This window comes from Mercenaria mercenaria, chromosome 11, assembly GCF_021730395.1.
Source record: "Mercenaria mercenaria strain notata chromosome 11, MADL_Memer_1, whole genome shotgun sequence".
Taxonomy (NCBI): Eukaryota; Metazoa; Mollusca; class Bivalvia; order Venerida; family Veneridae; genus Mercenaria; species Mercenaria mercenaria.
Window position 1 is genome coordinate 75,288,112 of NC_069371.1, and position 57,669 is coordinate 75,345,780.

Below are 57,669 nucleotides of genomic sequence, written 5' to 3' on the forward strand. Positions count from 1 at the left end.
CTAAACAAGTAGTTGATTTTGCAGAAATGTGTAGAATTATACAACCCTTTCTCCAAGAATTGTGAAAGTTGGTGTATTTGTGGGTGGTTCAAATACTCCCGCTTTCATAGCCTTGGGTATTGTTTAATCACCCCTTGGATATGGTGTCTGCTTTTTAATTTTGTCTTTTGACTGTTCCTGTGAAACGCAGGTTCCATAACCTCAGATCCCCTTCCTAAATTCTAGTTTGTTTAGTTCTGCCCATTGTTTTCTCGTTTGGGGCAAACCCTTTATTTTATCTGGGGACCAAACGCCTCTCTTCATGGAATTACACGCCTCAACACGTGTATCACGTGAAGGTTCCATGTTCATCATCGTTTGAATACATCTGCGGATGTCTCTTAATTGCTTTTTGTACTTTTAGCATGTGTAAATGTTGAGCTCTGGTCAAGCCGGGGCTAGAGGGCGTGGACGGTAGCATGCATTTCCACTACCATCCACGAACAGGCTCAATCAAACCTAGCCTGCAACATTTTCGTTTTTGTTGTGTTGAGCGACCTGTGGAGTTTCCATTTCTATTTTAATATGTGATATCGTGTTAAATTTTGGGGAAAAAACAAGATTTTTCTATTCTACTCAATACTTTGAACACAGCTACATAGAAATACTTTTTAAAGCATGTCTTCTAGCTTATAGACTGAGTTAAGCATAAGATTCTTATTTGTCAAAACATTATTCTATATATCTGAAAATTGTGTTTTTGATTTGTGGAAGTCGACAGAATGGCTGTTCTTAATAAGTAGCCTTATTTTTAATACGTAACGATTTGTCAAGAAAACATTCACTCAAACATATGTACAACAGACTTGTGAACATATAAAGTAGTATTGATTAGGTCAAAAATGTGTATTATTTGTTGTTGCCTGCTGCATACTGTATATTTGTTCTTTAGTTTTCGAACCGCTTTAACATACTTTAATCTTAAAGACCGACACGCAGAGGTACATCCAAGATGGTATACATGTGTAGCTTTTGAATTCTTAACCTTTCTAGAACAGTTCTCACTTATATGCCAATCCTGCTAGAGCAAATCATAATTCTCGTTTAATTTATCTATTAAGCCTCACAATTTAGCAACTGTACAAAAAAAAAAAAAAAAAAAAAAAAAAAGGCATATAAGGTACATGTAGTTCAAAACATCATATGGCTTCACTTATATAACGGTTCTTTGATGTTTACCTATAGTTTTGACAAGAAGTAGAATGATCTACTATTGGTAAACATCCAGTGACCACTTATAGAGAAGTGCGACTCCATAGACGATATTACTATAAAAAATGACTTGCCGTCTTAGCGGACTTGCCGTCTTAGCATATTTTGGATTTTTAAAAAGTTTTTAAATAATTCGGCTACATTTTTGTCAATTAAGGCCTCCAACAGAGCCGGCATTAAATTCCTGTGAATCGGTAATACGTGCGACACCTCTGATGTGTACAATCATCCGTTTTTCTGTCAAAAAGGGCCCTTGCTTGCCGTCTTACCATGCTCATTTTCTCTAAACAAAGCAGTTTTCCCGTTTTCAGGCCAAAACTGTTCATCTGTTGATAAAACCGTTTACTTGTGAGTGAAGTACTCACTTTTTTCCTTAGCCTGCGCTTGATTTGGTCATATTTGATCAAGAAATAAAGAACTTACGCCACTTTGAAGAATCGAATCGACGGAATTTGGCTTGCCGTCTTAGCCATAAAATGACGTCAAAGTCACGTGGTATGGGCACACTGTACAAAGTGCAAATTAGATTGAAATGTTAAATTTCAAAGCCTCAAAAAATGCGCTTCATATTGTATCGTGAATCGCAAAATAAAAATTCATTTTGCAATTCGAACTGCAAAATGCAAAATGTTTTGCAGTTTGCAATTCATATTACAATGTACAAATTAGATTGAATTGTTAAAGTTTCAATCCTAAAAAGCTCAAAACAATAACAGCTTTCTCGGAATGCAACGCGGTTCATACAAATCTTGAATTGCAAAATAAAAATTCATTTTGCAATTTGAATCACAAACTGCAAAACAGTTGGTGGTTTTCAATTCGAATAGCAATCTGCTAAACAGTTTGCAGTTTGCAATTCGAACTGCAAAATGCAAAAAGTTTGCGGTTTGCAATTCGAAATGCGAACTGCAAACTGCAGACCAACTTAACGCCTATAATTTTTTCACATTCCAAATTGTCCATAAACAAACTTCTTGGAATACTTAGCCAGGGTGACATTTTAAAATTAGGATGAATTTAATAATGTTATCAAAAAATGGTGTATTTTCTTATAAAAAAGAAAAACACCTCCGCCGTCCGGAGATGAAACCACTGCACTTCAAAATCTGTGCCATAGACCAACGCCTTGGACCAATGAGCCATTCTGGGAACATACAGCAAAATTCAGTAATACTGCCAACTGGCTCCATATGAAGTCTAATCTTGTTTTTTTTTTTATTATTATTATTTTTTTCTATAAGCTATATATAAGCCAAGTATTATTTCAACATTTCAATTAATATATATTAATAGAATTATTGAGTGGAAATAATCAGACTGACGCCGCCGCCCCAGCCGCGATGCACTTCTCTGTTCCTATATTTGCACTGATTGCCCTTATTTTTTTTTACCTCACTTATAGCGGGAAAGTTTCAATCAATTCAGCTTTTAAAGCTCAGCTTAATGAGAGAAATGAACGTGGGTGTGTGCGTGCGCGTATGTTTGCTCGGGTTAGGCTCGTCAGTTTTTACGGTGATACTGGTAATAAATCTCAGACTCTGTTTACGAGAAGTTATGCAGTGTGTAAAAACCCTCTATTCTTAGTAGATGAACATGATTGTCTTTCATAATCGAAAAAGAACAGAAAAAATAAATGTACACAATCCAAGTGCTGGCGCCATATGACATTTAAAGTTACTTTTGTGATAGTTAATAAAATCTATCAGACAAACCAAACGCAACCAGACAAAATAAAACTAAAGTTTTAACCTCGTTTTGACTGCATAAAACATTTGTACAGTATACATTTCATAAGGAAGTAAAAACATACATTGTTCATGGAGATAATATTTGTTACAGATTTTTTTCCCAAAAAGATAAAATGCTTGGGTAGTTTGGTTTTAAATCTAATAGCAGGTATTCAGACAGCATGTTAAAAGATAAAATTATAAAGGTTTACGAATTTAATGAATGTTCATTCAGTAATGGTTGTAACACATTATATTGTACGATAAATACTTTTACAGAATGTAAAAAATGTCGGAATTATACTTTATAAAGCGTCTGTAAACTATCACAAAGTTAACAGAATGATTAACAAACTTTGATTGCCGCTTGATTTAGAATCAACTGAAACATTTGATCAAGCTTACAATATCTGTTTGTTGGTTTTGGTTTAACGCCGTTTTTCAACAGTATTTCAGTTATGTAACGACGGACAATTAACATAACAAGTGTCCCTTGATTCTGTAGCAATACAAACCTATTCTGTACAAATAACTGCCAACTTCCACACAAGAATCAGAAATGGAGGACGAATGATCTTTTATCAAATTGTCACGGAAACCATTGGATCGGCCTCACGGCCTCGCGATCCATAGATCTGCGCTCTCCCTATTGAGCAAAGCAGGCAGGCTTTTGCAATATCTGCAAAGGATGCAGTAGGATATTGTCGTTTTTGTAAACAGTTTATGTGTTTAAGATGTTGAAAACACCATCAAAAATATACTTGAGCCGGAACCATAAAATTGTTGGAAACGATAGAGTGGCATGCATTTGGTGCTTGTAACTGTTAGCTGCCTGCCTACATGTGTACATGTACTGGGAATAACCCATTCCCTAGAACTGTACAGACAGCAAGCAACATTTCTTGTTTAATGTGTCCAATTACATATACATATCAGCCGATTGATAATCTTCAACTAGGATTTATTACTGACAGCTTTTCAAAAGTCCAAACCATGTTTTGTATTAGACAGTGATGAAAACCCAGTTATTACACTCCAATTACAGATTTGCTTCTAACTCTATCCGATGTCCAAAGGGATTAGCATGTGACGAAGAAAAACAACGTATTTGTTGCTTGTACAAACACGGAAAACGTGCCGAGTTGTATTTAATTACAACTTAAAAGGCCTTTAGATAAGATAAAATCAATATCATATTAACATGTTAAAACGTTTATGAAATTTACTACATATAAAACGAAAAGATGGGAAATTAAAGAAAAATGTAGTTTGACTACCTTAGCTAAGTTAAACTACACCACTGGAGCAATCCTAGCTGCTTCTTTGGTCGAACCCACTGGCTTAGTCGGGACCAGCACTCTGTTACAAACAACACTTAGTGAGACCCCGTTTGAGCTATGGCGGCACCATATTTACTCCAACATGTTTCAAATTATTCGTTCTAATTGTGTAAATTTGCTGTTTTAAATTGACATATATTATATACAATATACATAGATATATTTAATCAATATATCTATATATGTTTTATATACATGATTGGTAATATTACCATGAATACGTGTAATGAACTTATAAAACTATAAAAATAATGTGTTTCGAGGATGAAAATGATAGATCTCGGAGTTTCCATTTACAGTTTATAAACATACAAGCTTGTGGACGAAATTTCATGCACATTTTAGTTAATATAATTTGTAATTACCAAGCTGCAACATAGAATTTACATAAACGGCAGTAAGAACTGGCATTTTCGTATTTGCAAACTAAAATTTCTGAGAAATGGATTTTATAATAACCAATTTAAAATAAGCAGTGTAGCAATTTGTATCATGGCTGATACTCCCCTCCATTAAAAGCGTCATGTATTTTGTCTTGTTATATATCTTGTTTTAATTAAACACAGCCGTGTTTGGTTTAATTAAGAAGAAGAAGAATATATTTCCTTTCTATCACTTTATATTTTTATCATTTATGATCACAGTTTGTAAACAAAAAGTTTTACCTTATCAGTGATGATATTCACTGTGTTACTTCCCCTTATCGGTAAACCACCTAAAAAGTGTACTGAAATTTAGCCCGAGTTTTAAGTGGTTTTTTTTTTTGAATTTTGTAGTACAAAGTTTATATCTCATTAGTTGCACATTATATGTTCTGCTTGTAGCAAAAGTAAAAACCTAAAATATAATAAATTTACTTCTTTTTCAAGCGTATAGTGGCGCGCACCGGTTAAAATTAAACAATGGAATTATTTGAAAGTATTTAAGTAAAGGCAAAGCATTTGACGTCTCGCCTTCAGCAAAACATAAAAAGACTGAATACTTTCGTAAACTTCTTAAAAGTTGATACATAAATGGCAGTTTTACCAGCCGTTGACGAGAGCTACGTGATTTGCTTGGTGACAGGGGTGATTTCTTGTTTGACAATACTCCTGTGCACAGGTTGTCAATTTCTTTTTCTGTATTGATCTTAATTTTCAAATAATTATGATACAAGTACTTCATCAGACTATTGATACAATTTAAAACATTACATTTCATAGTGTTTGCAAAAAGCCAAAACGTAAACACTGTATGCTTTGTTTATGATACTGTACTTCAATTTCTGTTTGCTTAGCTTGTTCTTTGGACTTGGAAATAGCAACAATACTAGGGTAAATGCTTTTAATTTTTAATGTTTATGTCGCCATTTTGAACTCTATTTGTCATCTCCACCGCTGTTTCAGCTGTATTTGCTGGTGACGCGTTTTTAGAGTAAAGATCATATCCAGAATGCAAGGCTAACGAGATGTGTACGACTTCAGTAGATCAAGTATCGACGCTTCTTTTTCTTCAATCACAGTGACTGTAACCAAGACCTTTAAAAGCATAATTCCATTTTCAGGCCATTTAATATTTGATCCTAAACATATCGACAAAGTCTTAGATTTATCCTGTTTGAAATCATCTTGACCATTATCTGCATCAGTGTCATCTCTGGATTATGTATAAAGTCTTCAACAGTTGAATGCATAATTTAATTACAACCAACCTCTAATACAAAGCATCTGTTTGATAGTACTAGGTATTTCCAGCGAAAGTGAGCGGAAGTGAACTTTTAACAGTCCAAAGTCGAAAATGGCTTAAAAGTATTTACCAAATGAAAGTGATTGATATAACAATCGAAATAGATTCAAACGCCACTTGCCTGAGTTCTGAGAAGTAACCTGAGAACGGGCACAACTGTAGCTTTTAAACACTTATTCCCTGTTGCCTAATGAAAAATAGCTCTCACCATAATATTATAACTTGCAAAGATTTTCAGCAAAAAACCTTGGGGGTAGAAGTTACCCTGAGCTTGGTAAAAATGTTGCACCTGAAACACTTTTGATGAAACAAGCGGGTAAATAAATATTCATTTCTTTGGAAAATGGTGGTGGTAAAAACTGAGTTTCTGGTTAAGCAGCCCAGTAGTACTATTGTGCCTTCCCGTTCCAAGGCGATGCCCCAATATGTTTCTTTTTGTGTTCGTTTTGTACTCGTTACCTATATAATATATATTTTTGTGCATGTTTATCATGTACACATCCTTACATACACTGCCATAGGATTGAGGGGTGAGTCGCATTATTACCACGTGCTTTTTCCCACTTGATATTTAAACCTTACCCTGCTATACTTAGTATCTCGACAATGAACTTGTCGATCTTTCAATCTGGACAGTACCACTGACTTTTAAAAGGGGTGCATACCAAACCGATATTCAGACTGAATGGCGAACAGTGTAGATCATGATCAGACTAAACAGACGTGCAGGCTGGTCATGATCTACACTGGTCGCAAAGACAGAATCAGTCGTGTCCAGCATGATAAGGGTTAATTGTTCTTACAGTCATTGTGCACGTGCACGAATTAAAACGTACCCAAATCATATCCCAATGTTTCCCAGTTGGACGTTTGTCATAATACATGGCAACGTATACAAGGAAGTAACTGTACTTAACATAAAAAAAGAAGATAAAATACTTGGGTAGAGGTAACTTAAAACGTGTTAAGGAGGCATATTACGCTTATGAAATCACCCAGTCTTAAAGTGTAATACTTCACCTGGAAGATAAAGATAAAGCTGACCTATCATGTGTCGGTGCGACGCTAAACCAAAAAATGAAAATAAAAAAAAATAAAAGATAAAGCTATTCTAAAATTTACGAAATTCAATGCATGATTATAAACTTCATTGTAGAAACACTACATTTTATACGATAAATAATCTGATGTGTTTAAAAAAATCATTAAATTGCTAACTGTTAATAAATATTCAACAGATTGGAAACTAAAGAAAAATGGGAAATACTTTTGCCATGATATGTATACGTTTTATAAAGCGTCTGTTTGTAGAAGAAAGAACACATGAAACTCAGACTAAAACAAAGTTTACAGAAAGGCTAACAAACTTCGATGAAGTTGATTTAGGATCAGATGAAATCTTTGATCAAGCATGCAATATCTGTGACTTGTACACGGGAAAGGAAGCGGTAGGATATTGTATTGTCTGTGAACAGTACATGTGTTATCAATGTTGTAAACACCATGAGAAAATATTCTTGAGCCAGAACCATAAAATTGTTGGAAAAGAGGAATTTAGTCAATTGAATAAGGAAAAGTCGTTGTTTGATCTGCGTTTGGTGCCTTTAACGACAGGGCGTCTTCCTAGTTGTATACATGGAGATTATACTAGTAGTTGTCCAGGTACTGGTAGTTGGTTCGTGACGTGCGATAAAGACAGACGTGTACTGGCAACTTTTTCACTGCAAAACTCAAGGCGGATATGTTTTCTGATGTCCTCAAAGTATGGCCACTCGGATAGCCTTCAGCTAGGGGCAATCACTCACAATTCAGCGTACCAAACATTCACACGTTCAGAGGATGTTATGTCATCAAAAAATGCAACAATCAAATACTTTGTAATCAAGTCAGATGTAATGAAGTCAAAAATTTGGATGCTGAAATGCAATAATGACAATTTTTTCTACAAGTTCGTATTTAAAACAAGTGGAGAATGTCACGGAGTTGTTCTATTTGACAATGGTTTAGCACTCTTGGTATACATACAAACAGGTTATTCCCTCCCAGATTGGCAAATTCAATATTTAGATTTCAGAGGAAATATAAAAAGGCAGATATATTACGATTTGAAAGGAAATCAGCTTTTCAAACGTCCATACCATCTAGCATCAAATAAAACAGGAGACATTTTGTTTGTTTCTGATAGAGTAGATAACTCAGTTATCGCCCTTGATCTTAAAGGGAATGTTATATACAAATTTAAACACGACTCTATCAAATATCCAACTGGAATAGCATGTGCCGAAGAAAATAATGTCTATGTGGCGTGTAAAAGTAAAATTATTCAAATCGACGAATATGGAAAAGTATGTCGAATTCTACTTGATTCAAAGCCAAAGGTCATTACTGATCTCCATTATGATAATTTAGAAAGGAGATTAGCAGTCATAGAAGAAACAGGATCCGTCAAAATATTTGCTTTCCTTCCATAACATGTTGCTACTTTGTCAGTTTGTTATGCTGAAAAGTTAGAACTTGCGTGACTAGTGCCGTTTGAAGGTTTTACACTTACAGTCTGCCTTCAACACGGTTTATATTCTACTAAATGATTTGACCACAGTAAATTTGTCTGTGTTAAAAATTTAGTTGTCAGCATTCACTATTATATACAGAAATTGTTGGTTATACATGTGCAGGATAAGCTTATATTGGTAAATAATGTAGGTCCGTGAAGTTGGCAGTGGGCTAGATATTAGACATTCGGAGATCCATTCGAAAAAATCAAGTCGAATGCATATCTGATAGGCATTAGTATGTTTACATTTTTCGAGCAATAAAAATCCTTTTCATTTTTACCTTTTATTAAAGTCCGAATCTAAGTCAATCATTTTAGCTCTGTGGTATCGATAAATGTAAGATCAAAAAGCAACTTCCGTAACTGCAGTTTTATATTTTAAAGTTTGTGTTTGTAAATGAAAGGTTAATGCTTTGTCATGCGCGGAACCAGAGGGGGAGGGGGGGGGGGGGGGGACCGGTGGTCCGGACCACCTCTGGAAAATACTTTAAAAAGGACAGAAGAGAAGAAGGAAAGAAAATGATTTTTGTTTTCGAAAAAGGCAATATTAGGACCAAATTCAAAGTATATGGGGCTGCTGCTTCATACGAACCCGACATAATTCATATTTATTATCTTAAAGAAACTAAGAATTCTACCTTGAAGAAAACTTGATTTTATCATCTTCCCAAAATTTAACAGGTTAGCACATAAAACTAAAAATAAGGGGTATATTGTATATAAAATTGCAGTGTAAAGGTGTTCTAAAATGCTCATAAAATGCCCAAGAATGCAGAAAATGAAGCGCTAAATTTCAAAATTTTCCGGGTAAATAAGCTGGATCCGCGCACGTTTGTAGAAATAAATGTATTATCTCCTTTTGTCACATGTTTTTTTTTTTTGGTTGGCGGGGGGGGGGGGGGGAATTTTGAGGCCTTTCAAAATAGAGTTTTAAAGTTTATAAAGCATGTATATGCATGTAAAATTCGTTAAGATGAAGTAAATTTAAAATACTTATATACAAATAAATTGAAAACTGATCGTTTTCAAACAAAGATTAATTTGATTTTTAACAAAATACTAGGGTATCCAGGTTTTAACATTTTAGATGATTCATTCCTGATAGGACGTCTGTCAGGAAAATTTGTTTTCAGATAAAACCAAAGTAAATATTGCAATCTAACAAGAGATTAGCAGTACCTGGGGCAGTAAAAAAATCTCTCTGTATTGATAATATTGTGCACAAGCTATTATAACATATGTTATTTAAGTTCAGTATCTTCAATTTCCCACATACCCCATACAACATATGATGGGATATATGGTATAATTCTCACTAAGATTTAAAAGAGCATTATAGTCATGTTGAAAACCCAATCAAAATATTACCAACAAACGCCCCTTTAGCAATTTAAAGCTTTCTTTTCCATCAACAGCGAATCTATTTTACTTAAATTTTCTGTTGTAATTAGATAAAGTTTTACAATTCAGTTGTATACTAGTACATACAGCTGAGAGAAAACATTACCTGCGCATGTAACTTTCTGCCTAATAGATTTCTGTCATTATTCTCAGCAGTGAGTAACCAAGATCCAACTGAAACCAACCACATTCAAAGGAAGCAAGCAGCCTCCCAAAACCAAAACCCTACAGAAGCACAGTTGGGCTTGTCTTTGTGCAGCGAGTTGGAGAAACAATACCAGGGAGTTAAAACTGGTTAATTTTGCACTCTTTTTCATTACTATGTTCCGAGGTTACAACACAGTGTCAGTAAAAGCACTGTCTTTGAAGCTTGATCAATAAAATATATACTAGTATGCTGAAGAGTATATTAGGTGAATGGAATATGATATTGCATACTAGCATATAAAAACAGTAACTAGAATTAAACTTTTTCATGATGTTCTCAAATGCGGATCATTGGCAATACATGTAGAACTTATATTTTGCTTAAAAGAAGCAAGCCAAATTTGGTATTGAATATAGAAAAATGAAAAAGACCATCACCCCATATATTTACAGGAAGTAAAGGTGAATTCAATACCTGCCTATCGCCCGAAAAATAATTCGACTTTTTAAAAAAAATTAAAACATATTTGGTTTTTTTGTTACTTAAGACCCTCCCATATGAACTTCGTGCAAATCATTCTGATAATACTAGTACGTTTTTGTTTACCTACATGTTCTTATTATAATATTCCATATATAGTCTGTAAAACTGTAAATGTATATTGTGATCATCATTTATGACGATGAGCTGTAAATGCTTAAGTCGAAATAAAGTTTCTGTTCTGTTCTATAATATAGCTATTGTACAAGATGACAGGTGGACAATTTAGGTCCTCCATGAATTAATGTGTTTTCACAACTTCATCTGCAAACTTATTCAGTTATTTTCTCTTCAGTATAGTTTTATAAACAATTATAATACACTGTAGAAACAAAGTGTGGTAATACATCAAGTACTGTGCATACTACTACATTAATTTAATAATATATTTAGGCATGAAACACATTGTCTTGGCCTTAGATATGTCACTGTCAATTTGTAACTAGTTACTTGTTATTTCTCATTTTCTTCATGCAAATCATGTATAACTGCCATCGTGGAAATACAAAATAATATTATGTGGTGCGTCTTTAAGATAAAAAGTATCGAAGACAGTAAAATGAATTCTTTCCTCTGCACAAAGCGTCTGCCGCACATTCTCAATACTTCATACCAACACTTCGCCAAAATCCCAGTGTTCACGCTACCTATACATTTGGTCAGTGAGAAAAACATTTGGACCAAGAGTATGAGTAAAGTACTGTGAATGTCTGACCGACGTTTTGTATCGAGAAAAGCACTCGTTTTCTTGTCTTCGACGTTTTTGATATTATGAAAAGTAGTCAATAATATGGAAATAATAAGCACAAATATTACCTGAATCGAGCGATTTCTCCGACTGTACGATACCAAAATGTCACGTATGTTAACACATCTTTTAAAGCCTTAGGCTCACTGTGACCTTGACCTCTGACCTACTGACCAAAGGCACCAGTCCTATAATGTTTGAAGTCCGTAGACTATGTATTTTCCTATATTTGTCAGTCTCGATATCATTTTTATCTTAAACGTGCATTTACTAGAAAATTAAACATAGATTTCATAAGACAAAAATTCTAACAAAGTTTATTGAAGTTCAGATAGAAAATGTGGCCTATATAGTGTTACAAAACGTTTTGGATAATTTGACCTAGTGACCTAGTTTTTAATCCCAGATGAGGCCGTTTTGAACTCTTCCGAGATATTACTAAGAATAATAGACCAAGTTTCATTTAGGTTAAGCAAAATTGTAACCTCTAGGATGTTAACAATAAAATTGTGAACAACACACGGCGGACGACGACGACGGACGACAGACCCAGGGGTATTACAATAGCTCACACTGAGCACTTTCTGCTCAGGTGAACTAACAACTACAACAGAGTCAATTTACTAACCATGAATTAAAATCATTTCGTGTTTGAAGGCCTACTGTTTTTAAACAAAATATCTCTTCTACTTCAAAATTCAAACGGAATGTTTTATAATTGTATGTGAAGTCATTCATGGTTGCAAGTGAAATTCTTCATAAATATAATTTAAATGCTCCATTACTGTAAATGAAATCTTACATAATTGTAAGTGAAGTGCTTCTTAATTTAAGTGCAATGCTTCATATTTATTGTAGTTCTACGCCAAATGCTTCATAATTGTATGCGAAGTCATTCGTGGTTGTAAGTGAAATGCTTCATAAATATTATTTAAATGTTCTATTACTGTAAATGAAATCTTCCATAATTGTAAGTGGAGTGCTTCTTAATTTAAGCGCATTTTTTATTTTTATTGTAGTTCTGCACCAAGTGCTTCATAATTGTAAGTGAAGTGCTTCATGGTTGTAAATAAAATGCTTCCAAGTTGTAAGTATAGTGCTTCATAGTGGTAAGTGAAATACTTCACAATTGTAAATAAAATGTTTCACAACTGCAAGTGAAATGTTTCAAAGTTGCAAGTAAATGCTTCAGTACTGTAAGGGAAATGCTGTAATTATAAATAGCTTTAAGCACCATCCTTAATTATCTTAACAATTACACTAGCATTTGCTAAACCGTAAGTGTTATTTTAATACATATTTAAACCTTGCATACTGCATTGCAAACTATACACGGAAGAAATATCTAAGTAATAAGGTGTAATGTGCAAATATAGAATGACTCACTACCGACAGATAAGATAAAACCAGTGCGGCATGATCATTCTCAAGTTCACATTCGGTCACGAACCATATGTTGATAATTCGAGGTGTGCTAAAAAAAGGAGATGGGAACTACTTTTTCTAGGATGTTGTCAGTTTTTACACAGCAAATTGAAACCGGAACGCAGATTTATATAGGCAAAAGTACACTTGGAACTCAGACTACTACAAAATTTACAGAAAAATTAACCAACTTTGGTACAATTGATATTGGATCAGCCGAAAGTTTTGATCAAGCATGCAATATCTGTGACTTGTACACGGAAAAGGAGGCGGTTGGGTATTGCTGTATTTGTGAACAGTACATGTGTTATCAATGTTGTAAACACCATGAGAAAATTACCATGACCAAGAATCATAAACTAGTTGATAAAGTAGAATTTGGAAGTATCACAACGGAAACTTCATATTTTAGTATGCATTTAGTGCCATTTATAAAAGGAGAACTACCAAAATATGGATATACCCCGAATTATTCATCCTATTCGACGTCTGTCATATTTATCGCACCGTTTTATATGTATAATACAAACGACATTTACTACTTGAATTATGATAGACATAGAAGCTTGGATTCGTTTGAACTTGGAACATTCACAACTGAGGGAAATTATGAAACGATTATAAGTACGATAGAAGAACTGGAATCAGAAAGTGAAATAGTCATTAAGTATTTCACTGAAATTGGATCTCGGGATATTTGGCAAATGAAATACTGTCATAAAAAGGTTTCCTACAAAAGAATATTTACAAAAAGCGGAACATGTTATGGTGTTGTTCCATTTGACAATGGTTTAGCAATATCCCTTTATATAGAAACGGGGTTTACTCTTCCAGATTGGCAAATTCAGTATGTAGACTTGAAAGGCAATGTGAAAAGGCAGATTTATTACGATTCTGATGGAAAGCAGCTTTTGAAAAAGACAAACTGCCTTGCATCGAATGACACTGAAGATATTGTGTTTGTTTCTAATGGTGGGGACAACTCAGTTATTGCCCTTGATCCAAAAGGAAACGTTATATACAAATTTACCCATGATGCTGTTCAATCTCCGAAAGGGTTAACATGTGATGAAGAAAACAATGTCTACGTAGCATGTATAAATAAAGTCATTCAAATAAACAAGCATGGAAAAGGGTATCGCGTTCTGCTTGATTCAAAGACAAAGGACATAACGCATCTTTGTTATGATAAGCAAAACAGCAGATTAGCAGTCATTGAGGAATCAAAAACTGTTACAGTTTTTGCTTTTCGTCCATGATGTGTATGTTTTCCAAAAGTAAAGAGCCTGTCTGCCTGGAACATAACTGAAACAATAGACATGGAAATTATAAGAAAGCAAAACCAGTTTAAACGCGAAACATTAAACATAGAACCTTGAGCTCTTTTTTTGAAACAAAAACTGAAGGTCGCTAACACTGGAGATTGTATATTCAAAAAGTTTCCATAAACAAACGCCTTAGAATACTTAGCGACGGTGGCATTTTGAAATTAGGATGGAATTTATTATGATAGTTGCTGTTGGAAAAGTTAAACCTGATATATATCCAAATCGTTCTTTAAGAACGGAAATAAATTTGTTTAAAGGTATATTAGATCCAAAATTTATATTTAAAAACATGAACAATTAATTTATATAGTTTATGTAAACTATATGAATATAAACAGTACTTCTCACTCGGTTTAAAATAGTACACACTGTATACAAGTTTACAAAAACACAGTATAACTGTGTACTTCCCCTAAAAACTTTGTGTTTTCTAACTATCAGCTGTTACTGCATAACATTTATTTATGAATGTAGCTCTATATGTAAGCTTAATTTATATATTTAGTAAAATTAAATACAGTTGATGAGGTTTTATACATTTGAATTAAATATCTAACAATAAAATATTTTAGTGAAAGATGGCTATCGGATATCTTTAAGTTGTTTATATATTGATTAAAGTACGTCGTACTACTGGATTTATCAATGCGTTAACTTGTAAATGTAACCGCATGATTGAAATACAGTCTGATTATATTGCAAAAATTTCCCCTTTTAACTTCTTGATATGGAAGTCATTGTTAATACTGCAACTTTATGCAGGTTTATATAAAATTGATAATTGTCTAGGGAATAGATATTTGCGAAGACTGCTTTTAGTCTTCAAAATAAATTAAGTTTGTCGGGGGGTGTGGGGGGATATATAGCAATTGCAGCGTCCGTCCGTTTGTTCATTCTTTCGTTCGTCCCGATTTCGTGTCCGGTCTTTACCTTTGTCATCCAGGAATGATTTTCAAAAAAGGACTTGGCACAAATGATCAGAATGACATGACGAAGTGTCGCGTGCAAGAACCGCAAATTTACCAATCTCACTTCTTTTTCTATTTAACTCCGTTATTACTAGTACTCAATTCGTGCACGATCTCTAACTTTGTGGTTCATGGATGGATTTCGGAAAAAACCTTTGCACTAATGCATGCAAGAACCTTACAAGCACCAATTATCAGCATGACATGATGTGTTGCATGCAAGAACCTTACAAGCACCAATTATCAGCATGACATGATGTGTAGCATGCAAGAACCTTACTGGCACCAATGATCAGCGTGACATGATGTGTAGCATGCAAGAACCTTACTGGCACCAATTATCGGAGTGACATGATGTGTAGCATGCAAGAACCTTACTGGCACCAATTATCGGCGCTACATGATGTGTAGCATGCATGAACCTTACTGGCATCAATTATCGGCGTGACATGATGTGTAGCATGCAAGAACCTTACTGGCACCAATGATCAGCGTGACATGATGTGTAACATGCAAGAACCTTACTGGCACCAATTATCCGCGTGACATGATCGGTAGCATACAAGAACCTTACTGGCACCAATTATCAGCGTGACATGATGTATAGCATGCAAGAACCTTACTGGCACCAATTATCAGCGTGACATGATGTGTCGCATGCAAGAACCTTACTGGCATCAATAGTCAGCAAGACATGCTGTGTCGCATGCAAGAACCTTACTGGCACCAATGATCAGCATGAAATGCTGTGTAGCATGCAAGAACATTACTGGCACCAATTACCAGCGTGACATGCTGTGTAGCATCCAAGAGCCTTACTGGCACCAATGATCAGCATGACATGCTGTGTCGCATGCAAGAACCTTACTGGCACCAGTCAGCATGACATGATGTGTAGCATGCAAGAACTTTACTGGTCCCAATGATCAGCATGACATGCTGTGTCGCATGCAAGAACATTACTGGCATCAATTATCAGCGTGACATGCTGTGTAGCATGCAAGAACTTTACTGGCACCAATGATCAGCATGACATGCTGTGTAGAATGCAAGAACCTTACTGGCATCAATGATCAGTGTGACATGATGTGTCACTTGCAAGAACCTTACTGGCATCAATGATCAGCGTGACATGATGTGTCGCATGCAAGAACCTTACTGGCATCAATGATCAGCATGGCATGCTGTGTCGCATGCAAGAACCTTACTGGCACCAATGATCACCATGACATGCTGTGTAGCATGCAAGAACTTTACTGGCACCAATTATCTGCGTGACATGCTGTGTAGCATGCAAGAACTTGACTGGCCCCAATGATCAGCATGACATGCTGTGTAGCATGCAAGAACCTTACTGGCACCAATTATCAGCGTGACATGCTGTGTAGCATGCAAGAACCTTACTGGCACCAATGATCAGCATGACATGATGTGTCGCATGCAAGAACCTTACTGGTACCAGACAGCATGACATGATGTGTAGCATGCAAGAACTTTACTGGCCCCAATGGTCAGCATGACATGCTGTGTAGCATGCAAGAACTTTACTGGCACCGATTATCAGCGTGACATGCTGTGTAGCATACAAGAACCTTACTGGCACCAATGATCAGCATGACATGATGTGTAGCATGCAAGAATCTTACTGGCACCAATTATCAGCATGACATGATGTGTCGCATGCAAGAACCTTACTGGCACCAGTCAGCATGACATAATGTGTAGCATGCAAGAACTTTACTGGCCCCAGTGATCAGCATGACATGCTGTGTAGCATTCAAGAACCTTACTGGCACCAATTATCAGCGTGACATGAAGTGTAGCATGCAAGAACCTTACTAGCACCAGTTATCAGCGTGACATGATGTGTCGCGTGGAAGAACCTTACTGGCACCATTTATCAGCGTGAACCTTAATAGCATCAATGCTCAGCATGACATGATGTGTCGCATGCAAGAACCTTATTGACAAACATGATCAGCATGACATGATGTGTCTCATGCAAGAACCGTATTGACAAAAATGATCAGCATGACATGATGTGTCTCATGCAAGAACCGTATTGACACCAATGATGAGCATGATATGATGTGTCTCATGCAAGAATCTTACTGGCACCAATGATGATCATGACATGATGTGTCTCATGCAAGAACCTTATTGACACTAATGATGAGCATGACATGATGTGTCTCATGCAAGAACCTTGTTGACACCAATGATCAGCATGACATGATGTGTCTCATGCAAGAATCTTACTGGCACCAATGATGATCATGACATGATGTGTCTCATGCAAGAACCTGATTGACACCAATGATTAGCATGACATGATGTGTCTCATGCAAGAACCTTATTGACACCAATGATCAGCATTACATGATGTGTCTCATGTAAGAACCTTATTGACTACATTGATCAGCATGACATGATGTGTCTCATGCAAGAACCTTACTGGCATCAATGATCAGCATGACATGATGTGTAGCATGCAAGAGCCTTATTGGCACCAATGATCAGCATGACATGCTGTCGCATGCAAGAACCTTATTGACACCAATGATCAGCATGACATGATGTGTCACATGCAAGAACCTTATTTGCACCAATGATCAGCATGACATGATGTGTCACATGCAAGAACCTTATTGACACCAATGATCAGCATGACATGATGTGTCTCATGCAAGAACCTTATTAGCATCAATGATCAGCATGACATGATGTGTCTCATGCAAGAACCTTATTGACACCAATGATGATCATGACATGATGTGTCCCATTCAAGAACCTTATTGACTCCAATGATCAGCATTACATGATGTGCCTCATGCAAGAACCTTATTGACACCAATGATGAGCATGACATGATGTGTCTCATGCAATAACCTTATTGACACCAATGATTAGGATGACCTGATGTGTCTCATGCAAGAACTTTATTGACACCAATGATCAGGATGACATGATGTGTCACATGCAAGAACCTTATTGACACCAATGATCAGCATGACATGATGTGTCTCATGCAAGAACCTTATTAGCATCAATGATCAGCATGACATGATGTGTCTCATGCAAGAACCTTATTGACACCAATGATGATCATGACATGATGTGTCCCATTCAAGAACCTTATTGACTCCAATGATCAGCATTACATGATGTGCCTCATGCAAGAACCTTATTGACACCAATGATGAGCATGACATGATGTGTCTCATGCAATAACCTTATTGACACCAATGATTAGGATGACCTGATGTGTCTCATGCAAGAACTTTATTGACACCAATGATCAGGATGACATGATGTGTCTCATGCAAGAACCTTATTGACACCAATGATCAGCATGACATGATGTGTCTCATGCAAGAACCTTATTGACACCAATGGTCAGCATGACCTAATGTGTCTCATGCAAGGACCTTACTGGCACGAATGATCAGCATGACATGATGTGTCGCATGCACGAACCTTATTGACACCAATGATCAGCATGACATGATGTGTCGCATGCATGAACCTTATTGACACCAATGGTCAGCATGACCCAGTGTGTCTCATGCAAGGACCTTACTGGCACGAATGATCAGCATGACATTATATGTCGCATGCACGAACCTTATTGACACCAATGATCAGCATGATATGATGTGTCGCATGCAAGAACCTTATTGACTCCAATCATCAGCATGACATGATGTGTCGCATGCAAGAACCTTATTGGCACCAATGATTAGCATGACATAATGTGTCTCATGCAAGAACCTTATTGACACAAATGATCATCATGACATGATGTGTCGCATGCAAGAACCTTACTGGCACCAATGATCAGCATGACATAATTTGTCGCATGCAAGTACTATACTGGCTCAAATGATCAGCATGACATAATGTGTGGCATGCAAGAAATTTACTGACGTCAATGATCAGCATGACATGATGTGTCGCATGCAATTTGGCACCAATGATCAGCATGACTTGATGTGCCGCATGCAAAATCCTTACTGGCATCAATGATCAGCATTACATGATGTGTCGCATGCAAGAACCTTTTTGACAATATGATAAGCATGACCTGATGTGTCTCATGCAAGAACCTTATTGACACAAATGATCAGGATGACATGATGTGTCTCATGCAAGAACCGTATTGACACCAATGATCAGCATGACATGATGTGTCTCATGCAAGAACCTTATTGACACCAATGATCAGCATGACATGATGTGTCTCATGCAAGAACCTTATTGACACCAATGATCAGCATTACATGATGTGTCCCATTCAAGAACCTTATTGACTCCAATGATCAGCATTACATGATGTGCCTCATGCAAGAACCTTATTGACACCATTGATGAGCATGACATGGTGTGTCTCATGCAATAACCTTATTGACACCAATGATTAGGATGACCTGATGTGTCTCATGCAAGAACCTTATTGACACCAATGATCTGGATGACATGATGTGTCTCATGCAAGAACCTTATTGACACCAATGATCAGCATGACATGATGTGTCTCATGCAAGAACCTTATTGACACCAATGGTCAGCATGACCTAATGTGTCTCATGCAAGGACCTTACTGACGTCAATGATCAGCATGACATGATGTGTCTCATGCAAGAACCTTATTGACACCAGTGGTCAGCATGACATAATGTGTGGCATGCAAGAAACTTACTGACGTCAATGATCAGCATGACATGATGTGTCGCATGCAATTTGGCACCAATGATCAGCATGACTTGATGTGCCCCATGCAAGAACCTTACTGGCATCAATGATCAGCATTACATGATGTGTCGCATGCAAGAACCTTTTTGACAATATGATCAGCATGACCTGATGTGTCTCATGCAAGAACCTTATTGACACCAATGATCAGCATGACCTGATGTGTCTGATGCAAGAACCGTATTGACACCAATGATCAGCATGACATGATGTGTCGCATGCATGTACCTTTTTGGCATCAATCATCGGCTTGACATTTTAATTTTTCAGTGCGAGAACCATAACTCTACCCTTCTTCCTTTTTGAGTTATCTCTCTTGTTCTTGTCTAATGCTAAATTCAAACTGAGATTGACAATAGGTTTAACTAAATAAGGCTTTGGCCTATTGTCTTCAGACTTGGGGGTTAGTAGGTGAAAGGTCTATGGCACAGGGATAACGAAACTGAAAATGGTTTCAGCTCAATAACTAAAGAATGTTTTGACCTGCAGTCCACAATTTTCATCTGATGATTTCCTTTGGTCAATAGATGACCCTTATTGTCTTGGGAATCAGAAATTCAATGATCTTAGGATTGAAAATGGGACAGGCCATCATGAGGGGCATACATGCTTTTACAAACACATCTTGCTTCTCTTATAATCAACTTATTCTACTCGTCTGCAGTTTCCGTTTATACAAGAATAAATCCCGCCAAGCGAATCCCCTATACGACTCTAATACAAAAGGCTCAATTACTACTTGTGTTGATAATAATGATAAAAAGATAACATAACGAACCATATACGTATGTACTCATTTCCTTTGCTGAGGGAAGAGCAACGAGAGGTACACAATTTAGGTCCAGAAGAAGGTGGTCAGATGAAAAATAAAAACAATAAACAAAGAAACAAAGTGGAAACTCCACAGGTCTATCAACACGACAAAAAAATGTTGCAGGCTTGGTTTGATTAAGCCTGTTCACGGACAGTAGTGGAAATGCATCCTACCTTCCACGCGCTCTAGCCCCGGGTTGAGCAGAACTCAACATTTACACATGCTACAAGTGCAAAAACAATTGGGAGATATCCTACAGGCTATCCTATTAGGCCTGGGGAACTGCCAACTATACACTGTCAGCCTTCCACCTCGTCTGCCAGAAACAACGAGGAACTGTAAATGGGTGCACATCAAAGATGCGATACGTCATAAAATATCCTGGTTTAGTTGTAGAACCAGAAGTGTACATGTAGTTACTTTTTAAACCTGCCAACTTGTATATTATTTGACAGCATTCTGTCCAATTTTAAATTATTCTGGGGCCCTCCGTGGCCGAGTGGTTTAGGTCGCTGACTTCAAATCACTTGCCCCTCATCGATGTGGGTTCGAGCCTCACTTGGGGCGTTGAATTCTTCATGTGAGGAAGCCATCCACCTGGCTTGCGGAAGGTCGGTGGTTCTACCTAGGTGCCCGCTTGTGATGAAATAATGCACGGAGGGGTATTTGGGATCTTCCTCCACCATCAAAGCTGGAAAGTCGCCATATGACCTATAATTGTGTCGGTGCGACGTTAAACTCAACAAAATAAATAAATTAAATTATTCTTAATACGTAACACTTACACCGCTAGCGATGTTTTGAAAGGTAACTACACCTTAGTATAAATCAGGTAAACTATAGCATAGTTATTTGCAACTGATTTAAACTGCAAATAACAGTTGTTGTTTTTTTCATTTGAATACAAATAACTCGACAAAGTATCGTGATTTAAACATTTTGAATGACTCGTTATAATATCATATCTATTAGAATAATAGGATCAATCAATAACATATAGTTTAAGTTTAAACATGTTTTTTTTTTTTCAGTATAAGAAAGTCCATACACGTCGGCCATATTACATTTTTAATAAGTTGTATATAGATCTAATTATGTTATTATATGAATGTATATATGTTCAGAAATTTACACTGTGTTAAACAAGTAAATGGGATCAATTTTCGCCAGGATATTTACCATTTTTACACAGCGAGTTGTAACTAGGACGCAGATTTGCCAAGAAAAAAGGACTCTTGGAACTCAGACTATTACAAAATTTACTGAAAAGTTAACAAAGTTCGATACAGTCGACTTAGGATCAAGTGAAACTTTTGATCAGACTTGTAATATATGTGACACATACACGGAAAAAGAGGCTGTAGGATATTGCTTTGTTTGTGAACAGTATATGTGTTATCAATGTTGTAAACACCATGAAAAAATGTCCTTGTGTCAGTACCATGGAATTGTTGGGAAAGAAGACATTGGTAAACAGACAAATGGCACTTCGTTGTTTGGGAAGCAGATGGTGCCAGTAACGAAGGGAAAATTGCCAGGATGTATACATTCAAGCGGTAACTACCGAAGCATTAATTGCGAATGTTGCCAGTGTATTGCATTTTTGTCCATAACCAATTTAAGTAACGTCTGTTATTTGATGTCATCAAAAGAATTTTACAATTCGTTTTATGAGAACATGGAACTTGGAACGATTACAAACAACGGGAGCTACGAAATTATTGTATCTTCTTAAAACGATACAGACAGAAACTATATTACAAACAGAAGGAGATACCAAAAGATTGCAAGTTCTCAGAAAGACACAGGCGCAGAAGATATTGCACACAGGTACTTTGTTTTTGGAGGATCGAGTGAGATTTGATTGTTTACATATTTTAACGGTGAAGTTGATTACAAAATATCTTTACTACAAGTGGTGACTGTTAAGACGTAGCCTCATTTGACAATGGTTTAGCTATTTCTTTTTATATAGAAACTGGATTTTCACTTCCAGACTGGCAAATTCAATATGTAGACTTTAAAGGCAATGTGAAAAGACAAATATATTATGATTCTGAAGAACGACAGCTTTTTAAAGAACCAAAACGCCTTGCTTCAAATAAAACTGGAGATATTTTGTTTGTATCAGATACAGAAGACAACTCAGTCATTGCGCTTGGTCCAAACGGAAACGTGATATACAAATTTACTCACGGTTCTATCCAATCTCCAACTGGATTAACATGTGATGAAAAAAATAATGTTTGCGTAACGTGTAAAAATAAAGTGATCCAAATATAAACAAACATGTTACGACGTAGCTTCATTTGACAATGGTTTAGCCATTTCTATTCATATAGTAACAGGATTTTCCCATCCGGACTGGCAAATTCAATATGTAGACTTAAAAGGGAATGTGAAAAGGCAAATATATTATGATTCGGAAGAAAAGCAACTTTTTCAAGAACCAAAACACCTTGCATCAAATAAAACTGAAGACATTTTGTTTGTATCAGATGTTAAGGACAAGTCGGTTATTGCGCTTGGTCTAAACGGAAACGTTATATACAAATTTACCCACGATTCTATCCAATTTCCAACTGGATTAACATGTGATGAAAAAAACAATGTCTACGTAGCGTGTTTAAGTCAAGTCATCCAGATAAACAAACATGGAAGAAAGTGCAGAGTTCTCCTTGATTCGAAGTCGAAAGACATTACGGACATTTGCTTTTATAAACCTAACAGATTAACTGTACTTGAATCAACAAACGCTGTAACAATTTTTGCTTTCCTCCCGTGATCAGTCATAGAACTAAGCAGAATATGATCTGGGGCAGTTGGTCAGACAAAAGCCCTCCCCAGTTCCCGTCAGATCAAAGCAACTGAAAATTCAAAGTGGACAAAACCAATCCCGTAATTATGACTGGGTAGGACATGAACCCGTCCCATACATGATAACAATGCTATTGCACAATAGCAGCGTTTTTATCCTTTCAAAGAGGGGTTGTCTGCCATGATAGCTGAGCTGGAAGAGCTTTGTCTACTTTGTAAATTTAACGGAATGGGGTTTGTCCTACCTGTAAAGAAATGGAACGGGTTTTGTCCGCTTCACCTTTACTCAGCTGGAGGAGTAATGTCCGTGATGGGCTTTGAAAGATATTGCAAAAATATTGAGGCAGAATTGAATATCATACATATAAACCTACAATAGCATTTTAAACATAAATGTAGAAAGAACAGCATTTAGAATTTAAAAGTTGGTACAAGGCTACGATAGACACTCTTCTAACTTAGCGGTAATTCTATTTTGTGTTCGGATGCAAGGCTTTGGTTGGGACCTTAATTATATAAGGAGAACCTGACATTGGCGAATTTTGGGCGATAGTGTTATTTTTGAAAGTCGCAGTTGAAGTCACATTTGAGTGACTTAAAAGTGAACCCGCTCAGGATATTCCGATACAAAAATGTTCGGCAGATCATATGCTGATGTTTAGTCCCAAACACTATGCTTTTTTCCCACTCCTGGACAAGGAATGTTGATTTTTTGTCCCTGAAAATGTTTTACATTGTAAAATTGCCTAGAGTGACCTCCGTGGGCGAGTGCATAAGGTCGCTGACTTCAAATCACTTGCCCCTCTCCGATGTGGGTCCGAGCCTTACTTGAACCCTCACTCAGGGCGTTGAATTCTTCATGTGAGGAGGCCATCCAGCTGGCTAACGGAATGTCGGTGTTTCTACCCAGGTACCCGATCGTGATGAAATAATGCACGGAGTGGCACCTAGGGTCTTCCTCCACAATCAATGCTGGAAAGTCGACATATGACCTATAATTTTGTCGATGCGTTAAATCCAACAAAAACAAAAAACAAATAAAATTGCCTAAACATATTTTTATTGTTAAATGTGATTAAATTACAAATAATAATATGACACAGTAACCATGTCTCCTCACTATTTAGTAAATTTTGTTGTATTAATGTATTTTGATCTGGTTGTATAATATGTGTATGATATGCCATTGACATGTTTTCATATTAATGACTGTATATATATTGTGTACTGATGGACATATTGCCTTTGTACGAATAAAATATATTTATCTATCTATGAAACTTACTGCAATGATAAGGCCCTGCTAGTTAGATCAAGTAGGCTAGCCTAATGGCTCAAGCATCAACGCCAGTTATTTTTGATTGGTCATTTGAAATACTAAAATTCAAAAAAGATACCTTATTAAAGTTATGCTTTGGTAGAACAAGGCCTTCAGTTATATACACTTTTTGCTTATTACTGTGATATTTACTGCAATAATCAGTTGTGTATAAACGCAGTTCGTCAGTTGCTTATGGACAGGACCATGAAGATTTTAAGAAATTTGCATGCACTTCCATTTTGTTGTAGAGGGCATAAAGAATAATACATCAAGCAGAGATTTCTTTTGTCCCTTTTTTACTTAGAATTTTATGTTATTTTTGAAGCATTTTAAATATATTTCTGTTATTACAGAAGGAATTGGATTCAATATGTGTTCTATATCACTTCCCATATCATATAATGACACAAAGGCCATAACTTGTCCACCAATGAATTATGAATTATGCCCCCTTCTTACTTAGAATTTCAGGTTAATTTTGATGCACTGTCACGATATTTCTGTTAATTGAGAAAGCTTTTGATTCAAACTAAGTTCTTCCTAAATAGTTCTTCCTCCTCTGCGTCCTCATCATTTGACACAATGTATGTAACCCATGCATGAATATTTTATAAATTATGTTTCTTATTATTTAGAATTTCAGTTTTTACCATATCTCTGCAATAAATGTATTTGAATCAAACTTTATATTATCATTTCACATCATGATCCACATCATAAGACTCAAGATCAATTGTTTTTCGTCAATATTATATTAGTTAGCCCCCCTTTTTACTTAGAATTGTAGGTTGAGGATGTGGTTCATATTTGCCCTATTACAGTGGTTACTAAGTAGATTCGATTCAAACTTGAAATGTTTGTTCCACATCATTAGTCACATGATATGTCAAAAGGTGCATTACTGTTGAAGGAATTATGTCCCTTTTATGCTCATTCAATGTGTTGATATACATTCACTCTATGTTTGTTATAACTCAGACTTAACCTATTGTTCGGTATCATTCCCCATAGTGGAGTCATTAAAAATTCTCAGAAGTGCCGTATTTCACTATTCAGCACGGAAATAATCGAGCGCGCTGTCTTCTATGAGAGCTCTTGTTAAAGGTTAAGGTCTTATGACCTTGACTTTTGACCTTTGGACGCCCATAACAATAGGAGATATCTGCTTCTTAAGCCAAGTCATGCTTCCAAGTTTGAAGGTTCTAGGTCAAGTGTTTGACTTTGACCTTTGACTACTCCCCGCCCCCCCCCCCCCCCCCCCCCCAAAAAAAAAAAAAAAAACAACCACACACAATAGGGATCATCTGCTTCATAAGCTAAATTACCCCGTTAAGTTCAAGTTGTTCTCAAATGACCATATAGAAATAGCTTTAATGTTCAGGTACCTGTGATCTTGACTCATGACATACTCATGACATACTGATCCAAAACAAAGGGGCCATCGACTTCAAAATTAAGCCCAATCACGCTACCAAGTTTGATTGTTCTGACTGTGCTGAGTCAAATGGTTCCCAAGTAATTGGGTGGAAACCGTTCACTCTAACGCCGAGCGTCCGAACGACCGACTGGTACAAAGGAATTTAGCCTCGCTTCATTGAAGGAGTTGTGACGATAACATTTGGTCAGTAGGTCAAAGATGAAGAACACAACGGTATTGAGACTTAAAATCACTAAGGAACGCTTCGGCCTATTGTCACAAGACTTCATAGGATGATCAACTGTGTCAACAGGTGACCTCTATTGCTTTGGGGGTAGTAAAGCAAAGGTCTATATCACATTAATACCGAGACTGAAAATTGTTTCAGCTCAATAACTAAAGCATGCTTTGACCATCAGGCCACAATTTTCATTAGATGGTTTCCTTTGGTCAGTAGATGACCCTTATTGTCTTAGGGATAAGAAAATCAAAGGGCAAGGTCAAAGTGATCTTAGGATTGAAAATGGGACAGGCCATTATGAGGGACACACATGTTTTAACAACTCTTATAGTCAACTTATTCTACCGATCATGCCGTTTCTACTACATAAGAATAATTCCCGCCAAGCGAATCCCCTATACAAAGTTAAGACAAAAGATACAATTGCTTAATTGTAGGTAATAATGATAAAAAGATAACATAACAAACCATATAACGTATGTACACAGGGTGAGAAAAATGTGCAGCCAGACCAGGACTCGAACCCGGGACCTCGGAATACCGTTTCAATGCTCTACCGACTGATCTACCCGGCCGCCTACACACTTTCTACCTGTTTTAATATTCAAGTCCTATATACCTTGACACATTTCTGAAATTCGTCCTCGAATTTCAGCAGGTAATATATTAGCAATTACAGGCGTCGGAGACTAACCAGTGTTATGCCGTCACAGCCCCACGTTGGGCGCAAAATGTCACAGGGTAAGGAAAATGAGAAAATATAGGTAACTAGTTATCATATTGAACTATGGAAGTTAATCTCCAATAGCTGTTTCATTTTATTTCACTATGCACTATTCCAAGGCAACCCATATAAAACGAAAGTATAGTATAATATTCTGCCCAACTTCAAATTTTTTAAATGCATCACAAACATTTTTGAAAAGACACTCCTTTAAATACATTTCAATAATCATGTTAAGTAGCATAGTTCTTTACAAATGGTTTATACTGAATCTCTGCAAATAACAAGTTTGTTCATTTGAGTATTTTGAAATAACCCGACAAAGTAAAATAGTGTAATGTGGTGGTTTAAACATTTTGAATGTATATATCATAGGAATCAATCAATATTATATGTATAGACTATAGCTGCTTATTATTAATTCATATGAATAGATATATTCAAACAAAGTCCTTTAAAGTATAAGAAAGTAAATACACGTCGGTCATATTATATTTTTGATAAGTTATATATAGATCTAATTCTTCTGTCATTTATATAAATGTATATATTTTTAAAAGAGTAATTTACACTGTGTTAAACAAGAAAAAAATGGGATCATTTTTGCCAGGATATTACCCTCTATTACACAGCGAGTTGTAACTGGGACACAGACTTGCCAAGAACAACGGACACTTGGGACTCAGACTACTACAAAATCTACAGAAAGTTAACGAAGTTTGATACAGTCGATTTAGGATCAAGTGAATTCTTTGATCACGCTTGTAATATTTGTGACTTGTATATGGAAAGGGAGGCAGTAGGATATTGCTGTGTTTGTGAACAGTATATGTGCTTTCAATGTTGTAAACAGCATGAAAAAATATCATTGAGTCAGGACCATAGAATTGTTGGTGAAAGTGACTTTGAAAATCTGACAGAACACACATCATTGTCTGAGAAACATCTAGTGCCGTTAACGAAGGGAAATTTGCCAATATGTATGCATACAAAGAATGAATACGGCAGAAGATTCTGTCGCGGATGTTGGTCATTTATTGCATTTTTGTTCGTGCACAATTCAAGTAACGTCTGTTTTCTAATGTCATCAAAAAGGTCTTACTCTTCGTTTCCAGATAACATGGAACTTGGAACAATTGCGAACAGCGGGAGCTACGAAAGGATCGACCCTTCTCAAAACGAAATAGACAGAACATATATTTATACTAGGAGATACAAAACAGGTACTTTGTTTTTGGAGGATCTAGGGATATTTGGTTGGTGACATATTATTACGGTAAAGTTGATTACAAAAATGTATTTACTGCAAGTGGTGCATGTTACGACGTAGCTTCATTTGACAATGGTTTAGCCATTTCTGTTTATTTAAAAAATGGATTTTCCCTTCCAGACTGGCAAATTCAATTTGTACACTTAAAAGATAATGTGTAAAGGCAGATATATTACGATTCTAAAGGACAACAGCTTTTTAAAGAACCCAAACACCTTGCATCAAATAAAACTGAAGACATTTTGTTTGTATCAGATAATTATTGAGAACAACTCAGTTATTGCGCTTGGTCCAAACTGAAATGTTATTTACAAATCTACTTACGATACTGTTCAATCTCCGAAATGGTTAACATGCGATGAAGAAAACAATGTCTGTGTAGTGTGTAAAAGTAAAGTCATCCAAATAAACAAACATGGGAAAACATGCCGAGTTCTCCTTGATTCGAAGTCGAAAGACCTTACGGCTATTTCCTTCTATAGACAAAACAGATTGGCTGTAATTGACTCAGCAAAAGCTGTAACAATTTTTGCTTTTCTTCCAACTGAGTGTAAATGTTTTTGCAGAATGTGATATTTGTCTTGATAAGTACCAAGAAGGTTTATGACTAGGGAGGCGGGCAAAACCTCTCTCGGACAAATCCCCTCTCGTTGACCTTTGAAGAGGATAATAGACCCGCCGGCTCCAGTTAAAAATTCTAGGCGGATAAGACCCGCTGGAAATTCAAAGCAGACAAAACCACTCCCGAAATTGTTACAGGGTAGGATGGAATCTCTCTCTTAAATGATAACAATGTTATCGCAAAATAGGGGACATTTCACTCCTCCGCAGAGGTTTTGTCTGTCATGATAATTTGTTCTCTTTCTCTGAAAAAAAAAACAACAGAAGTGGGTTTATCCTACCTGTAAAGAAATTGAACGGGTTTTGTACGCTTCATCTATACTCAGCTGGAGGGGTATTGTCCTTGATATTGCAAAACAAATTATTAAGGTGGAGTTGAATATTATACTGTGAACCTGCAATAGTATTTTAAATACAAAAAAAAAACACAGAATATCATTTAGAATTTAAAAGGTTACCAGTAATGTAGGTACCCGGCTACGATAGACATTTTTCCCTTCTAACTTAGCGGTAATTCGGTAATTCTATTTTCTGTTCGGATGCCAAGTTTGGGTTGCAACCTTAATTAGCGGAACCTGTCATTGGCGAAGTTTTGGCGATAGGGTTATTTTCGAAAGTCAGTGGGGTCAAATTTAAGTGACTTAAAGTAACACCGCACAGGAAATTCCGATACAAATGAAATTTTTTACGACACCGTAATTTCGAAATTCACTTGACGCTTTTAACAGAATTACATTTAAATTTGGCTCACGAACCTTAGAAGTTGTAAACAGATTTTTTTAGCTTCAGTTTTTCATTTTTTAGTATCCGAATAATGGTCATGGATTTGTTATTTACGCCTATAAACGTTCAGTAGGACATATGCTGAATGCTGCATAGGTTCCACAGTCCCCTTTAAGATGTTCAGTGCCAAACATAATGATTTTTTTCCGACTCTTGGCCAAAAACTGTTGATTTTGTCCCAGAAAATGTTTTACATCGTAAAATTGTCTGAACATATTTTATTGTAAATTTGATACATTTAGTTAAGATAATAATATGAAACATACTGCAGTGGTAATTAAGGCCCCGCCTGTTAGGTCAAGTAGGCTAGCACCAACGCCAATTATTTTTATTGATCATTTAAAATACGAAAATTTAAAAGATACCTTATTAAAGTTATATTCTTGTAGAACAATGCCTTCATTTTTATACTTTTGTGTATCATCGTGATATTTACGGCAACAATCAGTTTTGTAAAACTTTTGTTCATCAGTCAGATCTCCATGTTTGCTTACGGACAGCATAATATATAGAGTTTTATAGAATGTTTCATTCACTTCAGTTTTGTTTCTTTTTTTTTTTGTAGAAAACGTTTTAATAAGGAAAATACAGCCGGCAGATTTTTCTTTTAGTGTTGTTGTTTCAGTATTTCCAATTGAATATGAAAAATAATTTTTCTTATCTGACGAAGATTACATCTTGGATCTGTTCGAACTATATTCATGCCTCTAACGGGTCTCTATAGTTCAGAACTGATTTGTTATATGCATCAATGAGAGATGAGTCTTGTTTGAAAAATCAAATCAAATGCTTATTGAAATCAATTATATACTGTTATAAAGGACCGTGGCTTAGAACCCACTGACTTAGTCGGGACCAGCATGCTACTGCTAACAACCATAAGTGAGACCCCATTTAAGCTATGGCGGCTGTTACTTCTAATTCTGTAAATTTCCTGTTTTAAGTTGACATATATTATATACAATATACATAGATATATGCGGGTATATTAATATTGGAAAATGGCGGTAGTAAAATAAGTTTTCGGATAAAGCTACCCAGTGGTGCTATTGTGTCTGCCCCTTCCAAGGCGAGACCCCAATATGTTTCTTTTTGTGTTTGTTTTGTACTCGTTATCTATATAATATGTATTTTTGTGCATGTTTATCATGTACACATCCTTACATACACTGCCATGGGATTGAGGGCTTGTTCGCATTATTGCCACGTGCTTTTTCCACTTGATATTTAACCCTTAGCTTGCTACACTTATTTGTTTGTTTGTTTGATTTGGGTTTAACGCCGTTTTTCAACAGTATTTCAGTCATATACCTGCAGACAGTAAACCTACCCAGTGTTCATGGATCCTGTACCAGTACAAACCTGTTCTCCGCAAGTAACTGCCAACTTCCCCACATAAATCAGAGGTGGAGGACTCATGATTTCAGACACAATGTCGTTTATCAAATAGTCACGGAGAACATACGCCCCACCCGAGGATCGAACTCGCGACCCCGCGATCCGTAGACCAATGCTATACTTACTGAGCTTAGCCGGCGGGTATCTCTACAATGAACTTGTCGATCTTTCAGTCTGGACAGTACCACTGACTTTTAAAAGGGGTGCATACCAAAACGATACTCAGACTGAATGGCGAACAGTGTAGATCATGATCAGACTAAACAGACGTGCAGGCTTATCATGATCTACACTGGTCGCAAAGACAGAATCAGTCGTGTCCAGCATGATAAAGGTTAATTGTTCTTACAGTCATTGTGCACGTGCACGCATTAAAACGTACCTATATCATATCCCAATGTTTCCCAGTTGGACGTTTGTCATAATACATGGCAACGTATACAAGGAAGTAACTGTACTTAAAATTTTTAAAAAAAAAAAGAAGATAAAATATTTTGGTAGAGGGAACTTAAAACGTGTTAAGGAGGCATATTACGCTTATGAAATCACCCAATCTTAAAGTGTAATACTTCACCTGGAAGATAAAGATAAAGTTGACCTATCATGTGTCGGTGCGACGTTAAACCAAAAAAATAAAATAAAAAAAAGATAAAGCTATTCTAAAATTTACGAAATTCAATGCATGTTTATAAACTTCATTGTAGAAACACTACATTTTATACGATAAATAATCTGATGTTTAAAAACAGTCATTAAATTGCTAACTGTTTATAAATATTCAACAGATTGGAAACAAAAGAAAAAATGCCATGATATGTATACGTTTTATAAAGCGTCTGTTTGTAGAAGAAAGGACACATGAAACTCAGACTGTTACAAAGTTTACAGAAAGGCTAACAAACTTCGATGAAGTTGATTTAGGATCAGACGAAATATTTGATCAAGCATGCAATATTTGTGACTTGTACACGGGAAAGGAAGCGGTAGGATATTGTATTGTCTGTGAACAGTACATGTGTTATCAATGTTGTAAACACCATGAGAAAATATTCTTGAGCCAGAACCATAAAATTGTTGGAAAAGAGGACTTTGGTCAATTGAATAAGGAAAAGTCGTTGTTTGACCTGCGTTTGGTGCCTTTAACAACAGGGCGTCTTCCTAGTTGTATACATGGAGATTATAATTGTCCTAATCCTGGTAGTTGGATCATGCCGTGCGATAAAGACAGACGTGTACTGGCAACTTTTTCACTGCAAAACTCGAGGCGGATATGTTTTCTGATGTCCTCAAAGTATGGCCACTCGGATAGCCTTCAGCTAGGGGCAATCACTCACAATTCAGCGTACCAAACATTCACATGAACACCGAAAAAAAATCATTTCATTTCTTAATTACACTGTCTCTTCTTTTTCTTTTTATCTTTGTAATTACTTGATGGATTTGATTCAAACTTAAAATAGTTGTTCCTCATAATCACCCAGATCATCTGACCTAAGGGCCATAACTCTGGTACCAATATTTCATTCCTTCATTATGCCCCCGGCATCTACTGATGCGGGAGGCATATATTGATCGTCCTGTCCGTCCGTCCGTCTGTACGAGGTTAACCAAATGGGACCGTTTCGTCTAGCATTAATACCCCTTACTAGAATGACTTGATACTAATGCAGATGTAACCTTTGACCTTTCCTCATCTTCAGACATCACCTGACCTCAGTTTGACCTTGACCTTGACCTCATTTTGGACTTGGGTTGCTTTATATGGGCCATCTCTTGGTTAACCAAATGGGACCGTTTCGTCTAGCATCAATACCGCTTACAAGAATGAATTGATACTAATACAGATGTAACCTGTGACCATTCCTCATCTTCAAACATCACCTGACCTCAGTTTGACCTTGACCTTGACCTCATTTTGGACTTAGGTTGCTTTATATGGGCCATCTCTTGGTTAACCAAATGGGACCGTTTCGTCTAGCATCAGTACCGCTTACAAGATTGAATTTATACTAATACAGATGTAACCTGTGACCATTCCTCAGCTTCAAACATCACCTGACCTCAGTTTGACCTTGACCTCATTTTGGACTTAGGTTGCTTTGTATCGACAAGGATGCCACCGGGGGCATCAAGCGTTTATTGAACGCAGCTCCTTGTTTTCACTTAGATTTTCAGGTTAAAGTTACTTTCACTCTATCTCTGTTATTACTGAATGGATTTGATTCAGACTTAAAACAGTTGTTCAACATCATCGCCCTCATCATATGAATCAACGTGCATAATTCTGGCACATTTTTATGCCCCCGAAGGGAGGCATATAGTTTTTGAACCGTCTGTCGGTCTGTCAGTCTGTCCGCAATTTTCGTGTCCGGTCCGTATCTTTGTCATCCATGGATGGATTTTCAAATAACTTGGCATGAATGTGTACCACAGTAAGACGACGTGTCGCGCGCAAGACCCAGGTCCGTAGCTCAAAGGTCAAGGTCACACTTAGATGTTAAAGGTCATTTTTCATGATAGTGCATTCGTGTCCGGTCCATATCTTTGTCATTCATGGATGGATTTTCAAATAACTTGGCATGAATGTGTACCACAGTAAGACTACGTGTCTTGCGCAAGACCCAGGTCCGTAGCTCAAAGGTCCAGGTCACACTTAGACGTTAAAGGTCATTTTTCATGATAGTGCATTCGTGTCCGGTCCATATCTTTGTCATCCATGGATGGATTTTCAAATAACTTGGCATGAATGTGTACCACAGTAAGACGACGTGTCTTGCGCAAGACCCAGGTCCGTAGCTCAAAGGTCAAGATCACACTTAGACGTTAAAGGTCATATTTCATGATAGTGCATTGATGGGCGTGTCCGGTCCATATCTTTGTCATTCATGCATAGATTTTAAAATTATTGGGCATGAATGTGTACCACAGTAAGACGACGTGTCGCGCGCAAGACCCAGGTCCGTAGGTCAAAGGTCCTAAACTCTTACATCGGCCATAACTATTCATTCAAAGTGCCATCGGGGGCATGTGTCATCCTATGGAGACAGCTCTTGTTTTTTCATGAATTATTCCCCCTTTTTACTTAGAATTTCGGGTTAAAGTTTTGATGAACTTTCACACTATCTCTGATCTCTGTTATTACTGAATAGATTTGATTCAAACTTAAAATAGTTGTTAAACATCATTACCCACATCATATGACACAAGGTGCATTGAACTCTGGCACAAATTTTTCATGTATTGTTCCCCCTTTTTACTTAGAATTTCAGGTTAAAGTTTTGAGGCACTTTCACTCTATCTCTGTTATTAGTGAATGGATCAGATTCAGACTTAAAATAATTGTTCAACATCATCACCCACATCATATGACACAAGGTGCATAACTGTGGCACAAATTTTTCCATAAATTAAGCCCCCTTTTACTTAGAATTTAAGGTTAATTTTGATGCATTTTCACTATATCTCAGTTGTTATGAAATACATATTTAATTTAAACTTGAAGTAGTTGTTCCACATTGTCACCCACATCATGTGACACAAGGTGCATAACTTTTGCACCAATATTTAATGAATTATGCCCCCTTTTTGCTTAGAATAGACTTAAAGAGTGTTTTGATACACTTTATCTTTACCTCTCTTATATTTTTGACTCGGGCTATTTGTGCAATATCTTCATCCACCATTGGAGTCACTCCAATGACAACTGCAGTTTCCTCAAAAGTGCCCAGTTTCACTGTTCAGCATCGAAATAGTGGAGTGCGCTGACTCCTGTGACAACTCTTGTTGATATTTGTATCAGAGTCATATAAATCCATGTTCGATAACTAATATTGGAGTAAGGTTGAAAAAAAAAATTAAATGAGTTGTATTGAAGTATCATCTTACACTGTTTTAGAAGTGTTGTTTTAAGAAAATATTTTTTTGTTGAAGGTTCATCTGTCTTTCTTATATGTTGGACATACACATGAAGATGTCGATGCAGCGTTCAGTAAAATTTCGGAGAAACTAAGAACTACAGATGCAGAGACATTGGATGACCTAATTGCACTGCTTCCAAAACCTGAGGAAATTCTACACATGTTTGATGTGAAGAACTGGCTAGCTCCTCATATTGCTGATATTGAAAAACATTCAGAGCCGTTACACTTTAAATTTGTAAAGAAAAATGAAGAAGTTCAAGTGTTTTTTAAAGGACAAAATATTGATCCATGGTGTGAACTTAATGGGAATATTCTTACTTCAATTCCAAATGGACAGCCCACAACAATAAAACCAGATTATAGCCATATCAATATTGAAAGACAATCAAAACAAATAGAATGTTTACATTCATTGTTTAGGAAACGGGGAACAATATCAAAGTGGGAGAGGTTTTTTAACGTTCTGCAAACAACTGGAAGAATTTCCGCAGCAAATCAACCTTGGTTTCTAGACTGTTTACCAAGGCAGTCACAAAATGTCAACTTCGAAGATGTAATTCCCCCAGAAGTGAGAGAACTAATTCTAAAGGAAACGAAAGTTCCCAAGGTATACAGATTATTTGCAACTCAAAAGCACTTGTTCAGTAATTAGTAATTGTTCATAGTATCTTTTACCTTTTCATATTTGGGGATATAGATGTGTATGATTTTGTTTTTGTCTGTATGCCATGGAAGTAAATTCAGACTCCTGTGAGTTTGATTTTAACCAGACTTTCTTGGAAGGTTTTTTAGCATTTTGTTATATTTTGTGGTTGAATGATAAATGATGAAATTGTGGCTTCTGAGATATGATTAAAAATTATGCCACCAGGAAAACTGCAGATTAGAATTTTGCAACACTTCCAGAAAATATCAGTGCTAAGTGTACTTGTTATAGTTTCCCAGTCAAGTGAGTTTCAATTTTGCCGAAGTCAACCAGTAAACAACAGTGATTTTTTTAATTTTTAAGAATTTTAATTGTCCATGAAAAGGAGAGTAAGTGTCTCAAGTGAGTTCTTGTGTGTTCAGTTATATGAATTACTTTTAAGTTATATGTATTTTGCTTTCAGTTTAGAATACGAAAAAGGCAGGGCAAGAATAAAGAGGCTCAGCAGACAACAAAGAAAACAAACAAGGCAAATCAAAGACCAAAACAACATAAATCACTTGTCCAAACTTCCACAACTTTTTTGATTATTCCACTCACAGATGATATTAAGAAGCATGTTTGGCTCATGATTTTTATCGATCTACTTCTAACATGTATTATGATGATCCTTGTGTGTCTTATTATTTTGAGATTGTTTAGACTTCTTTGTTTGTTGGAAGTACTTTATGAACTGAATTTCTTGTTTTCATGTTTGATTTCTGTTCATGTTGGGTCAACTGCATCCTATGCTCATCAGGAATTATTGAATAATGTGGTAAATTGTGAATCTATCTTAGTCTGTTAGCTATATTATTGTGATTGACAGTTGAGATTTTAACATAATTTTTTTTTTGTGACATTTAAATTCAGACATTTACCACAGTAAGTGAAATGGATGTTATTTTATCAAGTTTCCTTGTTTGTGAAAAGAGAAATCTTTTGAATGATTTAGTCAGAAATTTTACACATAGTATATGCAGATAAAAACTTTTTAAATAACTTGTTACAAATCTGTCTAAAATGGTAAGATGCAACTAGCTTTAGCTAGCTTCCTAGCATCTGGTTTTTGATCTAAGTATATCAATATTTATTGAATCATAATTATATTGCAAATATATATACACTACAATAGTCACATATTCTGTAATGATTGCTATAAAAATAACATTCACATGCATATCATGTACTGTGATTCTTCTGATTTAAAGCAAATTCTTCATATCAGTTCTGCATCATGCAACACAATAGCTGGATGAGCAATATAGTGATATCATGGCACTTTCTTGTATTTCAGGTTGTAATGTTTGTAATGTTTGACTTGGCTGATATTCATTGTATAAAAAACGGACATTTTACAAATAGTTTCAGTTTAAACTAAGATATTCACTGTGACTTCTTATTGATAATTAGCGGTTAATACTAAATTGCCTTGCACAAATAAACAATAAATTTTGGAAAATTGCCTTGCACAATTTTGGAATACTTACCTAAAGAACTTAGAGCAGTAGGCCCGAAGGACATTATTCATTTTTAGGGCAATTATTCCGTAATCGCTCCAGGCAATCAAGTATTAATTTCTTTAATTATACCAATGCTTTAATTTATCAATAGACACCCGACATTGACAAAATTTTTCATCCAGTCAATTTTTTCATAGAACCTGTTTGTAGATAAGTGACATCATATAAACCATGTCGTCAGGATATAGAAATATTGTGTGTACACATACTGTAACATGTTTTTGACAATATTGTTTAGTTTTGATCATGTGTTTTAAAACTCACAATAAGACATTAAGTTATATGGATGCTAAGCACACAGATTAAGATATTCATTTAAAAGATTTAGCTAGGACTGAACTTACAGCTTAAAAGAAAATTATACTTCTTTAGATGGTCAGATTTAAAGCGGACATCTATATGAGGGATAAAATTATTATTCAAACACGATTTGCATTAATTGCTATATAAAGATATAGATAACAGCCTATATATGAGTCATTGAATGATAAAATACGATTTTGATACATGTTACCCCTACGATTGTAGCATAAGAGATTCTACATCTGTTCTGTCACATACAAATTATTCCAGCTCCATTTCAAAAAGATGATTATTATAAAATGTCGTACTGACTTATGTGCAGGGTTGTAAAAGACGTTTTGATCTCTACGAGCGAATTGGCTCAGTTATGATTCAGCAGTGACATAAAAGTATGACATAGAGTATGATGTCATAATGATGCGACGTCATACAATGTTAAGCTAGTAACACTGGTTCAAATAACAAAAATTGATGATTCTGTTCATAATTAGTTTGCGAGGTGTTAGACTTAAGAAATGATAAATACGTCCTTATAATATTTTATCAGTTTAACTTTATAAAATATGGACAAGAGTTCAGATGCGCAATAATTAAATAACGAGTGCGTAACACGAGTTATTTTATATTCACATCCGAACGACTGCCATATTGAATTAGCTGATAAAATTATTGGAACATATTTATTATTTCTATTCTAACCACGCAAATTCTTTGCATTTTACAGCACTATATTTTAGCTCAATACGTCATTCGGCTGGCCATATGCTATTATAAAATCCTCCTCACAAATGGAAAGCTTTGCATAACGGAGTGTTGTGATATTCAGTAAATTTTTATAAAAGTATTAAGTAGTTACCTGTGTGAAAATGTTATTTTAAAGATTTTCTACGCAGTTTCTAAAAATAGTACACATTACGTATGATGACACTGCAACATACACACCAGAACATTGCGGCATATAAACGTGTAAACACTTTAGTCTGGAAGATAGGAGCATGAATTATTATTTATTTTAACTGTCAAAGTAGAATCTAGTTGACATTTGTGATGCCTACAATGCAGAATTTGTAAACAGGTACATGATCAGATATATATTCAATGATTTTAAAGTACTGTCTAGACAGGCTGAAACATTTTCTTACAGTAAAAATATAAACAAATAAATGCATCAGTTAGAAATTGTTTGTTTCTGAAAATTTGTTATAGATTTATACTAATTTTAATTACTACTACTTAGCATTCTCACAGTCAGGTTGTAATTGTAGGGTGGAATTGAACAGCTATATTTTATCTATTAGTAAGATTCATGTTTAGGCGATTTCGCTATATGTTTATATAGCAATTGCTGCAGATCATGTTAGAATACTAGTTTATAAAATTATAGTTCTGAAATTTCTGATGAAAAACAACAAAAAAAAAAAAATCTAAAGTTCCCATTGGCTATGCAGCACTTTATAAACATGGGGGTAAATTGTAACAGCATATGACCTGAATGACGTATTACGCTGAAATTTTTTTTACTGTAAAATAAGAATTATTTGCACTGTTAGAATCGAAATAATAAACATGTTCCAATAATTTTATCAGTTCAGTAAAATATGGGCAGTCATTCCGATGCAAATAATTATATCACTTGTGCTGCACATCAAATACTTGGTCAAACAAATGAGTGTTCAATGTATGTCAGTTAGCTAGTGTGTTTGTGTGTGTCCATCCGTCCAGATTTTTGGATCCAGACAATAACTTTAACATGCATGGAACAATCTTGTTTAGATTTGGCATGAATGTTTACCTCAATGAAGATGGAGTATCACACACAAAGCCAAGGTTACTATCTCAAAGTTCAAGGTCACACATGGAGGTCAAAGATCATTTCAGATCTTGTTTGGGCCATAACTTTTTTGTGCATACAGGAATATTGTTTATATTTTGCATGAATGTTTACCTTGATGAGATGGAGTGTTACACAAAACCCCAGGTTCCTATCACAAAAGTCAAGGTCACACTTACGGGTCATACCTCAGGTTTTTATTTCGATGTAAATGAGATGTGACACCAAAATTTGTGGTCCTATTTGTCGCCATATAACCTATATTGTGTTGGTGCGCCGTAAAACCCAATTAAGTAAATAGGGGTCAACGGTCATTTTAGATATTGTCTGAGCCATACCTTTGATAAGTAAAGTATGGAGTAGTTTTGTCAGATAAAATTCTGCCAGTCAGAACTTTTTCAACTGAGAATGTAAAGATTTTGCCAAATATGTGAATATCTTTATAATATGAACAAATATATAAAGTTCTGCTGGGCAGAACATCTTTAAGCTGTATAGTGATTTTGATAATAGACTCAAGTAAGTTCATATAAAGTTCTTCCGCGCAGAACTTTATACAGCATATACTCTTTCACCTGGCAAAACTTATTGTGAACCTAGGAAAGGTCTGCCAGGCAGAAAAGTTTTAGACTCCCGGATATTCTTTTATATTATTCTGAATGGCCTGAGTTGAGTCAGATAATGTTCTACAAGGCAGAACTTTTTAAACCTTATTCATACATGTATATTTATTATAGGGAGAACATTTCAATATTTATAGGCTTTACGTTATCATAATCTATTGACCGGTGGTGCATATTGGCCTTTAAAGTTCTGCCAGACAGACCTAAAAAACACTAAGTCTATATAGTATTGATGGTAGACTTGTGGATTTGTATCACTTTTTATACAACATATCATCATCTGCTACCTTTCAAAATGTATTTTAAAATTATAATCTTTTCACCTGAAGAGCATAATGAACCTAAAAAAGTTCTGCCAAGCAGAACTTATCTCAATTTAGTAATATATCTTCATTATATTTATTATCTCAATTTATTTATTCGTTTTTTATTTATTTCAAAAGATGCTAGTTGAGTCACATAAAGTTCTGCTAGGTAGACTGTTTAAACCTTTTCCATATATTTAACATTATCACAAACTATTGCATGTAGTGCAAAATGTATTTTGTGATAAAAAGTTCTGCCAGGCAGAACGTTTTAGACAGATTGGTATTTGTCCTATAATTTATTATGACTAGTTGAGTAAAATAAAGTTCTGCCAGGCAGAACATTTTTAACCTTAATAGACTTTATATTATTTTGACAACTGACTAGTGGATTTGAAACAAGTTCTGCCAGGCAGAACATTTTTAACCTTAATAGGCTTTATATTATTTTGACAACTGACTAGTGGATTTGAATCAAGTTCTGCCAGGCAGAACATTTTTAACCTTAATGGGCTTTGTATTATTTTGACAACTGACTAGTGGATTTGAATCAAGTTCTGCCAGGCAGAACATTTTTAACCTTAATGGGCTTTGTATTATTTTGACAGCTGACTAGTGGACTTGAATCAAGTTCTGCCAGGCAGAACATTTTTAACCTTAATGGGCTTTGTATTATTTTGACAACTGACTAGTGGATTTGAATCAAATAATGGTCTGTTACTTTGCAAAATGTATTGTAAAACGAAAAGCCTGTAGTGCATAATGAATATGAAAAAGTTCTGCCGAGCAGAACTTTTTAAAACCCATTGATATAGCCATTGTATCTTAGAATAACTCTGGTTGAATAAGATAAAGTTCTGCCAGGCAGAACTTTTTTTTTAACCATGTTCGTATTTCAGTTATAGGCTTTTAATGATTTTGATAATAGACCTGAAAAAGTTCTGCCGGGCAGAACTTTTTAAAACTCATTGATATATCCATTATATCCTTAATCTTACTTTTAAACACTCTGGTTGAGTAAGATAAAGTTCTGCCAGGCAGAACTTTTGAACCTTATTCGTATTTCAGTTATAGGTTTTTAATGAGTTTGATAATAAACCTGAAAAAGTTCTGCCGGGCAGAACTTTTTAAAACTCATTGATATATCCATTGTATCCTTAATCTTATTAAAATTTACTAAAATCTTTAAAACTCTTTGATAGATCCATTATATCTTATTTTAAAACACTCTAGTTGTGTCAGATAAAGTTCTGCCAGGCAGAACTTTTTGAACTTTATTCGTATTTCAGTTATAGGCTTTATATAATTTTGGTATTAGACCTGAAAAAGTTCTGCCAGGCAGAACTGTTTACAACTCGTTAATAGATCCATTATATCTTATTTTGAAACACTCTCTTTAGATCAGATAAGGTTCTGCCCGGCAGAACTTTTTAAACCTTACTCATATTTCAGTTATAGGCTTTTTATAATTTTGAGTATAGATCTGAAAACGTTCTGCAGGACAGAACTTTTTACAACTCATTGATAGATCCATTGTATCCTTAACCTTATTTTAAAACACTCTATTTGAGTCAGATTAAGTTCTGCCAGACAGAACTTTTTTAACCTTATTCATAGTTCAGTTAAAGCCTTTTTATAATTTTGATAACACACCCGTGCATAAAGAACCTGAAAAGTTCTGCCAGGCAGAACTTTTTTAAAACTCATTGATATGTTCATTGTATCCTTAATCTTATTTTAAAAGACTTGAGTTGATTTAGATAAAGTTCTGCCAGGCAGAACTTCATATTTCAGTTACAGACTTTTTATAATCTTGAAATATCTTTTGCTTGTGTATAATGCATAATGAACATAAAAGTTCTGCCGAGCAGAACAAAATGTAAATAAAGTACGTGTATTTGAAAGGGTATTTTGTGTTTTGTCTTATTTTGTTCTGACCAGTTTGAAAAATAGCCTTCTTTTTATCCGTGTAAATTCCCCAAAATGGCTACTTTAAATGGGATTGATGGGACAATCCCTTTTTAAAATGGACTTGGTTATATGTTTTCTGATGTCCTCAAAGTATGGCCACTCGGATAGCCTTCAGCTAGGGGCAATCACTCATAATTCAGCGTACCAAAAATTCACAAGTTCAGAGGATGTTATGTCATCAAAGAATGCAACAATCAAATACTTTGTAATGAAGTCACATGTAATGAAGTCAAAAATTTGGATGCTGAAATGCAATAATGACAATTTTTTCTACAAGTTCGTATTTAAAACAAGTGGAGAATGTCACGGAGTTGTTCCATTTGACAATGGTTTAGCAGTCTTGGTATACATACAAACAGGTTATTCCCTCCCAGATTGGCAAATTCAATATTTAGATTTCAGAGGAAATATAAAAAGGCAGATATATTACGATTTGAAAGGAAATCAGCTTTTCAAACGTCCAGACCATCTGGCATCAAATAAAACTGGAGACATTTTGTTTGTTACCGATAGAGTAGATAACTCGGTTATCGCCCTTGATCTTAAAGGGAATGTTATATACAAATTTGAACACGATTTTATCAAATTTCCAACTGGAGTAACATGTGACGAAGAAAATAATGTCTATGTCGCGTGTAAAAGTAAAGTTATTCAAATTGACGAATATGGAAAAGTATGTCGAATTCTACTAGATTCAAAGCAAAAGGTCATTACTGATCTTCATTATGATAATTTAGAAAGGAGGTTAGCAGTCATAGAAGAAACAGGATCCGTCAAAATATTTGCTTTCCTTCCATAACATGTTGCTACTTTGTCAGTTTGTTTTGCTGAAAAGTTAGAACTTGCGTGACTAGTGCCGTTTGAAGGTTTTACACTTACAATCTGCCTTCAACACGGTTTATATTCTACTAAATGATTTGACCACAGTAAATTTGTCTGTGTTAAAAATTTAGTTGTCAGCATTCACTATTATATACAGAAATTGTTGGTTATACATGTGCAGGATAAGCTTATATTGGTAAATAATGTAGGTCCGTGAAGTTGGCATTGGGCTAGATATTAGACATTCGGAGATCCATTCGAAAAAATCAAGTCGAATGCATATCTGATAGGCATTAGTATGTTTACATTTTTCGAGCAATAAAAATCCTTTTCATTTTTACCTTTTATTAAAGTCCGAATCTAAGTCAATCATTTTAGCTCTGTGGTATCGATAAATGTAAGATCAAAAAGCAACTTCCGTAACTGCAGTTTTATATTTTAAAGTTTGTGATTGTAAATGAAAGGTTATAGCTTTGTCATGCGCGGAACCAGAGGGGGAGGGGGGGACCGGTGGTCCGGACCACCTCTGGAAAATACTTTAAAAAGGACAGAAGAGAAGAAGGAAAGAAAATGATTTTTGTTTTCGAAAAAGGCAATATTAGGACCAAATTCAAAGTATATGGGGCTGCTGCTTCATACGAACCCGACATAATTCATATTTATTATCTTAAAGAAACTAAGAATTCTACCTTGAAGAAAACTTGATTTTATCATTTTCCCAAAATTTTACAGGTTAGCACATAAAACTAAAAATAAGGGGTATATTGTATATAAAATTGCAGTGTAAAGGTGTTCTAAAATGCTCATAAAATGCCCAAGAATGCAGAAAATGAAGCGCTAAATTTCAAAATTTTCCGGGAAAATAAGCTGGATCCGCGACGTTTGTAGAAATAAATGTATTATCTCCTTTTATCACATGTTTGTTGTTTTTTTTTTTTTTTTTTTTTTTTTTTGGTGGGGATGGGGTAAATTTTGAGGCCTTTCAAAATAGAGTTTCAAAGTTTATAAAGCATGTATATGCATGTAAAATTCGTTAAGATGAAGTAAATTTAAAATGCATATATACAAATAAATTGAAAACTGATCGTTTTCAAACAAAGATTAATTTGATTTTTAACAAAATACTAGGGTATCCAGGTTTTAACATTTTAAATAGATGATTCATTCCTGATAGGACGTCTGTCAGGAAAATTTGTTTTCAGATAAAACCAAAGTAAATATTGCAATCTAACAAGAGATTAGCAGTACCTGGGGCAGTAAAAAAATCTCTCTGTATTGATAATATTGTGCACAAGCTATTATAAGATATGTTATTTAAGTTCAGTATCTTCAATTTCCCACATACCCCATACAACATATGATGGGATATATGGTATAATTCTCACTAAGATTTAAAAGAGCATTACAGTCATGTTGAAAACCCGATCAAAATATTACCAACAAACGCCCTCAGCAATTTAAAGCTTTCTTTTCCATCAACAGCGAATCTATTTTACTTAATTTTTCTGTTGTAATTCAGATACAGTTTTACAATTCAGTTGTATACTAGTACATACAGCTGAGAGAAAACATTACCTGCGCATGTAACTTTCTGCCTAATAGATTTCTGTCATTATTCTCAGCAGTGAGTAACTAAGATCCAGTTGAAACCAACCACATTCAAAGGAAGCAAGCAGCCTCCCAAAACCAAAACCCTACAGAAGCACAGTTGGGCTTGTCTTTGTACAGCGAGTTAGAGAAACAATACCAGGGAGTTAAAACTGGTTAATTTGCACTCTTTTTTCATGTTCCGAAGATACAACACAGTGTAAGTAAAAGCACAGTGTTTGAAGCTTGATCAATCAAATATATATACAGGAGAGTATATTAGGTGAATGGAATATGGTAATGCATGCTAGCATATAAAAACAGTAACTAGAATTAAACTTTTTCATGATGTTCTCAAATGCGGATCATTGGCAATACATGTAGAACTTATATTTTGCTTAAAAGAACCAAGCCAAATTTGGTATTGAATATAGTAAAATGAAACAAGACCTTCACCCCAGATATTTACAGGAAGTAAAGGTGAATTCAATACCTGCCCACCGCCGGAAAAAATAATTCGACTTTTTAAAAAATTTTAAAACATATTTGCTTGACCCACCACGATTTTCCTCCCATATGAACTTCGTGCAAATCATTCTGATAATACTAGTACGTTTTTGTTTACCTACATGTTCTTATTATAATATTCCATATATAGTCTGTAAAACTGTAAATGTATATTGTGATCATCATTTATGACGATGAGCTGTAAATGCTTATGTCGAAATAAAGTTTCTGTTCTGTTCTATAATACAGCTATTGTACAAGATGACAGGTGGACAATTTAGGTCCTCCATGAATTATTGTGTTTTCACAACTTCATCTGCAAACTTATTACGTTATTCTCTCTTCAGTATAGTTTTATAAACAATTATCATACACTGTAGAAACAAAGTGTGGTAATACATCAAGTACTGTGCATACTACTACATTAATTTAATAATATATTTAGGCATGAAACACATTGTCTTGGCCTTAGATATGTCACTGTCAATTTGTAACTAGTTACTTGTTATTTCTCATTTTCTTCATGCAAATCATGTATAACTGCCATCGTGGAAATACAAAATAATATTATGTGGTGCGTCTTTAAGATAAAAAGTATCGAAGACAGTAAAATGAATTCTTTCCTCTGCACAAAGCGTCTGCCGCACATTCTCAATACTTCATACCAACACTTCGCCAAAATCCCAGTGTTCACGCTACCTATACATTTGGTCAGTGAGAAAAACATTTGGACCAAGAGTATGAGAAAAGTACTGTGAATGTCTGACCGACGTTTTGTATCGAGAAAAGCACTCGTTTTCTTGTCTTCGACGTTTTTGATATTATGAAAAGTAGTCAATAATATGGAAATAATAAGCACAAATATTATCTGAATCGAGCGATTTCTCCGACTGTACGATATCAAAATGTCACGTATGTTAACACATCTTTTAAAGTCTTAGGCTCACTGTGACCTTGACCTCTGACCTACTGACCAAAGGCACCAGTCCTATAATGTTTGAAGTCCGTAGACTATGTATTTTCCTATATTTGTCAGTCTCAATATCATTTTTATCTTAAACGTGCATTTACTAGAGAGAAAAAACACAATACGACACTGAATGCCCTCTATTGCCCACATGACCTAGTTCTTGCCTCAGATAATCTTTAATCTAAGTTGTCATATATTTCAATAACACAAACATTCTGATCATGTTTTATACAAACCAGGTATATCAATAACCAAGTTTTTCAACGCCTTGACCAGTCGACCAAGTTTTTAACTCAAGTGACCCATTTACAGAATTATCCTAGAATTTAAAGAGAAAAAACCTTTTGATCAAGTTTCAAGAAGATCATGTAAAAGATATGTCCTCTCGTGAGCGTTAACAAGGGTTTTCAATGATTAGTCCTAGTGACATAGGTTTTAGCCTCGGATAATCCAGTTTCTAGCTAGACCTGGATTTCATAGAGACAAGCATGCTGACAAAGTTTTATGAAGATCAGGTGTGAGATATGAGCTATGAGCTCTAGACTGTTAACAATGTTTTCTATTATTTGACATAGTGACCTAGTTCTTGACCTTATATAGCCCATTTTCAATCTTGACATAGGTTTCATAAAAGTTCATAATCTGACAAAGATTTATGACGATCAAGTAGAAAATGTGGCATCTTGAGGGCAAGCAAAGTTTTTTTTTTATTTTGGCCGAGTGACCTTGTTTACATCTCATGTAAACAAGTTTTAAATTTAACATAGATTTCATAAGACAAAAATTCTAACAAAGTTTATTGAAGTTCAGATAGAAAATGTGGCCTACATGGTGTTACAAAACGTTTTGGATAATTTGACCTAGTGACCTAGTTTTTAATCCCAGATGAGCCCGTTTCGAACTCTTCCGAGATATTACTAAGAATAATAGACCAAGTTTCATTTAGGTAAAGCAAAATTGTAACCTCTAGAATGTTAACAATAAAATTGTGAACAACACACGGCGGACGACGACGACGGACGACAGACCCAGGGGTATTACAATAGCTCACAGTGAGCACTTTCTGCTCAGGTGAACTAACAACTACAACAGAGTCAATTTACTAACCATGAATTAAAATCATTTCGTGTTTGAAGGCCTACTGTTGTTAAACAAAATATCTCTTCTACTTCAAAATTCAAACGGAATGTTTTATAATTGTATGTGAAGTCATTCATGGTTGCAAGTGAAATTCTTCATAAATATAATTTAAATGCTCCATTACTGTAAAGGAAATCTTACACAATTGTAAGTGAAGTGCTTCTTAATTTAAGTGCAATGCTTCATATTTATGGTAGTTCTACGCCAAATGCTTCATAATTGTATGCGAAGTCATTCGTGGTTGTAAGTGAAATGCTTCATAAATATTATTTAAATGTTCTATTACTGTAAATGAAATCTTCCATAATTGTAAGTGGAGTGCTTCTTAATTTAAGCGCATTTTTTTTTGTTGTAGTTCTGCACCAAATGCTTCATAATTGTAAGTGAAGTGCTTCATGGTTGTAAATAAAATGCTTCCAAGTTGTAAGTATAGTGCTTCATAGTGGTAAGTGAAATACTTCACAATTGTAAATAAAATGTTTCACAACTGCAAGTGAAATGCTTCAAAGTTGCAAGTATATGCTTCAGTACTGTAAGGGAAATGCTGTAATTATAAATAGCTTTATGCACCATCCTTAATTATCTTAACAATTACACTAGCATTTGCTAAACCGTAAGTGTTATTTTACTACATATTTAAACCTTGCATACTGCATTGCAAACTATACACGGAAGAAATATCTAAGTAATAAGGTGTAATGTGCAAATATAGAATGACTCACTACCGACAAATAAGATAAAACCAGTGCGGCATGATCATTCTCAAGTTCACATTCGGTCACGAACCATATGTTGATAATTCGAGGTGTGCTAAAAAAAAGAGAGATGGGAACTACTTTTTCTAGGATATTGTCAGTTTTTACACAACAAATCGAAACTGGAACGCAGATTTATATAGACAATAGTACACATGGAACTCAGACTACTACAAGATTTACAGAAAAATTAACCAACTTTGGTACAGTTGATCTTGGATCAGCCGAAAGTTTTGATCAAGCATGCAATATCTGTGACTTGTACACGGAAAAGGAGGCGGTTGGGTATTGTTCTATCTGTGAACAGTACATGTGTTATCAATGTTGTAAACACCATGAAAAAATTACCATGACCAAGAATCATAAAATAGTTGATAAAGAAGAATTTGGAAACATCACAACGGAAACTTCATATTTTAGTATGCATTTAGTGCCAATTATAAAGGGAGAACTACCAAAGTATGGATACACCCCGAAATATTCATACTATCCGACGTATGTCACATTTATCGCACCGTTTTATATGTATAATACAAACGACATTTACTACTTGAATTATGATAGACAAAGAAGCTTGGATTCGTTTGAACTTGGAACATTCACAACTGAGGGAAATTATGAAACGATTATAAGTACTATAGAAGAACTGGAATCAGAAAGTGAAATAGTCATTTAGTATTTCACTGAAATTGGATCTCGGGATATTTGGCAAATGAAATACTGTCATAAAAAAGTTTCCTACAAAAGAATATTTACAAAAAGCGGAACATGTTATGGTGTTGTTCCATTTGACAATGGTTTAGCAATATCCCTTTATATAAAAACAGGGTTTACTCTTCCAGATTGGCAAATTCAGTCTGTAGACTTGAAAGGCAATGTGAAAAGGCAGATTTATTACGATTCTGATGGAAAGCAGCTTTTGAAAATGACAAACTGCCTTGCATCGAATGACACTGAAGATATTTTGTTTGTTTCTAATGGTGGGGACAACTCAGTTATTGCCCTTGATCCAAAAGGAAACGTTATATACAAATTTACCCACGATGCTGTTCAATCTCCGAACGCGTTAACATGTGATGAAGAAAACAATGTCTACGTAGCATGTATAAATAAAGTCATTCAAATAAACAAGCATGGAAAAAGGTATCGCGTTCTGCTTGATTCAAAGACAAAGGACATAACGCATCTTTGTTATGATAAGCAAAACAGGAGATTAGCAGTTATTGAGGAATCAAAAACTGTTACAGTTTTTGCTTTTCGTCCATGATGTGTATGTTTTCCAAAAGTAAAGAGTCTGTCTGCCTGGAACATAACTGAAACAATAGACGTGGAAATTATAAGAAAGCAAAATTGAACATAGAACCTTGAGCTTGATCAAAAAATTCTTTTTTCGAAACAAAAACTGAAGGCCGCTAACACTGGAGATTGTATATTCAAAAAGTTTCCATAAACAAACGCCTTAGAACACTAAGCCACGGTGGCATTTTGAAATTAGGATGAATTTAATTATTATTGTTGCTGTTGGAAAAGTTAAACCTGATATATATCCAAATCGTTCTTTAAGAACGGAAATAAATCTCACTCGGTTTAAAATAGTACACACTGTATACAAGTGTACATAAACACAGTATAACTATGTACTACCACTAAAAACTTACTGTTTTCTAACAATCAGCTGTTACTGCATAACATTTATTTATGAATGTAGCTCTATATGTAAGCTTAATTTATATATATAGTAAAATCAAATACATTTGATGAGGTTTTATACATTTGAATTAAATATCTAACAATAAAATATTTTAGTGAAAGATGGCCATTGAATATCTTTAAGTTGTTTATAATATTGATCAAAGTATGTTTTCATAAATGCGTCATACTTGTATTACTGGATTTATCAATTCGTTAACTTGCAAATGTAATCGCATGATTGAAATACAGCCTGATTATATTGCAAAAACTTATTGAGAAGTTTATACTGCAATTTTATGCAAGTTTATATAAAATTGATGAATGTCTAGGGAACAAGTATTTGCGAAAACTGCTTTTAGTCTTCAAGATATAAGACATTTTACCTAAGGAAAGTTGTCGGTTTTTGGCATATAGTAATTACAGCGTCCGTCCGTCCGTTCGTTCGTTCTTTTGTTCGTCTTGAGTTCGTGTCCGTCTTTAACTTTGTCATTCGTGGATGGATTTAACAAAAGACTTGGCAGAAACGAACAGAATGACATGACACAAAGTGTCGCGTGCAAGAACCATAAATCTAGCAGTCTTACTTTTTAATTAACTCCCTTTATCAAATGTCCATCATGACTTTGTGCACGGTCTGTAACTTTGTCGTTTATGGATGGAGTTCGAAAAAAAACAACGAATTTTTGCACCAATGATCAGCAAGACATGATGTGTAGCATACAAGAACCTTATTGGCATCAATGATCAGCGTGACACTATGATTTGTCAGTGCAAGAACCATAACTCTACCTTTCTTCCTATTCGAGTTATCTCCCTTTATTGAATGTTCATGTCTAAGGCTTAATTCAAACTACTGTATGCAAATTGCACGCAATGACAGAGGAAATTTAGAGGAATCCTAGTATAAATGAACCATAGTCTACCGTCTTAAAATTACTTTTTGATTCATCTCTCTTTATTACATTTTTGTAAATGTCCATCTCGATTTTGTGTCTGGTCTGTAAATTTATCATTAATGGACGGATTTGGAAAACAATTGCAACAATGATTAGCATGACATGACTATATGTTGCGTGTAATAATATTAAAGTGACATTATGCGCATCTTACTGCACATAGTGTGTTTTGGTGAATTTTTTATAAAAGCAATATTTGGTTGCTGTTAAATTAACGGCAATGCCGCATAAGTATTTGAAGTTGATTCTTTAGAAATAATGAAATTGGACCAATAAAATAATAGTTATTTTCTTCAATCTTCTACACAATTATCTCCCTTACCTGTAGGTAGAGTTTTCTGAAGTTGAAGGGAAACAACTCCTGTGTGCAGTTTGACTTCTCTTAAAGTGGAATTATACGCATTTTTCAAGTAAAAATCCAGCTGAAATAGACTGTATAAAAAGGGTGGAGGAAACTATAGCTTTTAACACAATATACCAAACTCTTTCTGATACCAGTACGAAACTAGGCAGTCTGAAAGACAGCTAAATCCCCCGCCACTGGTATGGAAAGTGAAAGGGTAAACCTTTGACCTTGAGCTGTGACCTTGACCTTGAACCTACATGGCTGACCCATGAATTCTGTACATCGTCTAGATGAGGTGATCATTTGACCCAAGTTTCATGAAAATCCTAAAAAGGGTTTAGGAGATACAGAGCTCAAACCTTTGACCTTGAGTTGTGACCTTGAATCATGAGTTCTTGATAAGGTGATCATTTGACCCAAGTTTAATGTAAATCCTTCAAGGGGTTTAGGAGATACAGAATGAACACAAAATGGAAGGCTCAAACCTTTGACACTAAGTTGTGACCTTGACAATCAGCCAGCATGGCTGACTCATCAATTCTGCACATCATATTGATGAGGTGATCATTTGACCCAAGTTTGATGAAAATCCTTCAAGGGGTTTAGGAGATATAGAGCGGACACAAAATGGAAGGCTCAAACCTTTGACCTTGAGTTGTGACCTTGACCTTGAGCCGACATGGCTGAATCATGAGTTCTGCAAATTGTCTTGATGAGGTGATCATTTGACCCAAGTTTGATGAAAATCCTTCAAGGGGTTTAGGAGATACAGAGCGGACACAAAATGGAAGGCTCAAACCTTTGACCTCGAGTTGTGACCTTGACCTTGAGCCGACATGGCTGACTCATGAGTTCTGCACATCGTCTTGATGAGGTGATCATTTAATCCAAGTTTCATAATTATCCTTCAAGAGATTTAAGAGATACTGAGCGGAAACAAAATGGTAACCTCAAACCTTTGACATTGAGTTGTGACCTTGACCTTGAGCCGAAATGGCTGACTCATGGGTTCTGCACATCGTCCTGTTGAGGTGACAATTTGATTATCCTTCAAGGGGTTTAGGAGATACAGAGCGGAAACGAAATGGAAGGTTCAAACCTTTGACCTTGAGTTGTGACCTTGACCTTGAACCGACATGGCTGACTCATGGGTTCTGCACATCGTCTTGATGAAGTGATCATTTGACCCAAGTTTCATGATTATCCTTCAAGGGGTTTAGGAGATACAGAGCGGACACGAAATGGAAGGCTCAAACGTTTGACCTTGAGTTGTGACCTTGACCTTGAACCGACATAGCTGACTCATGGGTTCTGCACATCGTCTTGATGAGGTGATTATTTGACCCAAGTTTCATGAAAATCCTTCAAGGGGTTTAGGAGATATAGAGCGGACACAAAATGTTACGGAAGGACGGAAGGAGACCATTCCTATAACCCCCAACCATTTGGAGGCAGTAAACAGTTTTCAGCTGTTAGTGTCGAATTGGCTTATTTACAAATAAGAGGCAATTTACGGAATGAAGTGCATATTTGTACTTCTAAATAATAATAATTGCTAGAATTGAAGTTTCAACGGCTAGAATTAAAATTCACTTATTTAAAGAAAATCAGTTGAGTAGCCTTGATCTTGATAGTATGAGGTAATGACTTGCAGGAGCGTATACATGCTTCCTCTGAGCTAGCTCAAAGTGGGGTTGTCATTTTAGCAGGGGCCTCAGGAAAACTGGAATAGTGAAAAAACGGTACGGATGGCACATATATTTGAGCTTATTTTCAGATTTTACAGTGTTACTGGAGTATGGAACAGTGTAGCAATTGGGGAAATCAGTTGCAGGGAATTTTCTGCAGCGATTTAAAAATTGGCAAATTTAGCTTTTTTCAACATCAGTTTCCGCGACCGGGAGAGCACAAAATTCAGGTCATGTAAACAGAAAACAAGATATTAGAGATGTATTGCAGATGGTTTGTAACAATAGACATACAGTGGTGTTAATGTTGCAATATCTTTATTTCAGGTGTGTGGTAACAGAATTTTGTGTGAGGTTTTGAAAGTTAGGTAGGCGACTCCAGGCCGAGAAGCTCAGAAAACTATTTACTGCCTCCTTAAGAGCAAATCTTGAAAATTTGTAAGTTCTTCCATGTGCATTTATTTGATGTCTTAGAGGTTTTTCAGTATGATTTGTGAAGGAATATGAGTTTTAAAGTTAATTTTGAAGCAAAATGAGAGTTTTTAAGAGCAATAACTAAGGGGAGATAACCGCGATTCAGACATGAAAGTCAGTTTTACAGTGTTTTCCGAGCCGATATAATGAAAGATATATCTGTTATGACACTATTTTACTTAGACATATGCTTACTGTGACATTAAAGTCGTCAAATAAGGCATTTAAATGCAAATTCATTGATTTCTATTAATTCAGTAAGTTTTTTAACAGCAAAATAGCGGCTCGGACTGTGGAACAGACCTCGGGGGTACTTTCGGCAGTATGTCCTCTGAATCAGTATTTCGTTGTTCGTTTCAGTTTAGAATTTATGTACATATTGCATATAACATAGACTCCAGTTACAGCACACAAAGTTTAGAGAATAGACATCTTTTTCCCTGAAATAGATAGGTTTTGAAAGGTTTGTCTCAAAAGTAACGTTTTTCTCATATTTCATCACTCGCGGAAAGTGATCATTATCAAATTGAGGTCTTAACATGGACTCGTGGTCTGATGCAGTCAGTTTTATGGGTTGAAAGTCGTGTACATCATAGCTAAATATCACAGTGCAGATAATTATCTTCAAATAGACACCATTTAGTGTCTTGGAATGGACAAATTAGCATGTAGTAGTATTTAGTGAAACGTTAAGACGGTGACATATGGTGCTCATGCATGTGCTTGTAGCTTCCTGGAGCAGGTCCAGCACAGTACCAGTGACTTAAAATTGCTATAATATTCAGCCAGCTTGGCAGCTGAACATATCTAGATACTAAAAACATGGTTCAGACCTCATTTTTGCATGCAATGGGCCTTAAATGAAACTATAATGTCACTAGTTGATTTTGGTACGCGTTCCTGGTAGAATTTTTGCATACATGATGTACTCCAGTTGTCAAAATTTTCAACAGCATATGTTGGATATGTATGAAATTGGGTTTCTTTTGGTCAGAATTGATTAAATTACAAAATAAACAGCAAATGTCATACTATTGGGATCACTTTTGTCTCCCTTAAGAGCAAATCTTGAAAATTTGTAAGTTCTTCCATGTGCATTTATTTGATGTCTTAGAGGTTTTTCAGTATGATTTGTGAAGGAATATGAGTTTTAAAGTTAATTTTGAAGCAAAATGAGAGTTTTTAAGAGCAATAACTAAGGGGAGATAACCGCGATTCAGACATGAAAGTCAGTTTTACAGTGTTTTCCGAGCCGATATAATGAAAGATATATCTGTTATGACACCATTTTACTTAGACATATGCTTACTGTGACATTAAAGTCGTCAAATAAGGCATTTAAATGCGAATTCATTGATTTCTATTAATTCAGTAAGTTTTTTAACAGCAAAATAGCGGCTCGGACTGTGGAACAGACCTCGGGTGTACTTTCGGCAGTATGTCCTCTGAATCAGTATTTCGTTGTTCGTTTCAGTTTAGAATTTATGTACATATTGCATATAACATAGACTCCAGTCACAGCACACAACGTTTAGAGAATAGACATCTTTTTCCCTGAAATAGATAGGTTTTGAAAGGTTTGTCTCAAAAGTAACGTTTTTCTCATATTTCATCACTCGCGGAAAGTGATCATTATCAAATTGAGGTCTTAACATGGACTCGTGGTCTGATGCAGTCAGTTCTATGGGTTGAAAGTCATGTACATCATAGCTAAATATCACAGTACAGATAATTATCTTCAAATAGACACCATTTAGTGTCTTGGAATGGACAAATTAGCATGTAGTGGTATTTTGTGAAACGTTAAGACGGTGACATATGGTGCTCATACATGTGCTTGTAGCTTCCTGGAGCAGGTCCAGCACAGTACCAGTGACTTAAAATTGCTATAATATTCAGCCAACTTGGCAGCTGAACATATCTAGATACTAAAAACATGGTTCAGACCTCATTTTTGCATGCAATGGGCCTTAAATGAAACTATAATGTCACTAGTTGATTTTGGTACGCGTTCCTGGTAGAATTTTTGCATACATGATGTATTCCAGTTGTCAAAATTTTCAACTGCATATGTTGGATATGTATGAAATTGGGTTTCTTTTGGTCAGAATTGATTAAATTACAAAATAAACAGCAAATGTCATACTATTGGGATCACTTTTGTCTCCCTTAAGAGCAAATCTTGAAAATTTGTAAGTTCTTCCATGTGCATTTATTTGATGTCTTAGAGGTTTTTCAGTATGATTTGTGAAGGAATATGAGTTTTAAAGTTAATTTCGAAGCAAAATGAGAGTTTTTAAGAGCAATAACTAAGGGGAGATAACCGCGATTCAGACATGAAAGTCAGTTTTACAGTGTTTTCCGAGCCGATATAATGAAAGATATATCTGTTATGACATCATTTTACTTAGACATATGCTTACTGTGACATTAAAGTCGTCAAATAAGGCATTTAAATGCAAATTCATTGATTTCTATTAATTCAGTAAGTTTTTTAACAGCAAAATAGCGGCTCGGACTGTGGAACAGACCTCGGGTGTACTTTCGGCAGTATGTCCTCTGAATCAGTATTTCGTTGTTCGTTTCAGTTTAGAATTTATGTACATATTGCATATAACATAGACTCCAGTCACAGCACACAACGTTTAGAGAATAGACATCTTTTTCCCTGAAATAGATAGGTTTTGAAAGGTTTGTCTCAAAAGTAACGTTTTTCTCATATTTCATCACTCGCGGAAAGTGATCATTATCAAATTGAGGTCTTTACATGGACTCGTGGTCTGATGCAGTCAGTTCTATGGGTTGAAAGTCATGTACATCATAGCTAAATATCACAGTGCAGATAATTATCTTCAAATAGACACCATTTAGTGTCTTGGAATAGACAAATTAGCATGTAGTGGTATTTTGTGAAACGTTAAGACGGTGACATATGGTGCTCATGCATGTGCTTGTAGCTTCCTGGAGCAGGTCCAGCACAGTACCAGTGACTTAAAATTGCTATAATATTCAGCCAACTTGGCAGCTGAACATATCTAGATACTAAAAACATGGTTCAGACCTCATTTTTGCATGCAATGGGCCTTAAATGAAACTATAATGTCACTAGTTAATTTCGGTACGCGTTCCTGGTAGAATTTTTGCATACATGATGTATTCCAGTTGTCAAAATTTTCAACAGCATATGTTGGATATGTATGAGATTGGGTTTCTTTTGGTCAGAATTGATTAAATTACAAAATAAACAGCAAATGTCATACTATTGGGATCACTTTTGTCTCCCTTAAGAGCAAATCTTGAAAATTTGTAAGTTCTTCCATGTGCATTTATTTGATGTCTTAGAGGTTTTTCAGTATGATTTGTGAAGGAATATGAGTTTTAAAGTTAATTTTGAAGCAAAATGAGAGTTTTTAAGAGCAATAACTAAGGGGAGATAACCGCGATTCAGACATGAAAGTCAGTTTTACAGTGTTTTCCGAGCCGATATAATGAAAGATATATCTGTTATGACATCATTTTACTTAGACGTATGCTTACTGTGATATTAAAGTCGTCAAATAAGGCATTTAAATGCAAATTCATTGATTTCTATTAATTCAGTAAGCTTTTTAACAGCAAAATAGCGGCTCGGACTGTGGAACAGACCTCGGGGGTACTTTCGGCAGTATGTCCTCTGAATCAGTATTTCGTTGTTCGTTTCAGTTTAGAATTTATGTACATATTGCATATAACATAGACTCCAGTCACAGCACACTAAGTTTAGAGAATAGACATCTTTTTCCCTGAAATAGATAGGTTTTGAAAGGTTTGTCTCAAAAGTAACGTTTTTCTCATATTTCATCACTCGCGGAAAGTAATCATTATCAAATTGAGGTCTTTACATGGACTCGTGGTCTGATGCAGTCAGTTCTATGGGTTGAAAGTCATGTACATCATAGCTAAATATCACAGTACAGATAATTATCTTCAAATAGACACCATTTAGTGTCTTGGAATGGACAAATTAGCATGTAGTGGTATTTTGTGAAACGTTAAGACGGTGACATATGGTGCTCATGCATGTGCTTGTAGCTTCCTGGAGCAGGTCCAGCACAGTACCAGTGACTTAAAATTGCTATAATATTCAGCAAGCTTGGCAGCTGAACATATCATGGTTCAGACCTCATTTTTGCATGCAATGGGCCTTAAATGAAACTATAATGTCACTAGTTAATTTCGGTACGCGTTCCTGGTAGAATTTTTGCATTGTCATTCCGAA

The 57,669-nt window shown here is 35.4% G+C and overlaps 1 protein-coding gene across 1 annotated transcript; it reads left to right on the plus strand.

Annotated features, from left to right (window-relative positions):
- The first annotated feature begins 22,144 nt into the window (after window positions 1–22,144).
- Window positions 22,145–37,322, plus strand: LOC128546832 (uncharacterized). The gene is made up of 5 exons (XM_053518214.1): window positions 22,145–22,277; window positions 27,874–28,055; window positions 32,099–32,510; window positions 35,224–35,840; window positions 36,343–37,322. Exons 1-5 carry the CDS (start codon window positions 22,145–22,147, stop codon window positions 36,724–36,726), a joined length of 1,728 nt encoding a protein of 575 aa, XP_053374189.1. The 3' UTR covers window positions 36,727–37,322.
- The last annotated feature ends 20,347 nt before the right edge of the window (window positions 37,323–57,669 follow it).

What these genes read in the sequence shown, in the direction of transcription:
- LOC128546832 (XM_053518214.1), top strand. Translation starts at nt 22,145, where the DNA reads ATGTCCTTGTGTCAGTACCATGGAATTGTTGGGAAAGAAGACATTGGT. An exon ending in AGGCAGTAGGATATTGCTGT is followed by an intron (nt 28,056 to 32,098) that starts GTTTGTGAACAG and finishes AATATTCAACAG; the next exon opens with ATTGGAAACAAAAGAAAAAA. An exon ending in TTATAATTGTCCTAATCCTG is followed by an intron (nt 32,511 to 35,223) that starts GTAGTTGGATCA and finishes TGTTGTTTTAAG; the next exon opens with AAAATATTTTTTTGTTGAAG.